The sequence below is a fragment of the Acomys minous genome (genome assembly GCF_964271855.1).
Source record: "Acomys minous genome assembly, chromosome: 13".
Taxonomy (NCBI): domain Eukaryota; kingdom Metazoa; phylum Chordata; class Mammalia; order Rodentia; family Muridae; genus Acomys; species Acomys minous.
In genome coordinates this window covers 20,505,596-20,576,904 of record NC_140495.1, presented here as the reverse complement: position 1 = coordinate 20,576,904, position 71,309 = coordinate 20,505,596, and the positions used below count along the sequence as shown (strand labels likewise).

Below are 71,309 nucleotides of genomic sequence, written 5' to 3'. Positions count from 1 at the left end.
ATTTTCATCATCTCTCTAAAAATTTGTGCATATTAACAGGCACACCCTCATTTTTCTAACCCCAACCACTAATCCAGCATTCTCTCTTTGATTTTTCACATATTGAATATTTTGTACAAATGAAAAAAATAATGCAATGTGTTTTGTGACTGGATTCTTTTCACTCAGGACTGTGTTTTTAATGTTCATGCATGTTGTGGCACCAGAACTCTGTTCCATTTTCTATCAGAATCCTAATCCGTTGTTTGGATGTGCTGAATCTGTTGGCAGCTAAATTAATGGGTATTTGGGATCATTCTTAATCAAGTCAACCATGAACAACACTGCTACTCATACATGCATTTTCATGCAAAGATATATTTTCCAGTCGTTTGGGATTGTGGGATCCCAAACATATGGTGTGCTTAACTCTTTAAAGGACAAAAAAAATTTTCGAAGAAATTATTTTCCCAAGTGTCTCTGCCCTTTTGCAGTCCCACCTACCATGGGGGCGTAGGGTTCCCATGTCTTCACATCCTTGAAAGAACTTGTTATCCTGTGCCTTTAATTAGAGCCAAGTGTTATAGTGACCAATATTGCTGGGAGACTTTTCATGGGTTTCTTGGTCATTGGTGCCACTTTGGGAGGTGTGTGCATCCAAATCCTTGGCCTATTGTTAATCAGGCTGTTGTTCCCTTATCTTTGACTTGTGTGAGTTCTTCACATTGTCTACCCAGCCACTCCTTATAAAAATAGATGATGTGAGGTTTTCTTTTGTTCAGTGGGCTGTCCTTTCACTTTCTTCATGGTGTTGTCAACAGCACGGATATTTTTGCTGTGAAAAGGCCCAGCTTTACACATTTTCCTCTGGTTGTCCCCAGGTCCTGGAGACTTAAACATGTGTTTTCTTCTAGACATTCAGTAGATTTCTCACATTGACTTCTACCATCCATTTTTAATTAACTTTTTGTTTGCAGTGTAATATAAGAATTCAATTTTTTTCCATGTGATTACCCCAGTGAGCCCAGTATCATTTTTAGAAAATAACCTCTTTCCCTACCTTGCTGCCTTGATGCTTGTTAGATGCCAAGTGATCGTAGGTGTATGAGATTATTTCTAAACACACAGCTTTACTCCATTGGCCTCTATGTCTATCTATATCCCAGACTACGCAGTAATTGATAAATGCAGCAATGCATTAAGTTTTTAATTTGCAAAGGATGAGTTCTCCAACTTGCATGCTTTTTCAACAGTATTTAGGCTTCCTGGAATTTTATATTACCGTGTTAATTTTAGGTGTGGGTTTTCATTTTTCACCCAAAAAGACAACCTGAATTTTCATATGAATTGTGTTCAACATGTGAAACAATTTGAGGATCTAAATGTTAAACCCCCTATTCTGTGGACGCTGAGTGTCTCTCCATTTTAAGGCCTTTGATTTTTGCAGTGTTTGTGGCTTGCCTTGTCAAGCTTTTTCTTAAGTATCTTATTCATTTTGATGTTATTATAAATAGGATCATTTTCTTTATTTCGTTCTTGGAACATTCACTACAGGGATATAGAAAATATGAATGACTTTTATGTTTTGATCATTGATTTTTCTCATAGATTCCCTAAGACTTTGCATACCTAAGGTCCTGTCACCTTCAAATAGTTCTACATTTTTTTCTGATCTGGATGCCTTTTGTTTCTTTTTCTTGGCCAACTTTCCTGAAGACAACTTCCAGTACGGTGGTGATAGTGGGGAGGAGTAGATATTCTGTTGTTGTTGTTGTTGTTGTTGTTGTTGTTGTTGTTGTTGTTGTTGTTGTTCTAGTCCAGTGGTTCTCAACCTATTGGCCATGACCCCTTTGGGGGATCAAATGACCCTTTACAGGGGTTGCATATCAGATATCCTTCATATCAGATATCAACATTATGATTTCACAACCATAGCAAAATCACAGTTATGGTGTAGCAACAAAATTATTTTATGGTTGGCGGTCATCACAACAAGAGGAATTGTATTAAAGGGTCACAGCGTTAGGAAGGTTGAGAAGCACTGTTCTAGACTCTGTTAGGGTTAATCTTGTCTTTAACCATTAACTTCATATCAACTGTTGTGTTTTCATGGCTATGCTTTATTAGGCTGGAAAAGCTCCCTTGTGTTTCTTATCTGTTGAGTATTTGTTGTTATTTAGTGTTGAATTCTTACCTATTTTTTTAATCTAGTAAGACAAGACGTCTTGGGGTTTTGTCCTTCCTCAGTAGGTCTTTGTCCTACTGATATGATGTGGGATGCTTGGTGCTTTTCTTGTATTGAACTAACATTCCTAGAAGAAACCCCACTTGGTCATGATGTATGGTCCTTCCTCTACAGTGTCAGATTTCCTTTGTCTGCTATTGTCATTATTTGTTTGGTTTGGGTTTTTTTTTGTTTTTTTGGTTTTTTTTTTTTTTTGCTTCTTTGTTTTTGTTTTAAGACAAACTTTCTACTTGCTAGCACAAGCTGTCTATAAACAAAGAAGATTTTTTTTCCAGTGAGGCAGAAAGAACACCTCACCTTAAAATTATAGCAAAAGTCAGAACCTGTCTCACATTGACCCTAAATAACTTCTGCATCTCACCGTAAACCAATTACTGAAGCCAATGGGATGAGGTGTGCTGACTAGTTTGGACCTGGATCTGAGCAAAGATCAAATACCCATAAAATCTTGATCAGGGTGAGACATGGAAGACCCGCCACCCAGAAAAAATGACAGAGCTTTAGTTTGCTAAAAGGATGAGCAATAGATGGTTGGTGGCAGAAAGTCATCAGTGTCCACCAAAGAATGAAACTAGTCAGTTGAAGGGACATCTTCTAGGAGAAACAGAGTGCTGGGTCCACACAAAAAGTCTGTGAGCAGTAGACGGAAGAAATGGGATACGAGGTTACCAGCTGGAGAGAGAATGGGGAAAAGTTAAATGCAAAACATAGAAGTAAAGAAAAATATAAATATAAGGATGCAAAGTGTGGAGAGGTGATCTCAAAAGGTCCTGGACCTAAAGATACGTAGATACCGAACTGTGCCTTGCTATATCCCCCAGGCTGGCTGCTGCACGGAGTCTCCCGTGGGTGGTGAAAGAGGAGTGTTAGTGAGTCCTGGGAGCTAGTGAAACCACCATTTAATCAGGCCATGAGACATTTTGCAGCCAGCAGGAAGCAGCAGCCACACAGGGCTGATTAACAGGACACGGGGAGGGATGTTGGGAAGTCGAAGCCCAAGAGCATTTGTATGAGGTCAGGAGACAAATGTGAATGTTGAACTACGCTGGAGATCTCAGGGGGAGGCTGTTCTAAGGAAGAAGAAGCGGAAACCACTGCAACTCACAGGGGCCAAGAATAATATATTACATAATATATAAATAACAATTATGTAATATTGCAGTCTTCAGGTAGGGACAAAGCAGTGATCTTACTCCCAAGGGGGGGAACAAAAACTTCTTGAAGAGTTAGGGAGGCATGTGATTGGCCTCAGTGAGTGGAGTTTATTTAATCCAAGCTGGGACACTGGGACAGGGCCTGGAAGGTCATGCCAAGGATTACAGCATCATCTCCAGAATAGAGGGAAACTATTAAACCAGGCCATGACAGTCTAGAGCCGTGTTGCTAAAATATCCCTCAGTCTTAGGAGAATACACTGGGAAGGAAGCTACTACCCAGTTCTGGCAATGATCATTGGAGACCTGGGCCGGAACAAAGTGTGAAACGACAGCCATAGAAAACAGGAGCCGGTAAGGAGCCAACACAGGAAAGGATACGGCAAGGGGAAGACGGAGAACCAGTGCAGGAGGAGGCGAGGGAAGAGTGATGTAATGGCTAACGTCGCTGTCAATATGATGAGATTTAGTATCACACAGAAAACAACCCCTAGGCATGGCGGTGATGGCGTTTACAGAGAGGCTTAACTGAAGACGGGTGATCTACCCTGAATATAGGCAGTGCCATCCCATAGGCAGGCAGCCTCTGACTGAACAAAAGAGAGAAAGCAAGTTAGGCCTCAGTATTCATCTCTCTCTGCTTCCAGACTGTGAATAGGACCTACCAGCTGCCTCGCGCGTTCCTACTGCCGTCGTGCCTTCCCCACCACAATGGCGTGCCCTCCAACTGTGAGCCACAGTCAACACTTCCTTCCTTGTATTTACTCTCATCGTGTATTTGGTCACAGCAATATGGAAAGTAACCAATCCAAGAAGAAAGAAACATACCTTAGGCAGTGACTAGGAGCCCCCAGGATAAGGATGATTCGAAGAAGAGGCGTCTGTGTGGCAGTGTGGACAGCCATATTTTATCAGACTTCTCATGGTCTGCCTTGGCTTCTCATTCAAAGGCACAATTCCAAAAGTTGGTACAGATTTAACTAGGAAGAAGTTGACACCATCACAACTTGGGATTTACCAGCCACATCCTCCTTAACTCAAGTCCGTACCTGTCATAGGAGCTAAGACACCAAAGGTCCCTGTCACTCAGAGGGAACAATCTTCACAGCCACAGTCAGGCAGGCAGCAAAGGCATTGTCATGCACCAGAGGTGTGCTAAGCTCTTCCCTAGGTGAAATCTCGAGAGCCTCTTAGAAGAGGGAAAAACACAGGCCAGGATGGCCCTCCTATTACTTAATTTTAGAGGCAGGAAGAACTCAGAGGAAACACCATAGATAGATGGTAGCTATTGAGTGAGACAGTGTGAACTTAACCTGACCCTAGTATGCAACAATTTAATCTCCCTGTGTATACAGTAGGTTTAGGGCCTTAAGGAGGAAAGGGAATCCTTTTCAGAAACCTTTCTCTAATAAACAGCAACAAAGGCAGGAGCTCGGAGATGCACAAGGTTCTGAGAAGTGGCAGTTGTGTGGTGAGCCACGGACAGGACATCTAAGCCATCTCCTCTAAGGCTCAGGAAATAGGACACAAGCTGGGAGGTGAGGAGATTGTAAGACCTGGAAAGTAGGGAGGAGGGCTGCAAGATGCCACCTTCTAGGCAGTCCCAGTTTTTGTGACGAACTCTCAACAGCTAGGGGTACCTGCTCTGACCTGCATGATGATGGGCCCATTAACAACCCAGCAAGGGTGGAGGGGAGACTCAAGGCCCTATCTGCTATTACCGAATCGTGTCCTATGGATATAGTCACAGAAACAGGCAGTCTTTGCCATCAGCTGTGCACCCACTGGTGACCCCATCAGTTTCCAAAAGATAATCCCAATCTAGCTGTCTCACAGGAGGCCTTGGGTAAACCAAATGGTTAAACAGCCAAACTGAAAGTCGTGAATCTGGGAAAAGGATAGGAAAAGAAGGAGGTTGGTAGAGGTAAATGAGAGAGTGGAGAGAGAAATGAACAGGAATAGTGTGTGTGTGTGTGAGAGAGAGAGAGTGTGTGTGTGTGTGTGTGAGAGAGAGAGAGAGAGAGAGAGAGAGAGAGAGAGAGAGAGAGAGAGAGAGAATTTGACAAAGAACTTACTTAATATAAAACAAAATCACTTCAATGGTCCACTCATTTGACAAGCTGTCTGCCCCTAGAGGTACCCAGAGACATGCCTGACCAACCAGTCCAGGCCATTACTCACCTGGATATGTCTGCATTCACACTCAACTTTTCTCAAAGGAACAAGACCCCATTCCACAGATTGCCACAGTTGGAAAAACAACAGCATCAGGGAGCAGGGCCCTCCCAAAACCACAAGAACCAAGGCAAAGGCTCTCAGCCGCGTGCAGGGAGCATCTGCAGGCTCACCACACACACACACAGGAGACCTTGCTCAGCTTCTGCCTCAGCGCTCCCTTTGGAGGCAGGATTCTAGATTTCCTTTTTCCTTTGCACACTTAACTGTTTTCATTATGAAGTGTTTCAAACACACCAAGGAGAAGTACTGTATAACAAACATCCATGTGTCCACCGCGGGGCGTGAGCAAAGGTTAACTTTATCTTCAGTGTTTGCTTCAGATCTTGTTTTATTTTTATTTTTTATTTTTTGAAGAAAGTAAAATATTACAGATGTATCAGTGATCTCTATGAATCTCTTTCCAATTCCTCCCCTGGCCCTCACCCTTGCCCTTGACCCAGAGGAATCACTACTCTGATGTAGCAGCATATTCTGCTTATTTGATTAAACAATTCTGCAAATATAAATTTCTGTAGTTACTATGTGGTATTTCTTTTACGTGTTTAAAAAATTTTTTTCTAGGTATATGACACATCCTTTTAACCCTAGTTTAATCCATTTAGTTTTATATGTTTATGTTATAAGTCTATGATATTGTTTTAAATGTTTTAAATGTTCTGTAGATCTGATCCGTCCCTGGTAACTTCGGTTAGTGAAAGGCCTCCATGATTTATATAATCATTCTGTCTAGGAGCAATCATCTTGTTGGCAATAATTGAAAACCTCCTCTTGTGTTCAGAAATCATTTGCAAGATCCCAAACCTCATCTTTTTCAACACACACTGGTTCTATTTTTAGCTTTGGTTTTCCATTCAACTCTGCAGGCAATTTAATCCCCCCAGAAAGCCGTGGAACATTGACTAAGGAGCCTCACCGTTACTGAAGCCATCAGCCTCATCAATAAGTAACACGACGCGAGTCACAGCTCACCTGGCATAGGTCTGGTGTTATGAGAAATATTTAATAGTCCACGTTACACAAGCTGATCAGTCGGAACAGCACCTGTCAACCACCTAGGACAGCTATACCATGACAACCGAATGAAATGCTACCTGCCCTGAGGGCCGGCCGCTTATTACCTCTCGCTCAGACACTGGGATCATGTGGCCTCAAAGTGTCAGGGCCGGAGTAGGCAGAATGTGAAGCTAGGATATCACCCCAATATGGAGTTTGACCAGAACCCCCAAAACAGACTGACAAAGAGAGAAGTGTTCGTCACCAAATCTTCGGCTTACACTCCCCTGCCTACATCACTCCTCACCCCTTTTGTTTCTTACTGCGTTGACATGTAGGACTTTTTTTGGGGGGGATGGGCAGGTGGTACGAGTGAACGAAGATGATAAATACGGTCCAGGCAGAGGCAATGAAGATGGCAGTGGTGATAGTGATGGAAGTAGAGGCGATGGTTGTCCTGGATGAAAGTCTTATGTCAACTTGACACAAAACTAGAGTTATCTGAAAAGGCGGGGAACCTCAGTTGAGAAAGTGCCTCCATAAAATCTGGCTGTAAGGCATTTTCTTCATTAGTGACTGATGGCCCAGCCCATTGGGGGTGGTCCTGGCTTCTATAAGAAAGCAAGCCAGTAAGCAGCACTCCTCCACGGCCTTGACATCAGCTCCTGCCTCCAGGTCCCTGCCCTGCTCACCTTCCTATCCTCACTTGTCTTAATGATGAGCTGAGATGAGGATGTTGTGTGCTGAATAAATCCTTCCCTCCACAGGTTGCTTTGCCCATGGCGTTTTATCACAGCAACGGAAGCACAAACTAAGACATATTGGTAGTGCGGTATTGCTGTGACAGACCTGACCGTGTATTTGGGAGGATCCTGGAAGGACTTTGAAATTTTGTCCAAGAAAAGCCATTGAGTGTTGAGAGCTCGGTGGGATGTTCTGTAGGAGCTTGGAAGATAAGACTGTCGAGAGCAGTGGAGAGGACGAGGGCCTGGCTTGTGGGGTTTCAGAGGGAAGTTTAAAGACTCTATCAGGGCCATTTGCTAATTTTGAAGTAAGATTTTGTCATTCTGGTCATCTGGGGCTGAAGGGTCAATCACCATTAACAAGAGGCCAGCTCCATTGAAGCCAAGCCTCTGCATTACTGGGACAATTGACACTGATTATCTGGAGCTAAGAAGTTAGCAGTGATTAAGGAGAGACCAGCCTCACTGAGGTGAGATCTTCTGGGAACTGTTTTCTCCAGGAGCTATGTTCCAGAAGCGGCCAAGGTTGTGCTGGCAGCCAAACTTGGTAGCGTAAGAGTCACCCACTGCTTCACCTCTAAGGTAGGATCAATAATGATCCCTGATCTATTTAAGAGAATGGGGCAAAATAATGTCTGGCAGAACGCAGCAAACATGTGATGTCACTGACCTACTCTGTTCACGTGCCCCTCAACTGCACATAGTCAAGACCTCTAAGGTGCTGCCCCACCTGCCTAAGGGCAGAGAAAACACCTTCTCCCATCCCATTCTGGCGATTGCAGACCAATGAAACAAATGATGTAGGTAGCTTCCTACATAGAGAAAGTGTGCTCAAAGCCCTCCTCGCCCTGGCTCCAGTCTGACCTTACCTACCCAGGAACCACACAGGTTGGTATGAGAGGAAGGAAGGAGGAAGGGAGGGAGGGAGGAAGGGAGGGAGGGAGGGAAGGAAGGAAGGAAGGAAGGAAGGAAGGAAGGAAGGAAGGGCAGGCCAATCCTGGTGAGACAGCGGGGTGTTTCTGTGACTGGTGCTATCCCTCCTGCAGAACCTTCTAGAAGCATGCTGTCCATGCAGGTTCCAGGCCTCAGCCTGACTAGAGTCAGAGTCTGGAAAACAGCTTGGCTGGAGATTCCGCTGCCCGCTAACACCTGACAGCCCCTGGCTGGATGCTGGAGCCACAGGCAGAGGCTCCCAAGTGACACCGTCCCTCAGAGTGCTGAGGGTTCAGGGCCCACCCCCCGCTGAGAGCAGAACCCACCCCAGAGTGCAGCCCACTCCTCAGCTGTCTCAGAGGATTCTTGGCCTCTCTGTCCTCATTGCCAGCTTAAGAACCTCTCCTATCTCCATCGCTCTGTCTCCATGCCTCGTTCTCTGATTCTGTCCCTTTAATCTCTCCTTACTCTTGTTTCAGGGGCTCTATCTTTTCCTTCTCCTCCTCACTGCTCATGCGTGCATGTGCTCTCTCTCTCTCTCTCTCTCTCTCTCTCTCTCTCTCTCTCTCTCTGTGTGTGTGTGTGTGTGTGTGTGTGTGTGTGTGTGTGTGTCTGTGTCTGTGTCTCTGTCTCTCTCTGTGTCTCTCTGTGTGTCTCTCTGTGTGTCTCTGTCTCTCTGTGTCTCTCTGTGTGTCTCTCTCTGTCTCTGTCTCTGTCTCTGTCTGTCTCTGTCTCTCTGTCTCTCTCTGTCTCTGTCTCTGTCTCCCTCCCTCTTTCTGTCTCTCTCTGTGTCTCTCTGTGTCTCTCTCTCTGTGTCTCTGTCTCTCTCTTGTCTCTCTGTGTGTCTGTCTCTCTCTGTCTCTGTCTCCCTCTCTCCCTCTCTCCCTCTCTCTCTCTCCCTCCCTTTCCTTCCCTCTCTCTCCCTCTCCCTCTCTCTCCCTCTCCCTCTCTCTCCCTCTCCCTCTCTCTCCCTCTCCCTCTCTCTCCCTCTCTCTCTCCCTCTCTCCCCAACCCTCTTCCTGACCCTATCCATTGATCTACCTCTCTGCTCTGTATGTCTCCCTGTATCTTTAAGTGTCCCTCTCTCTTCTTACCTCTGATTCCCCCTGTCCCTGCATCTGTCTCTCTGTCCCTCCCCTGTCCTCTCCTTCCTGAGGCTTCCAGGTTGGTAGCTGGGAACAGATGGCTATTAGCCTTTGGCCAGAGGCCCATGTCATCACCGAGGCTCCTCCCTCGGTGGCAGCTTGTCAGAGACCACCTGCGGAGTGCAAATGGTCCTGCCACAAACAAGGCACTGTCACCAGTGATTCAGAGCCTGGCCCTGTCTAATCTCAGCCTCCCTTGGGTAACCCTGTGAGCGGCCAGCTCTCTGCCTGGCTTGCGCAATGGCTGCTCCAGGGGCCAGAAGCCAGGAGTGGGCTAAAGAAGGGCAGTGGGGAGCCTTGCACTTGGTAGGCTTTGCCAGGCCCAGGGGAAGCACCTGGAGGCAGCAATCATCTGGGATCCATAGTCACAGTAGTTGAGATGTCCTGGGCTCGGGTCCTGTCACCACCCTCCCATATCAGATGATAGGAGATAAAAACCAGGCTGCTCTAAGTACCCCCAAACCCCTGCCTGATTTCTCCTGGACCTGCATGGTGGAGCTAGAGTGGCCTTTTTAGGTGCCCTGAGGGAAAGGCTCAAAGGACTCCAATGTCCCCTGAGAAGCTGGTGCTCCCATACCCCATGGCCCTAGCTGTGCTCCCACCATTCACCATCCATCTCCTTTTGAGGGCCAGACCCCAGGCAGCCTGAGGAAATCTCTGCAGTGGGTGAGGGAAAGGATGGGGTATCCAGGTACCCTTTATCTACTGTGGGCTGCAATCCACATCCAGCCAGAACGAATACACCTACTTTTTGTGAGGAAATGTGGTTCCAGAGAAGTAAAAATGACTCCTCCAACATCTCAAGTACCAGAAGAGCCTCAAAGTTCAGATAGCCTAGCTACACCTGTGTTGGTACACCGATACCAACACACACACACACACACACACACACACACACACACACACACACACACATGTACATATACACACACATACATACTCCACAAGTGAATTACCATAAATCAATACCTATCAGATGCCAGAAAGCCGTTCTCTAAAACATGGACAAACACACAGGATCACCTCTATAAAGTTCCCTGTGCAAATACCTGGCACCTTACCAGAGTGAGATGCTTGTGTGTGGTCTGCTTGCATCCCTGCTCTTCCCACATCCACAAGATAGATGCTCTGAGGGTGAAGTAAGCAGCTGTGGCTGCGTGGCTGCAGTCCTGACCCGGGTTCAGGGACCATCCGATGCTGCCTGTGCCCTGTGCAGTACTAGACACATGCTCCTCTTGCTAGGATTCTACCCTGGTCTCCCTACCTGTGATGCCATTGCCTACCTGCCACAGGGTGTGGCCCTGCCCAGTATGTGAAAGGACAGACCCACCTCACTCCTCTCTCTTCCCGCTTATTCTCTCTTCCTCTCTTACTATCTCTATCTCCCTCTCTCTCTCTCTCTCTCTCTCTCTCTCTCTCTCTCTCTCTTTAGGGTGCCCCTCCCCCTTTCCTCCTCTCCCCATGCTCATACAATAAACCTCTCAACATCCTATCTGTTGCGTGGCTCATAGTTCATATTATATCTCATATCTCATTTGTATTAAAAATTGGTGGCATTTGTGATTAAAATGTTTTCTTCATTCCCACTTCTGTCTAGGCAGTGGGTAAGATGTGCTATGTTACCTGAGAAGGCTGAGACTAGCCTGGAGGTGCAGCCACTTCAACCTCGACATTCCTAGATGGTCTTTTAGGATACAAAGCAAAAGCCCCTAACAGGAGCCCACCTAATACAGAGGAGCAGAGGGATTAGTAGAGAGAACTGCCAGGCTGACTCATCATAACAAACGTGAGCTGCGAGGGGCCACACAGGCCCGCATGTAGCCTCCCCAGAGAAGGCCTGAATTATACAGCCACACCCTACAGGCCCGCCTGCTCTGTAGCAGTCAGAGGCAGTTGGGCCTGGGAGCTCTTACCCCAACCCTGTCCTCCTCTGTCCCCACCCCAGCCACCACCCTCCCCCTCCTGGTTGGAGGAAGGACAGGATGGCAGGATGCAGTGGGTGCAAGCCCAGCTCATGTTTCCATCTTCTCTTCCTGGCAGGGATTACATGGTGAGCAAAGAAGACAGCTGAGCTGGCAGGTGGGTGGCCCGCCATGCCGAGAGCGGCAAGCTGGGGAGGAAGGACAGGACAGCTGAGGTAACTCAGGCCGGGAGCAGCCTCTCTCGCTGTTCCCATATCTCCCCTCCTTGATACCTGGGGGAGCAGAGGGGGCCATCATATCAGGGATGGGTCCACCAGGCCCACTGGTGTGCAGACACCTCTCTTGCTTTACCCTAATTCTGCTCCCTGGATGGAGAAAGGCAAACTCCATAGGTTTTTGTTTTTTGGTTTTTTTGGTTTTTTGGTTTTTTGGTTTTTTTTTTTTTTTTTTTTTTTTTTTTTTTTTCATCAAACAGAAAGACTGACCTCAGGGAATTGAAGATCCCTGGGTGGGGAGTAGCAGTCCTGGAGTGGGTGAGAAGTATGCAGTTCTAGACTCTCTAGTTAGCATTGACCCTCACCCCTGCCACCCCCAGCCTCTACCACAGCCCCAGTAGAACCATCTCTGAGGCTGTCTGTACAAACGCAGCTGCGCCTCATCCCCACAACAGCCTTCGCCCTGATATAGTCCCAAATCCCGTAGTTTCTTGGACCACCAACCTGACCATTTGGAAACTCAGCTTTAGGACAGAGGTTGTCAATCAGTGACCCTTAAATATGTATTAGAGTGATTGAGGACAGTTTGGGATCGAGGGATTAAAAATTAGGTGTGGACCTAGACAACACAGGAATAGTGTGTCAGCAGAAAACTGTGACCTGGGCTCAGGTCTGCGTGGAGCCCTGCGTGACGCTTTAGTGGGAGGAAGGTAGAAGGTGAGCCTGCCCTTTTCATTCCCACCCTACCCGCGGGAGGATATCCTACATAAGAAAAGCAAGGCTGGATATTGAAGCCGCTGTATAGATGCCCCCAAATCTGGCCCAACATCAGCTGATAAAATTTGAGCCCAGAGACAGTCTAGTGATCCTAGGGTCTGATGCAGCCGTGAAGGGGGACTGCAACTCCATGGCCAACCAGGTCAGTCTGGCGCCAGACTCCGACAGCCGCACAGGCTTTCTAACTTCCTTCTCACATGCTGCTGCTTGAGCCCAGACCTAGCGGTTCCCGTCCACTACTGGCGCTGGGGAGTGCAGTGCTGAAGTTCCTCCTGTCAGGTAGCATATTTTCCGTCTGCCCTGGATTCATTTCCTTCAAACCCTCACTCTGGTGTCCTGTGTTAGCAAGCCTGTCTTCAACCTAGTGCTGTCCTTCCCACTTTTGGGCACAGTTCCACAGTGACTTCTCCAAGCCCCTCTTCCAGGAGAGCAAGAAGGTAGCTACACGGAAAGTTTGTTGAAAAAAAAAAATATGGTCAAGACCAAATAAAAGAGCATGGCACAAGGTCCAGCATAGAGTGAGGCCCGGGGACATGCTTCTTGTCTTCCGTTAGTCCGTTATGGCAGCTATAACAAAATGCCATTAGCCAGGAAACCTATATATTAGAAAAACTCTCATATTCTAGAACTGAGACATCAAAGATCAAGACCCCAGAAGACTTGCCATCTGGAAGGCCTACTTCCTGGGTCAAAGATGGAGCCTTCTTCCTGTGTCCTTACGCAGTTATCTGGGATAGTTTTATAAGGATGCAAATACCATTAACAACTGAATTGTCTTCCAAAGACCCACCTGCTATTACTACCAGACTAGGATTTAAGTATATGCTTAGGGGTAGGAGGAGAAACACAAATGCTCAGGCCAAAACTTACCCTCTTCCCAAGCCTTCTTGCCTGCGTACCTTCTTCCATCCTTCCTTCCTTCCTCCCTCCCCCGTCTCAATCCTTCCAGAAAGTCCCAAGCATCCTAACTGATCCTCCCTCACCTCCCTCTCTTTCACTCCAGATTTTCGGCGAGCCTCTGAGGTCCCTCTAATCCCTGTCGCCTTCCTCAGTGGATCCGCACACTATTTTCCCGGTCAACGGCAGAGAAGGACTCATTAATCTTTCTGCTCCCACAGCATCCAACACAGGCCTAGAACATGGTGTCTGGTTCCAGATGGAATGAAGGGGTTGTGATTGGATGAGGATGGAGGACAGATGGAGATGATGATGATGAACGGGTGGGTGAATGGACTGTGTTAGGTAGAATGGATGGGAGGGTGGGACTGGCAGATGGGGTGAGGACCGACGGCTACGTAGAAATGTAGGCATGGGTGAATAAACAGCTAAGTGAAACGGATAGCTGTGAATATGTGGTACTCAAGTATTGATGAGGATGGATAGGAGGTTGTATAAACAGATGGCTGCGGTCACATGCCAAGTTGGCCTGGGGCCAAGACAAGAAGGTTTCAAGGAACTCCCTTCAGTATTTTCACCCCAATCATTGCTCACACTCTGTCTGCCACTGCTATCAAACCACAAACTTGGGGTAGCGGTGACCGATGGCAGTGGGTGTTGGATGCTGCCTTCATTCACAGTTTCGCCCAAGCCCTTACTTAGTGAGCTCAGCCCCAGGCTCCATGGGCCACAACGCTCAGAGAGCACAGGCATGGCTGGGGAGCGCACTTGTCTTTTCCCGGGGCCATCTGCTCAGCCTCACCCTCAGAAGCTGCCACAGAGAAGGAGGACTGAGCGTACCAGCAGGGATGCCGCTGTCCTCACGCTCGACACCAAAGCCTGGGCCCCAGCCAACCACTCCTCTCCCCAGGGCGAGCTTGTGCTCCAGCCACAGGGAGGTTCAGCCGGGCTGACACTTCTGTGGGGCCCTCAGTAAGCCTAGAGCTCCTTGACAGCAGGAATGGTATCGTTCGCACCGCCCAACCCAGTCTTACAGTCCTCGACACGAGGTTGGCAAAGGAAACATTTGTGGGCTAAAGAAAAGTGAACAAGGCGTCCTAGACACTGCCAGCTGTTGCTACAAGAAAGCACTGGTAGGGGCTCAGCCAAGCTGAGAAGGTTCACGTCAGCTCTGCCACTTCCCACATGGGTACCCTTTCCCAGTCCCTGGCCCCCCCTGACCCTCCATCTCCTCATCTATAAACTCATAACAACGGATAATACCACTCATTCTTGCCTGCGTTTGGTTGGCTCGTGCGGGAAACTTATGAGGTTGGTCTCTTGATGGATCCCTCACTTGAACCAGTGGTGCCTGATAGTTCCCACTGCATCTCTTCCCCAGCAGGGCAGAGCAGGCCCTGTATGGAGGGGCTGGTGGGGTTGCAGGCAGCAGGCACACCTCATTTCCAGGTTTCTGCAGCCGGGGCTATCTATAAGCACCTGACCTCAATCTTTCCATGTGGATTATGTAAAGGAGTTCTCTAAAAATGAGGCCTCTGAGAAGTTCCAGTATCCCCTCTCTGGGCGCCCCCCCCATGTCATCTTTCCCAGCTTAATAAGGACCAAGGCTTATTAGCTGTTCCTGCCCGGCTCATGCTGTCCTGCGCCTGCACACGTGAGACTAAAAATACCCATGGCTCCTATTAGACACTCTGCCCCAGGGACAGGCCAAGCCTGAGTCTGCACTGACACCAAGAGCTGGCTCCCTTGCAGCCCTGGGATCCAAGCCACTGGCTGTTCTCTGCTGCACCACCCTTCCTGACTGGCCCCTGGGGGGGGGGGTCTACAGAATTGATCAAAAGGTTGCTGCGGGTTTATCTGTAGCTCTGTGTCACTCTCCAAAGCTTCTTCCTATTCCCGACTCATCCACCTGTTAGACAACTTCACCCTGCCCAGAAAATGGTTCTTTTTCAAGGAACTCTTGTCACTTTGAGTGCTTCCCAGACCTTACAGATGTCCAGCCCAATCCTCAGCCTGCCCCTGGAAAAGTCACCCACGCCTCTTTCCCCGCAAAACATACACAATAGCAAGTGTGTTAGGTTTAATGGGAAAACCAGACAGGCCTCCCCAGAAGCCATGAGGTACATAGGGTAGACCCAAGCTTGTGTGTGTGTGTGTGTGTGTGTGTGTGTGTGTGTGTGTGTGTGTGTATGAGAGAGAGAGAGAGAGAGAGAGAGAGAGAGAGAGAGAGAGAGAGAGAGAATGTGTGTGTGAGCATGTGTGTGTGTGTCATTACATGATGGTGAATATGTTTAAATGTGCATGCAGGTGCACATGCATGTGGGTACACATGATTGTGGAGGCCAGAGGTCAACGTCAATTGTCTTCCTCAGTCCTCATGCCTGTACGGCAAAAATCTTTACTGACTGAGCCATCTCCTCAGCCTCTTGAACCAATCTCTCCGCCCTTCGTTTTTCTGTCAATAAAACGGACACAAATCCATCGGTCCAACTTCTGGTTGTTGTGAGACAGACAGGATGAATTTCTGGAAATCGGAGCACAGGGTCTGAGCTCTAACACAGAGCTAACAGGCACTGAAACGGGGACAAGGGGTGGGTGAAAGGCCTCTTATTCACAAGGGACATGCAAAGGGGCATGTCGAGAGAAGTTGGTGATGCATGCTTGGCAAGGCTGAAGAGGTAATCTCTCCTTGGGCTTTCATGTGCTACCGGAGAGCTCTCTTGGCATTGACCAAGATATTTTGGAAATGGTAGTGAGAGACAAATTGATTTTCATCATCTCCGTCCATGGGAAAAGGCCAAGACTGTCACAGAGCTAGACTGCAACACTCAAAGCACTTGAAAGTTGAACCAGAGTGCTCCCCACATTTGCCCATGAACGTGTGTGACAAGATGTGGCTTTAATGAGCTATGGACAGAAAAAAAAATACAGAAAGTCAATTAAGGGGCCGTGAAAAGTTAGGCCAAAATGAGAAGTGGCAGGCTGGAGAGACAAACACCAGCAAGGGTGAGAGTGGAAATTGTGAAAAAAAAAAAAAACCAAACAAACGAATCGTGCTTTGGCTCTTGGCTGCAGTAAGGGGGGATGGGAGCTCTCCAAATGGAGCTCTCCCCAAATCTGTGCTCCATAAGGTTCTGCCAGCAGCCAAGGAAGGTGCCTTTAGAGCCACTTGTCCTTATTTAACCTTCCTCTCCTCTGGGCCCCAAGGTCTGTGAGAACGACAACGCAGAGGAGCAGCTGCTCTGAGGGGCTCGGCGGCACCTCCAGGCTAAAGGGAGCCATGTCAACTTGTTGGAGGCCTTCATTCTGTCCAATTTGGCTCAAACACTCATTGTGCACCTCCTGTGCGCAGCACGCACGGGCACAGCGTGTGGGGAAAGCAGAAGGATGAGGGTGAGAGAGGCACTTGCCGTGCTCCTTGTCGAGTTTAAGGGGGTCAGAGGTTTGTCAAGGAGTTGATTGTAAAGTAAAAAAAAAAAAAAAAAAAGATGGCGCGCAGAAGGAAGTGTGTCCCTCCGTCCAATGTGTGTTTAAGTGCCTGTGCCATTACAGTAGGGAACAGAAAGGAAGGGTGTGAGCCTGGAAAGTCAGCTGCGCACACATGTAAAGCGGGGCTGGGCAGACGGCTCGGTTGATAAACTGCTAACTTTGCAACAAAGGGCATTGAGTTCAGTCCTCAGAACCCACATAAAAAAGCTAAGCAAGGGGCCTAATGTTTTCAATCCCTGCACTAAAGAGACAATTATGGGCTTGCTGGCCAGCCAGCCTAGCCTACTTGGAAAATTTTAGGGCAGTGAGACTATCTCAAAGAAAAGAAAAGAAAAAAGAAAAGAAAAGAAAAAGATTCTACTTTGGCCCCCACACATGCATGCCCACAGGCCAGGGTGCACACACATGTACCGGTACATAAACACACACACACACACACACACACACACACACACACACACACACACATACACACACACAGAGTTTATTCTCAGAGGTAATGAAAGTTCAATTAAAAATTTATACAATGCAATAGCTATCCTAGTGTTCAAGGCTTATGTAACGACAGCCTGCGATGGGTGTGACAGGTGATGCGAGGTTGACATACAGGGCTAGAGAGTTTGTAAGTAGACACAATCTTTTTGGAAAGTCATTTGACATTGTATATATCTCAAGCCTTAAAATAGTCATAACCTTTTGAGTCAGTGATCCCACTTCCAGGAATCTATTCTAAGGAAATAACCAGCTATGGGGCCAGAGGTGTAGGCACACAGACATGTACCATGCCATCACCCAGGGGAGAGGGTAATGTGAAACAAACTGGACTCCTAACACCAGGCAAAGAGGAAGCCGTTGTAGCCACTGATTAGCCTTTTAAATTAGTTTTGAGGAGGTTCATTGTGCGTGCTGACGGAGGAAAAATTATGATACCAACCTGTACACAGTACCAGGCTACTGTTATTCTTAAGGGGTTTATACTCAATTTATTATATGTAGCCACAATAGCATGCTAAATAATGGAACCCATAAAAGTGATCATGCCTAGTGACAGGATTTAGGTGATGCAGTTTCTCTCTTGCCTGATCTTCTGAATTTTCAGTCCTGGTCATGTTTGGCAGAACTCATGGTCTCTCTGTTGCTGGAAGATGTGCCAGGACCTCAGTCATCCAGAGGGGTTACATTGCTCTGAGGACTTGGCCTGGCCACCTTCCCTTTCAGTCCTGGTCATGTTTGGCAGAACTCATGGTCTCTCTGTTGCTGGAAGATGTGCCAGGACCTCAGTCATCCAGAGGGGTTACATTGCTCTGGGGACTTGGCCTGGCCACCTTCCCTGCATCCTTGTCCTTCCCTGCTACCTCAATGGAGAAAAGTCAGCTGTACCTGCAGGTTCCCTGCTAAAAGCTTATTCTGTATTGACTCATGCCCGGTGTCCCTGAGGCAAAGAGAGAACTTTGCCCCTTGGGAACTCAAGGGAAGTAAAAGGGTTCAAACTAGAAGTCCCAAATGGCTCCTCTTTCTAAGGACAAACAGCAGTGTGAGACAGGACACAAGGAAACACTCCTCTCAGGTGAGAATCTATAGCCAGGAGCAAGTTCCCCACCCCCACCCCACCCCACCCCACCCCCACCCCCACCACCGACTTCAGCTGCAAGACAGCAGCCCCAGCTTGGGGCCTGGAACTCACCAGACAACTGGCAAGTCCATCTTCAAGCAAAGGTGGTGGAAGTAGTGTAGGCGACAGCCTGTGTGGCAACATGGGAAGATACAGTTGACAACAAGGCAACAGTCACGCATTATCTATCAAGAGCGCTGTGGTCTGAGAAATACATTATTAAGTGATTTTATCATTGTATGAGCATGCAGTGTACTTAACAAACCTAGCTGGAAGACATAGCACACTTCGAAACACTTCTCTCTGGTGACCCCTTTTCAACCCCCCAGAAAAGTCTTATGCAATCACAGGTACATAAGTATATAAAATAATACAAATCAAGCATTTACCAATAATAAACTATAAAGAATTTTACTTTAGAGCAATTCATTGATATATATGTGTATATATATACACATATATATACATATATATATCACTGTTGACATTTATTGAAGATGAAGGAAAATTTGCATACTTATAACATGATTGTTATTTATTTTTAAATAAAGAATTAAATTGTGTCTGAATATTTGACACTGAAGGATATAGACCATCTTCAGTGTTTGTTTTGTTGTTGTTGTTGTTGATGATGATGATGATGATGATGATGATGACGATGATGATGATGAGTGTTTGGATTTTATCATCATTAATGCTGAGATCATAGCTGTACTTAAACAGGAAGGACCGAATTGTAGAAAAATATTTAGAGTTATTTTGGAAATTGTTGGAAAAACGTATCCTAATCCCAAACCAAAATTCAGCAAACCATTTTTTAAGTGAAATTCATGCCAGTAACTTGAGCATCAATTTTTAAAATCAAATATTCTGACACAATGCAGGGGGAAAGTAAACTAATTTGATACTTATATCCTGAGGGGCAATGGAAGAAAAATATTCTCAAAGTTTTTATTTTCTATAAATAAACCGTTACATTCCTATATGTGCTGAGATTTTTGTATGCCCGGTGAAACGCTGCAATTCATAATGTACACCAGTCTTGAATCTGAGCTGAGATATCTAGGACAGCGTTGACTGGGGTCTCGTGGTGCAACGGCATGCAGTGCTAAGTGTGCATGATGCGTGCGCAGAGCCAGGGCTACGTTGAAGTCCCACAATGCATCGAGGGTGGGCACTACCAGGAACACTAGGACTAATTACATATTTGATTTTGAATTAACTTTGGCTCATTGTTCATTTAAAACTTTTATTCTTGCCACTTTTTTTTCTACAACTCACACATTTGTGGGATCCCAACTCAGCTAAGAAGCTTTGACGTGGCCTATTTCGTCTATATGATATCAATAAATAGATATGCAAGTATGTGATAGAAACTTAGGAAGATTTAGAGACATGGGTACATATATAAAGTCACCTATTGCCTCTAGCATCATGATGAACAAATAAACATGAGATTGACTCAAACACAAGAGAAAATAGTACAGTCAAAAAATACAGTAATGGAGCAAGAATTATTTTTTATTTTTATAAAAGTATTTACATTAGCATGCAAGATATAAGATAGCATTGTGGCATTTTCCAACAAAGTGAGATTTGTTTTATAGCAACCTTTTTATAAATGAGTACGCTCTAACAAGAAAAATATAGTGTAAATACATGAATGAGTAATAGAGTTGCTTGCTAGTATCAAGTATGTACTTTGCATAAATATATTACTATGGTTACTGGCAGATAATAGATTTGACTACAGCAGCATCAACAGAAACATGTGCGTTTGGTTTTGTGTCATGGTTGTTATAATAGAGACTATGTCCCTAGGACAGGTAGGAGTTTTTCAGCTCCATCATAACCCTGGGAAACCTCCCTCACACACATGGTCGATCATGCTACCGAAACATTGCTTATACAGTGTGTACTGAGTTCCGACTATTGTGTGCCATTTAAACTCCGCAGTTTCCCATTCACTATAATTTAAATAATTAAGACTTTATCCAAAAGTGAAAGTAGCCTCTATCTTGCCAGACCTAAGACAAGAAGAGTACAGTACAGAGCCATTAGTTAGGTCAGAATTAAAAGCTCTGAAGCCCTTTATTTGACACGGTATCAGGATGGAGGGGCTATCTTATGGAGGGAAGCCTAAAAGCAGAATGGCCAGGGGTGTTTCAACCCAAGAGATGGTTTTGCTTGCAGCATAGGTGTGTATGAGGATGGTCCAAAGTGTGAGTCACAAGCTGGTTTTGGTTTGTTTGTTTGTTTGTTTGTTTGTTTTGTCTTAAAGGTTCAACTGGTAGGCTTTGAATAGATAAAGTATCTATCTCGGTATCTTCAATCTTTTCTTCATCTCACTTCCTTGATTGACACATCCTAATGTCCTCAGCCACCTCAACTTCTCTATGAGGCCTCTCTCTGTGTCCAGGAAAACAGGTCATCAGAAAAAGGAAGACAACTCAGTCAACCCAGGCCAAGGATGGTATTCAAACCAGGAGAGAGAAAAGACCAACTCGGTCTTTCCTCCAAGCTCTAGGCAGGGAGCAGCTTTGCAGGCTACAGGAGCTGGGTCTTGGCACTAAGAGCCAGGGGGAGGGTAAGTCCAAGTGCCTGGCAGCATCGAGATCCAGTCAAGGTGACCCTATTTCAGGAGTTTGCTCCGAAGCAAGACTCTCACTGCAGTCTGGAGACATGAGTTGATGTCTAGATTGATGTCTGTGTTATCAGGACTGGGCAGAAGGTGCTACTAGCATCTAATAGGATGCTGCTACGTAGCCTACAATCCATAGGATGGCTTGCCACAGCGAAGACATATCCATCGCAAATATTCAGTCTGAGGATGACAGGCAAGGCCTGCTCCAAAGACGTGGGTCTCTCACACGCAGACAGCAGGACCACACACAGACACAGACAGACAGACAGACAGACAGACAGACAGACACACACACACACACACACACACACACACACACACACTCAACCTGCCTCTATCTACCTCTAACTGGTGGGCCTCGGCTAAGCATCCTCCCCAGGGATGATTCTGGGAGGGGGCATTTAGCTGAGTCCTTAAGAGTGACACTTGCAGCATAACAGTGAGACTGTGGGGTGGGAACGTCACTCTAAGTAAAGGGGCTGCAGTGTCGTCTCCGTCTCCGTCTCCGTATGCCATCCCACTGACCCCCTCCTAGCAACAAGGGGAGCTGCTGGGAGGTTCTGCTCTCAGACGGCAGGGGCAGAGTTCACAGTGGTAGGCGTGGCCTCTGCCCGTGGTGAGGAGAGTGTTGCAGCAAGCTCACATCTCAGTGGCACGGGATGCAGAGCGCTCCCTCCAACCAGTGACCCACGGTCTCTTGAAGGACTTAGGCCAGGGGTTCTCAACCTTCCTAATGCTGCAACCCTTTAATACAGTTCCTCATGGTGTGGCGACCCACAGCCATAAAACTACTTTTGTTGCTACTTCATAACTGTAAATTGCTGCTGTTACTATGAATCATAATGCAACTATCTAATATAAAGGATGTCTGATATGTGATCCCTGTGAAAGGGTCCTTTGACAACCCCCAGAGGTCATGACCCATAGCTTGAGAACCTCTGATTTAGGCCACACTAGGAGAAAGGGATGAGTGCAGATCTTTAGGTCTTCGTGTTTGTCTAAATCACCTCCAAGACCCGGAAGTTTTGCATAATCCAGTCCTTTCTTCCCTAACCAAGGTGTGAGTGTGTGTGTGTGTGTGTGTGTGTGTGTGTGTGTGTGTGTGTGTGTATGTTTTGAAATCAGAGAATGGCAGGACTCACTTTAGAAGAATGAAACCTGCCTTGTGCTTCATCTTTCTCCCCTGTCCATCAAGAGACTCCGCTGTCTGGCAGCACCAGCTCAACGTTGTCGGAAGCCAATGACAGACACCCAGTTGGAGTGGAGGTCATGGTGAGCCAGTGAGGCACCAGCCGTCACACACACCAAACTACAAGCCGTGGGTATTGGGGGAAAGGACCCTTAAAATCTAAGGGTGTGCCTATGTGCTCCATCACTGACATGACATTCCACCTGTGTTTTCCCTCCCAAAGAATGAGGGAAGGATGAGCGCTCTCACTTGGGGACCACTCGCTATATAGTGATGTCATCCTCACAAGAAGCCCTGTACGAATTTTTATTACCCCAAGGGTACCCCCCTGATGGCGGAGAAAATGGAAGGAAGTGGCTGATCCAAGGTCATGTGGCCAGCAAGTGGTGGCACTGGAGCAGGAGGACAGCTCTTATGAGAGTGGCTGTGGCAAGGACAAGGTGGAGGGCTCTCTGGGGCCCTGTACCAAGGTGGAGTCACAGAGCAAGGCCTCTGGGCAGAGGTGGTATCTGTCACCTACGCTAACACAAATTAGGGAATTGTCTCCCACCTGGTTGAACCATAGTGGCAAAGGCTCCCAGGCAGAAGCGCATGTAAACACTTCTTAGACCTACAGCCCAATGCCCTGTCGCTCTTGGCTGGGCAGAACAGGCCTGGCTAAAAATAGAAGGGGTTCTCAGGTCCAGCTCCCTACCAGCAGCCAGCAGCACCCAGCTCCCTGCCCCCCCCCCCGTGTGTGTGTGTGTGTGTGTGTGTGTGTGTGTGTGTGTGTCTCTCTCTCTCTCTCTCTCTCTCTCTCTCTCTCTCTCTCTCTCTCTCTCTCTCTCTCTCTCTCTCTCCAATCTTCCGAAGGAGTGGAGATTTTTAAGACTTCCATCTCAGACAAAATAAGATTGTTAGCTTGATGCCCAGCGCACATGATCCATGGTCTAAAACATCCATCAATGAGAGTTGAGTTGGGGGCCTCACCATTATGCCTCAATCTATGAAAAGAACTATCAACTTCCATAACCCAACCCAAGGGAACAAAGAGATCAGGCTTTTTTTTTTTTAAACGTGACCACCATCTGTACACCCTGCGATTCAAACATCAGCTCCTTGGCTTTTCCAAAACTAAACCAGTTCTGAGTTGAGGTTTCAGAACTGGCCAGTGGCTCCTCTTAGGAGATAGTGGCCGTAAGGCAGCACCCAGGCCAGCCTAACAGAGAACTTCGCCGGAGTCCTGGAGCTGTACTTCCTTTGCACGGGGAGGGAGAGTCAGAAACAACACAGAGTGAAGTCTGGGTGCAGTTCAGGGCCCGGCCTGGGGATTTCCTTTCAAAGGTGACTTAGAGGCACTTCAGGAGGGTAGCGCCCTCCCGGGCGGGTCCTAATGGTAAATTTGGCAGAGTCAGCGAAACTCGGCGCCCGGCGGACCTGGCGGCGGGGCAGCGCCCTCTCCCGCGCCCTCGCTCTCTCCCGCGCCAGGCAGCAGCGAGCACGGGGCCATTTGCAGCGCAGGCAGCGTCGCGAGCAGCCGCGGCGCGCTGGCCGGGAGAGAGGTGGCACCATGGAGCTGAAGAAGGACAGCAATGCCGTGGCCATCGACATGCTACTAATCGTGCACTCTGAGAAGCGGCGCGCCGCGCAAGCCACGCACTTGGATCCGCAGGCAGACCCGAGCGCGCTACTGCAAAACCGCGGAGGTAACACGCGCCTGGCCCGGGTCCTCAGGATCCCGGGACACCTCAGCCACCAAGCTCCCCCCGGGGGGTGTCTAAGCAGCCCCCTTTCACCCACCCACTCCCACGAGGTCAGCTCAAACCCTCTCCCACACAGTTGCTTGTGCCCGGGCGCCACAGCACTCGCGTCCCTTGGCAACGTGCAGTGCTGTGGTTGTCCCAGGTTGACTTCCCCAGCAGGCCTGTGGGTGCTCTGTCGTCTCAGAAACCAGTTTCCTCTTGCTCTTCCCTGAAGAGGGCAAAACATTTTGTAAAATGCTCCTCAGGAAGAGGACAGGTCCTTAGGCTGATCATGTGTAGCAGAGGCCTAGTCCGCACGCAGCAGCATGCAGAACGCCATAGGGCACCAGGGACCCCAGAGGCTCCTTGTATTGAGTTAGACTTTGAGGTAACTTAAAGCCTCTGTTTTTCCATTGCTTGAGCCTCTCTTCCAGCCTCCAAATGATATAAGTCATGAATGGGTAAAAGGAAACTGAGCTAGGGTGTGGTAGAATAGGGTTTGAAGTCTCCTGACCTCACTTGAATTCAGCCTCAATTTTACTTGTTCTGCAGACTTGGGAAAATGAAAACTGACAAGTGATTACTTACAGGGTAATTGCAGAAAGCAAGGATCCGCCTCTATTCTCTACACGGGTAACTTGACTAGAGTATACAATGGTGCTGAATGGAGGTTCAGGAAATCGCTAAGAAGCTAGTCTTAGAGGAAGCCTCTGAGTCTGGCTCAGGGTCTCCGAGGCTAACACCGCACCACTTCTGTAGCAGAGATGCCTGCCCGCCTAGGCATCGAAAGACAACTGCTGTCCCCCACTCTCAGACCAGCTCCCTACTTCCTTGCCACCCCTCCGATTGCTCCATCTTGACTCTTTTGTCCCCCGGAGCCTCTGTGCACAGGGGACACCCACCGTATGACCACCTGCCCTGCTAGGACAATAGTTCTATTGACAACCTTGACCCACCAGCCACAGGGGCTGGAGCCGAGAGGAGGCTCCTGGTAAGCTGGGCCGCGAGAGGGAAAGAAAGCCTGGAGGGCGGGGAGGGTTCACAGCAGTTGGAATTTAGGAGGGACTGTGGGAATGGTGGCATTGAGGTTCTTCGCCCTGCTCCTGGGAGAAAGGGGTTAGACCCACTCACGGGAGGGTGGGAGGGGGTCTTTGGAGGAAAAAGAAAATGTCCTGGGCTCCTCAATGTAAGTGATATGGCTCCTGTCGGATGCAACACAATCCAAAAGACTGTTTGCTGGTATATGGTGAGCGAGGCCCAGTTCTAAGGCAGCCCAGCAGCCCCCAGCACCCACTCTGAATCCCTCTTGCTTCATATCTTCCCTAAAGTCTCTGACTCCAGAGAGGATAAAGAGAGAAGCCCTGAAGTGTTAGGTATCAGAACTGCCCTCGAGGTACCCAAAACCTACCCAAAAATGCCCATGACTTCAGACCAACAATACAGACTTTGGCCCTGACTCGGGAGTAAACCACCCTTGCTTAAGGCACCGGTATTTTCTACAAACATTATCCAACTGAGGGTTCCTTGAAGCTGTTGGGCAGTGGAGAGAACTATTCTACACCAAAGTGGAAAAAGGGGACAGTGTACGGTCTCCAAGGCCTGCCGTCCACAGACACCCTAAGCTGTACCCACCTGTGTATCCACACTTTGGGACACAGCCTGAGGCTAATTGTTCGGAGGTCTCACACAGATGCACACACGAACCCAGATGAGCCCTGCTGACTTTCAAGTGGCTCTTGCTTGTCCCCGGCGAGCTAGTCCCATGCGAGGGAGCTAGAGCAATGCCTAAGCCCTCTGTCAGAAGAGAATAAAGTTCAATTATTGTCGCAAGACCGACACTGTGGCCTTGCAGCAGAGAGGAATCAGAGGGACCAAGGCAAGAGGAGCCACGAGGACTTAGGCTGTGGGGCTGGCAGAGTCTCTTACTTTCCCTGCAATTCCAGGATTTTCCCCCCAGCTAGTTCCTTAGAACAGCCCTTCGCACAAAACAGACCATGGAGTGTAACAGACTTTGCAGGAACGATCATGGGCAGGGAAGGCTGAGGAAGACTTGGGGGGCTTCTGAGTGGGTGAAAGGTTAGAGAGTCAGACCTGAGGCTGAGATTCTGGGAACACTGCCATCAAGTGTGCCACAGAACTGGTCTCGTGATGACACCTTTGCAGCCACCAAAGTACACTAGACACTCCTCACACACCAGAAATTTTGGTTCCTTGCCGTGGCTCCCACCACCTGGACATGCATTAGTTCTGTGCTGTGGGATGGACCTCTCAACATCACTCCCAGCCACTGCCAGGGAGAGGGCGTCCCCTTCCCTTCTGCATCGCAGCAGCATCAGAACACATGCCTAGACCACACCAGGCCATACTCTAGCTAGCTGCAAGGGACTCAGGAAAAGTAGGCACTGCCATCTTCTACTCCCGTCGAGTCAACTTCCTCCATGCTCCCACACCCCATTTTTAAGGCTCCTCACATACAGAAATGGGAAGACAAAGCAGAGAAACCCTCAGAAAACGATGCTTTCATATTTATATGCTGGCAGTATGGGAAGGAGTATTGGGCAATTGTATAGGCAAAAAACAAAAACAAAAACAAAGCCTCCTGGAAAATTCTGATAGCCAGTCTCATCGTCACTAAAAACTACCATTCCAACATTTAAAAAATATTTCACTTAAGGGTTGCATTTGTTTCCTCAAATGCGTCTCATCCAAAGACAGCCTATCTCAGATTCTGAGAGAACTGGTTCCCACCGGCCTTGTTTAGCACAGATGGGTCTGTAAGTGGCTCCCTCAACAAAGAGTCTCACACCAGTCCTTTTCTCACAGGATTCCAAGGTGTCAGAAACGGAATCCGGAAGTGGCAAGAACTGGAAGGAAATGGCTTTCAGGGTAAATCTCTTTTTCTTTCTATTTTCTATTCAGTCTCTGTAATTCAGTACCCTGGGGCGGGGGGGGGGGTGCAGGGGCGGGAAATAAAAGTTGGGTTGTGTTCTTTGGGAAACTGGCCGTACCATCTAGTCAGTCGGTGAGCAAACATGGCTGCTTGCAGCTCAGCCAGGCCTCTAGGCCACCGTGAGCCTGGAAAGCTTTCCCTGGCATCAGGGCTTCTGCTTTTCTGGAAGCTGCTGCTGAGGAACAATGCCATGAACTTCGGCACTCATTTGTTAGCTGGAGAGGCTATAGGAGAGGATTTAGCTTCCACTTGAGGTAACGAGGGTTATGTGTGTTTCCACCGGAGGCAGAGCTGCTCACGTCGCAAAGGCTTTCCATCTTCGAATTGGTTTTTTGTTTCTTTATTTGTTTTTTTTTTTTAATGAACAGACTAAGATAGTGGCCTGCCTTGAAACAGTATTACTTGAGGTCTGCGCAGAGCCAAGTAAGAGCTCTACCACCCTCAGTTCCAGGATACAGTTAGACCTTTGTTTCCAAACCCTCTTCTCTCAGGTTCCAGACAGTACTCTCTCCTGATGGCTCAGAAGCTCTCTGGAACACAGAGGATGGGCCTCGTTTTTTTGTGTTCCTCAGAGACTGATGACCCCAGCTTCCAGGGAAAGCCATCAGTGCCCATACGCATGATGGGAGCACAGAACTCAAATAGGAACCAGACCTCCGCTCCCAGAGCGTTGTTAGGAAATCGCCATCAGACTGCAGTCATGAGAACCCCGGAATCAAATGTCTAACCCTCCACAGATGGGGAAACAAGAGTGAATAACTGTCTTGCCAGCCTTCGGGCAGTAGCAAAAAGGAAAAGCAAAATATGAGAACTACACTCATCCATTTGTTTATTCCTTCAGCACTTACTTTGTGCCAGGCACGAGTTTAAGCGCTGGAGAGTAAACAGTTAACAAGCGGGTCAAGAACCCTGTCCTTGTGGGGCCATGTCCAAAGGATTGACATTTCCCTGTGTCCCTTACCTCGCTCATGCGAAGGAGACATCTTCACAATGCGTGCGTACCCACTGAGGAATGCATGCTTCTGTGTCCTGGTTAATGGAGTCACACAAAGGCCTCCTTACCTGGAGCTGGGCTATAAGGAGAGACTGGCTCACTTGGGGGGTGGCAAAGGCTGACATCATAGTTAGCCACGTTACCTCGTGGGCCAATGAGAAGCCTAAGAATGAGACACCAGGAACTTTCAGGGCAGAGGATTGGCCACTCAGAGCATGTGCATGCTAAGTCTGTATGTGAGTACATGAGTGAGCGAAATAAGCCACTGGTGGATGCAAAGAGAGTATCCTTGCATGTTGCTGTTCTCTCTTGCCTTGCATCAGCCATCCAACAGCCATCGTAGGGCCTTTTGGGAAACACTGAAGTCATTCTACTTTGAGCATCTTCAAGGTTAGGTGAAAAATGAAAAGACCTAACAAAGCAGAAAGCAACGCAGCAACTCTCAAGATGGTTATTAAAAAACAAAATCAAAAACAAACAAACAAAAAACCTCCAATGCTCTGATTTAAATAGTCCTTGCAAAAAAGGGGGGGAAATCTAAGGATTGAAAATTTGGTACAAATCTGGCTGTGAAGAGTATCTGTGGAAGTCCTAACTCCAGACAACATGATGGTTCCACCATCCTACCAATATGTGCAGTTTTAATGTACAACTTCGTCTGCTTTTTAAATGGCATGCACCTGGCGCGCGTGGTGGTGGGAATGGGGGTTGATACAACGACTTCTTTTCACGTTTTTTGATGCCAAGATTCAGAGCACCTGGCGCTGAAACTGATCTTGCTGCATACGTGCCTTGTTGGTACCCAAGTCACCCAGTCCTGGTGACCAGCAGGCTGTCCAGCCGCAGCAGCTGGAGGAATTTCATCTCAGAAGGAAGTGGCCCGGTGGCATGTGCTGACAGAGTGTGCACAAATGTGACTTAGCATGGTGTTGATCCAAAAGGGCACATTTGTCCTCTTGTTGCTACTCTGTACACTCCTTGGGCTTGGGTGTTGGCGAGAGGAAGGGTGGGGGAGCCTGAAACACTCCAAACTTTTGGAAGCAGCAGGTGTTTGGGCTCAGCCACCCATCTCCATAGCTTGCCCAGCAACTGGGCTTCCCCTGCTGTGATTGGCTGCTCTCCTTGGTCCTGGCTGAAGTCTGCCTAGCAGCAGTGCCTGGTGCCCTACAGCTACAGAGAAACCACTTGTGCAGCCCTGACTATAAATACCCGACGGGAGCTGTGCCAGCCAATCACCCTCTTTGAGGATTCCCTTCCCGGATCCTGTTTCCTCATGGAGGTACAGCCAGCCCATGCCCACAGGAACAGCCTCCCTGTCCTCGCCTGAGTGGCCTGGAGCTCCAGCCCAGCATGCCACATCACCGCATGTTGGCACACGGTGACAGTAGATCTGGCCTCTGCTAGCCAGCCATGTTCTAAAAGCCTTGGGGGCCGGGCTCAACCCGTTCATAGGAGAAGGCTGGAGCATGCAGGTTCACCAAGGCAAACCACAGTTGGGTGGGTCAAAGTCTAGCATAGCTCAGTGCCTCACCTACCCACCTTGACCAGCTTCTGCTAGGGGCAAGCATCAGAAGCAATGAGTAGCCTATGGGGTTGGCTGCACTGTTGAGGACAGCGACCCTAGAGGCATGCTACATTCATGAGGAGGAGGTCCAGGGGCCGCCTCAGGGAGCACAGTCCACAACCGCAGAGCAACCATAAAGCAAAAGCGAATTCACGCCTAGGAGGGCCAGAGATTCTCCTGCGGGTTCCCTTGACGGCCTGTAATAAAAACTAGTCATAGTGCTTCAGTATTCTGACTCCACTGGCCTCTAAGGACATGTTAAAAAAAAAAAAAACCATCCCCAGTGGGTACAGAGGACTCGAACACATTGAGTATCCTGTAACATTGGTGAAACTACGCCAAACTGAGTATCCTCCCGTCCTCAGGGCTAGAATCAGGCAGGTTGCTGCCCTGTGGTCCTCGGTAGGACAAAAGAAGCTGAGCTAAGGAGTTGGGAAACTTAGAGTTCAAGTACCATGGCGGAACCTCCCGGACCACTTCACACAGGGAGTGTGGTGATCAATCAGGCATCTGTGTGTGAGAAAGTGTTTCGGAAATTGTGGCCAAAAGTCCAGAGTGGTGGTTCTGTACACCACTGGAGTTAAGCCCAGCCTGGGCAAGCTTCTGCTGAGAGGCAGAAGGGGTGGGCTATGCTGGTCCACAGATGTGCCCGCCATGGCAGCAGATGTGCTCATGCCCCCCACCAGCATACAGTTATCTCAGGGGCACGCGGCTCCCTCCATCCCCTGCCCAGGGACCATGTTACCACGCTCCCAGTGGTCACTTGTCACCTTCTTTGTCTTTCACAAATAGGAAACTTGCCAGAGAAGCAGTGCCCTCAGCAGCCTCAGATCATCAGTTCCTATGACAGCCAAGGTAAGACAATAACCGCTAGCTGCCATCTCTCCTGTGTCTGTGGGCCTGGCTCTGCTGGCCCAACCAGAGAGCCCAGGATATGGAGATCGGGCTACAGGGAGAAGCTCCTCTCTGATCCAGGGAGGTTGGAGCATCCTTCTGTCTCCCAGCATCCCAGAGGAAGAACTGAGAAGCTCTGTGGTCCAAGCTTGCCCTTCCCCTCTAGTCAAGGAATGAAGTCCTTGGATTTCAGGGCCCCACCATTATGGGTATCATTGTCGGTGCTACACATAACACTCACTGAGTACAAGATGTGTGCCTGGGACTCTGCTGCCCCACCCCACCCCACCCCGTACACACTGAAGTCTCAAACCAACCCTAACTGGGTGATAGTCTCACTGCTTTATGGATGAGGAGACCAAGACTTGGGATGGCCAGCTCTCTGGTACCTCACCCTCCAATCCCCAGCAAGGTCTCAGCTGTTAACCTTCACAGCGCTGGGCTTCCGCAGCAGCCTGGAAACTGATCTCCTACTGGCTCATGGGATCCAAATCCTCCCACATCCTGAGTCACAAAGGTTCCTTGACCTCTCCTGAAACTGAGCTTGCTGAAACATGCCGCTTAGTGCTGCAAGGGGGAGCAACCTAGCCCTTCCTGGAGGGTCCTCACTTTCCCAGAAGTCCTCGGGGATGGTGCCTGGAGACCAGGCAAAGACACTGCAGGCCAGGCTGACTCTGCGGTTGTCTAGATCAGGGAATACCACGAGGTGGAAGTGAGGATTCCAAAACTAAGACTGGAGCAGAGCCTCGTCTTATTCTGAGGGCGCCAGTACCCACCATGGCTCTTCATCAGATGCCTGGGGGTCTCGGGCTCAGCCCGGTGAGCTGGATGCCGTAGCTGATGCCATAGCATGCAAGGACTCTATGCAATGGCATCCAGGGGACATCAGCACGCCCCTTCCCGAAGCACAAGGACCAAAACAGGCCACGATTCATCTCTGACACTCGCCTGTCTGCACAAGTCATACGACAGAGATATCTTGCTAGAAAAGCCGTTATCTCACGTGGGGAACAAAACAAAGGCTCCTGCCCGCGCCGTGGAGCTAAGTTCTAGCGAGAGGAAAAGACTGAAGAGAAACAACACAGGAGGAATTGTGGGGGTCTGGGGCGGGGGCGGTGGGGAGGGCAACGCGGGGGAAGGGGGAGGGGCCAGGGGGGCTGTAGATCAGTTTCCTGTCGCTCATTGGCTAAGAAGGGCAGGAAGATTTCACCTTAAGCTTCTGGGACTGAGAAGTCTGAAGTCAGCATCCCTGGGTAAAAAGGCAGGTGTCAGCAGGGCTGGGGCCTTTGAAGCTCTGGGAAAGAATCCGTTCCTCGCCTCCTGCTCCTACAAGCTGCCAGCATTCCTTGGCTTTCTGGCTGTGTCATTCCAGTCTCTGCTTCCATGATCACATGGCCTCCTCTCCTTATAAAGTAGGCAGGTCTCCCTCTAATAAAGTTATATGTGGTCACATTTAAGGCCCAACCAGATAGCCCAGAATAATCACTCTGAGCTCCATAAGTAAGGCGCATCTGCAGGAAATCTCCCTTGCAGTCAGAGATCCTGCACAGACAGCCTGACTAGTCATTGTTCAGCTCACAATAAGCTAATAGAATAGCTATTCCATTGTAAACAGAACAGATGGGGCAGGGGGTGGAGCTTAGTTAGTGATTTGACTAGCATGAGGCTTTTTGGTCTGATTTCTAGCATCTCTCCCCGACCCCTCGCCAGGAGGGGGGGGGGAGAATAGGGGAGCAGTAACTGAGACATAAACCTGAGTGAGAAAAAGAGATGGTGGGACAAATGCAAGGGTATCTGGGGACAGCGTTTAGCTGGGAGCAATGGCCGAAAGGCACCAGGCAGCCATGTGCCTGGTGGGTGCAGCGGGTGAGTGGCCATGACCAAGGGGAAAGGGGGGGGCATGAACAGTGTAAGAAGTAGGGGTGATTCAGAGAGGGCTTGGGGCAGGCAGGAATTACAGGCCTGTGGGCTGCCTCGGGTGTGTTGGCTTCTGGTCGGGATGTGGCTAGAAGACATTAGACAGTTTATAGACAGGCTGCCTCTAATGTTGGGACAGTGAGCAGAAGGGGGATGCTTGCTTGGAAGCAAAGAGGACCCCTCTGGAGGTGGAATCATGGCATCCGATGGCAAGAGGATGCTGATGTGGGTCTAGAAGGAGAAAGGGAGGAGTTGAGGCTGAAGCAGAAGTGGGTGGGAGGGAGGGGGGAGTTATCGATGCAGACTGGAGAAGAAAGGTGAAGAATTGGGGCGTGGCTCTGTAAAGACCTGGCGTTCCTGGAAACAGTGAGGAGGGGGTCCCCATCCTGTGTGCTGTGTTCCTACCCATCTGGAAATCCTAGGGCTCCTCAGGCTCTGTTCTAGGGATGCTGTTAGCCCCAGCGCAGCTTCCTTGGCATGTACAGTCATAGCATGGACCAGAGGCAGAGCTAAGGACGTTTCATGGCACCTCATTTCTTCCCCTCGGCCACAGTTCATCTCACAAAAAAAAAAAAAAAAAAAAAAAAAAAAAAAAAAAAAAAAAAAAGAGAGATCCACTGTATGGGTGGGAAAAATTGGAGAAACTGAGGCACAGAGGCAGCTAAACAGCTTGCCTGAAGTTATTCAACTCGATAGAACAAGTCAGACCCGGGATTTGAACATGTCTGTGTACCCGTCAAAATGGGCTTAATTTCTGTGCCACATTGGCCCCCATACAGGACAGGGACCCAGCTAGCAGAGCTGATTTGGATACAGCCTCCCTGCCTCGCTCCAGGAAGACAATCAAGGCTCCATATAGAGCTTGTTGTTCAGAAGGGCTTCACCTCAGGACCTTGTTCAGTGGTAGATTTTATGTAGCATGTGATTTTTTTTTAAAAAAGCACCTTGGAAATACGGATCTTAGTGCAAAGGGTCCTTGGGAGATGGATCTGGGAGTGGGCGTATGAGTTGGGTGACAGGACAGTGGTCACTGGGGGACGCTGTGACGTCATATCCTCAGGGTTGTGGCTGAGGGGTCAGTTTTGAAGTCACAGCCATCATCATATTTGTTCCCAGCTTTCAGGGCTGATTGCTTCCCAACTGCTACATTCTGGATGCATAGAGCATGCGTCTTTTAAGATCTAGCCAGGCACGGTTCATTTGAGAACACTCTGACTAAGGGTTTCCTCTCTGTAAGTGTTACAGAAAAGTACGTCCAAGACAGTGTGTCCAGGCTGTGAGTGTAACAGCATACGCAGAGAGACTCTTAAAGTCAGTGGTGGCATACATGCTGGTTCTCCTCCTCACACCTGTCTACGCCCGTGTGCATGCATACACACCCATGCATACATGCTTGCCTGGACGTGTTTGTTAATTGACCAATGCTCCTGGCAGCCACTCCCAATTAGTCAGAGTTAGTGAACAACAGGAGACCCACTCCTGTTGTCCACATTAGGTATCCTGAGTAAATTAAGCCTTCAGACTAAGGCTGATGGAAGCCTGGAGCCATTAGGAGAGGTGTCATGTGGGCAATGTCACCTGACATCCTGGCAGGCCTAAGACAGTACCCACATAGGCTTGGTACCCTGTGTGCATCTCTGCTTTTGAGAGGAAAAGGAAGAAGAGGCAGCAGGGTTTAGGAAAAGGCCAGCCTGGAAAGCCACTTCCTAGGGAGTAGGAAGAAATAATTCCTAAATGGCCAAGGCTGCAGTTTCTTGGGTCTTATTTGGATGGCAAATGAATTACTGGGGAAGAGTATTGTGAAAGAAGCCAACGTCCTAGAAAGGGCCGCTTATGCTTGGCGGGCAAGGTCGGTATGATTGCACCTGCTCGGATTTTTCCCAAGACTCTTCATGATGAGAGCTGGGCCTGGTTAATGTCTTTTTTTACTATAATCCGAGTTTTATTTTATCTAAAAATGAACTCAGTGCACTGTCTCCCTCTCCAGTAAATGCTGTCCATCTTGACACAGGGTGATGGCCCAAGGCCATTCCTAGGGGCAGGGAAGTCTCTCAGATGGTCTCCCCGTTCTCTAGAGGGAGCACAAGTCTGTAGAATGGGGACAAGTGTCTGCACAGCCTAGGGAGAGCCCAGCCCTGGGCAGGAGATAGAGCAAAGAGTTGCAGGGAGGAGAGAGGGGATCCAAATGATGACAGAGGAAGCTGCTGGACTACAGCCCCCCCCCAAAACATGAGGCCACCTGCCTGTCAGCCCCAGAAGGGCCAGCAGTGGTTTGTTTCTCAGCAGGGTCAGTCTTCACTTCCCCACAGCTGGATAGGGAGTGGCTGGATGTACCTGAGTTAGGAGAAATGTGAGGAGGAGGAAGCTCTTCGCTGCGCCCCAGGTCAACAAGCCGGTCACCTTCACAGCTCCTTTAAGGTTCCGATCCTTTCAGCCCAAGCAATCTCCAAATCTTGTTTGACAAAAACGAAAGAAAAAACAAACAGACAAAAAACACTGGGTCAGACAGACCCCTTTGCTACAGGGCTGAAAGCATTGCGGGTTGCAACCCACATAGAGAGTGTGTGCTGGGAAGCGGTGCACAATTCACCTTTAACAAGGCATCGTGTGGCTGCACGCCACTTTGGAAAATACCTCAGAAAGAGATGCACGAGAAAGTGAAGAGGCCAAATTGACCAGACCCCCAGGGTAATATGCTATGGGTGATGGTGGCACCTGCTCCTCTGAGCAGATTGGTCATCCATGCCCTGAAGCCTGAAATACTATGTATCTTTACCATAGGATCACAAAGCTGGTTTCACCGGCAGTGAGTGTGCAATATACTATACTTTAGAGAGGAATGTTGGGCTAGAGAGATGAGTCAGAGGTTAAGGGTGTTTGTATTTGCTGCACAATGACACGAGGACTAGAGTTCGGATCCCAGCACCCACGTGGCAGGCCAGGCATCTTCTCAAATGCCTGTGACCCAGCTCTGATCAGGGCTGGCAGAGACCAGAGGCTCTCTGAGACTTGCTGGCTTCCAGCCTAATTGAAACACAAGCCTCAGGTTCAGTAAGAGCCCCTGCCTCAAAGAAATAGGTGGAGAGTTAGAGAGAGAGAGAGAGAGAGAGAGAGAGAGAGAGACAGACAGACAGACAGACAGAGACAGAGAGAAACAGAGACAGAGACACAGACAGAGAGACAGAGATGAGACAGAGACAGACACAGAGAGAAAAAGAGACACATTCATGCCCCCCAATACACATATACCCACACAGACATGCACATTAGCTAATTTATTAGTTAATTAATAACTAAATATTTTAAATGAATGTTCACTCTTTTGATCTGGAGTGAACATATTCTATCTGTGGTCTCTTTGGCATGCAAAACAAGTTTTAAAAGCATGTATGAAAATCAATGACGTTTTTCCAAAAGAAAATAATTGCAATATATTTAACAAAGGATTAATAAGAGGAACTCTTTCTAACAAAAACTATCAAGGGAAATATAATAAATCAGTGGGGGGAAAGTCAACACAAATTTAAATAGCAAATAAAATATTTTTTAAAATTCACTATACTAAAAGTAAAAGTGCACAAAACAATAAGATGCCCTTCATTAATAAAACGTAAAGGCTTTATGAAAACAGGCACCAGTGAGCTCAGCAGGCATGTTTGTGTTATCTACCACCGTCGGACTCAGCCGCTAGTGGCAGTTCGAGCTTCCAAGCCCGCAGGTCTGCTGGACAGTCACTGTCCATGCCATAGCCGGCTGATCTGGGCTCTTGGCTGGGCCAGAGCATGTGCTGGCTGTCAGCTGGTGGGCTGGCTGGAGACCAGACGGCTTCAGATAGCCTCACCTGAACAGCGCTGCCCCGTTCCTCTCACCCATAGACCGCATCACACACAGCACCGTGCCAGGAATGCCAAGAGTGCAAGCGGGCATTGCAAAGTCTCTCCAGCACTAAACTCAGACCTTGGATAATAGCAGGGCTTCTACCACATGCTAGTTGGTCATACTAACTCTCGAGGTCAGCCCACATTCAAGGGATGAAACAAAACACCTCTCGTGGGAAGAAGACAAAGTGTGGGCAATTTTGACATCAACCACAGCAAGAAGAAGAAGAAGAAAAAAAAAAGCATTGCCCCAACCCTGCCTCCGGCCCTCACCCTGTAGATGGAATCATAAACCAATGGGGCCACTCGTGGGAAAGTTGGCCAATGTTACGAAAGCCTTACAAAATCCCCATTCCCTTCTATAAGTGTTTAAGGATTCACTTGCAGGGACTGATTTGAAAAGTGCTGAAGATGTCTTTATCCTAATGTTCACACCTCATTGTTTATCCCAGCAAAGCACTTGGGAGGCTCCGAATGTCTGACACACACAGCACGTCTTACTGAAACGTGAATGCACGTCCCACTACCTTCCACTCCCGTTGGGTGGCATTCTCTAGAGCGCTGTGGAACCCACACCAGCTGATGGGTGCTATTTAATACTTCTCTACTGTTGCCGGCCCTCTTTTTATTAATCCCTTCAATCGCCGAGCAAAGAGTGTTGAAATCTCCAACTATAATGTATTCCTGCTCATTCCTCTTTATAATTCTGTGAGTTTTATTTCAGATATTTTAAAGCTTTATATTCGGGTGACTGTATATTTGGTATTATCACATCTTTTTGATCAGCTGACTTTTTCACTGCTATGTAATATCTCTCTCTCTCTCTCTCTCTCTCTCTCTCTCTCTCTCTCTCTCTGATATTTTCCTTGCTCTGAGTGGGTCTGTTACTGAGCAAATTGTCTTGGTTTCTCTGTATCTGAAAATGACTTTATTTCCTTCTCACGTGATATTTTTATTGAACAGAGACAATTAATTCCTTCCAGAATTTCTTAAAGATTCCACAGTGTCTGATGAGAAATCACTTACCTCAGCATTTTCAGGGAGTTTTTTCTTCCAGTGGTGTGATTACGTCATGTCGGGACTTGGATCTTCTCTTATTTATCTAGTTTGAGACACACTAAACTCTGAGTCCGTACATGGATTTCTTTGGTCAAATTTGAGTAGTCTGTTATTTCTTCAGATACGTTTCTGTCCACAAGATTTCTCTTCTTTTACTGACACAAATAATAGACTTCTAAACATGGTCCTGTGACCCCTGCAGCATTGCAGGCTTTCCCCTTGTTCAGACTGGACCTGTCTGCTGTTCTCTGGCACTTTCCTTTGTCATGGAGAATATTGTAACCTGTCTTTTATTTCAGTGTTAAAATCTCAACTCTTCACTTGGTTCTTTACATCTTCTGTTTCTTTGCTAAGTTTTGTTTCTTCCATTTATTTCAAAATGGTTGGTCCTTACTTTTAAGAGCATGGCTACTGAGCTATCTTACCGGTCTTTGGATTAAATATGAGATTTAATTGGTTGGTATTTTTTCCTTCTCAAATTGAGATCTTCCCAGGTGTTCTGCTGAGCAGTTTTGAGTGGAGGCCTCTGCAGGTCCTCTGTCTGCATGTGCCATGCAATGACCTTTGCAGGGCCTGTCTGCCTATATGCACCATACAGTGACTTTTGCAGGGCCTGTCTGTCTATGTGTACCATGCAGTGATCTTTGCAGGGCCTGTCTGCCTATGTGCACCATGCAGTGACCTTTGCAGGGCCTGTCTGCCTATGTGTACCATGCAGTGACCTTTGCAGGGCCTGTCTGCCCATGTGCACCATGCAGTGACCTTTGCAGGGCCTGTCTGCCTACGGGCACCATGCAGTGACCTTTGCAGGGCCTGTCTGCCCATGTGCACCATGCAGTGGCCAGTTTAGAGTGAGAACATCATTCTTCCCCCAGAGTTCAGCATTCAGACTGTGGTACAGTGCATAGGGTGAGGCCTGCCAGGTACAGCTCAGAGGTGGAATTCATCTGCAACTTTAAGGAATTATACCCTTGAGGTCCACCTTCATCACCCACTTCCTGTTCCTCTGGCGGAAAAGCTGGAGCTTTAGTCTTTTCATTCTGTCATAAGCTTTTCTTTTATAGCTCTGTCTGGGAACAATCATCAAGAGAGAAGGAGAAAGGGAGGGAGGGAAGGAGGGAGAAAGGGAGGGAGGGAGGGAGGAAGGGAGGGAACCTGGATGCCATGGATGCCTGGCCACTAACCTCACAGCTGTCTGCATATTTGGCCATGGACTGAATCAGGACAATATAGGATTAAGGGAAAACACAGCAGAGGATGTCCCAACTCTCTGTGACAATTAGAGGTCCCCGTCCTCACTTTCTGAGTAGAAACTGAAGTTTTCTTTCTTGAGTACTCTTTTACATCCACTGTGCACTTCGGGATAGGGGATGCCTTGGACCAAGTACAGGTGATGCCGCCAGAAAGGGAAGAAGCAGGTAAACTTGCTGCTGCTGTGGTCACGTTCACCCCCTGGTCATTGTCACACACACCCCCCATTGTTTTCTATCACTGACTTCCCAGCATCTGCAGGTGGATGCTCCAATGCCTTCTATTTAAAGAGTCAGCTGCTGCTTGAAATGAGGTAGCGTGCTCGTGCGTGCTGTTTGGGTTATTCTGGAAAAAAAAAACACGGACTATCTGCATATCCGACAGAACGATCTAAAAGGAAGTATGTTCTGTTGCCTGAACATCTGTCATGAGGTTGGTGTGCCCTTCGTGGCAGCATTTGGCTGAGGATGTCCCCTCCCCCTTCTGCAGGTACCCAGCTGACCGTGGAAATCCACCCACAAGATGCTATGCCCCAGCTGCTCAAGAAATTCTCTTTGGCTAAACGTACGTACAGGTACAGGGCTGCTCAGCTAGAGGGCGGGCAGGGAGGGAGGGAAGGAGGGTGGGTGAGTCAGATGCCAGCCTGCACACCTTCTGAGAAAATCAAAGAGGGTCTTGAGCCTACAACCTGAGGAAAGGCGGTAGCTTGAGTATTCTATCGACACACACTGTTTTGGTTCCAATTATTGCCGAAATCACCTGACAAGAATCAGCCTGAGGGAGGAAGGTTTTACCTCGGCTCACGGTTTGAGGAGTTTACAGTCCATCGTCATAGAGAAAGCTTTGCAGCAGGAGGCTCCATCATGGCAGGAGCGTGCAGACGGAATCCTCGCTGCCTCGCGTGGTGGGCAAACAGGAAGCAGAAAGCAGACAGGAAGTAGAACTAGGCTACAGCCCCTCAAGACCTGCCCACCAGTTAGCCACTTCCTCCAGAGAGGTTTCACCTCCTAATGGTTCTACATCCTTCCAAAGCAGCACTAATATCCAGGTGCCAAGTGCCCAAACACGTAAGTCTGAGGGGGCATTTCATAGGCAAAGCACAACACCCAGATTCCGAGGTTCTTGTGTCTCTTTAATGAGGCCCAGGTGATGAAGCACGTAACTAATGGTGCATTCCCTCACCAGACTGTTGCTACCAGTGTTTTATGATGCCCATCTGTGGGATGCCAAAAACCGTGGCATGCACAGTGCTGAGCATTTCCGTGCCCCCGCTTTGTGACCTTTATATAGATGCTAGTGTTCGCCCCACGTTTTTTTTTTCAAGCCAGCAAAGTGAAGCTGAGAAAGGAGGAATGGCTGTCCAAGAAAGGTACCCCAGCCAGGAGATTAAAAAACCCAGGTCCAACTCCAAGCCTCTGGTTTTAGTTATAGTACGTGGCAGTTGTCAGTGTATGTAGGCAAGCAGGAGTGCAAATGCCATGGCCCTCCATCAATACTCCACCTTTATCCTAGCCTCCCTCTCGGCTGATGGAGACCTCGTGAGGAAAGCAGGCATAGGAGCCTCACATTCCCTCCCCCACCCCCTGCCACATCCACTCAATGAGGCAAAAACTCTCCAAGGCCATCTTTGCAGTCATCAGCAGTCAGGAGCCCAGGAAGGCAGTCAGGTGTGGCTCTTCGGTCCACTGAGTGGTTTCACTAAGCCTTCTTTTGGATTCTTTTCTTTCTTTCATTCTTTCTTTTTTCCTTCCTCTCTTTCTTCCTTCCTCTCTTTCTTTCCTTTTTTTCATATATTAAAAGAAGAAAATAAGTATATGTCCCTTGCAGGATTGTTCTGAGTTCCAAGTAAGTAAGCTCTGTCATTCTTTCTGAAGATGTAGGTAAAGGGTCTATTTCTGGGGATGGCAGGCACTTTCTCAACTTTCAGCTCTTATTTTACAGCCTTAAGTGGCTTCTAGGGGCACAAGCCACCTGCCTTGCTGAGCCCGCCCACAACTCCATATGGTTTCCTTAGACACTGCATCCTCCTGACCTGGCTTGGGACCAGCAGCCAAAGCTTCTTTGCTTCTTTCCCAAGGTCTCCCCTGCTGACTGCTGGTCTACCGTAATCCTCCAGAATTCATAGCATCAAGCCACCTCCTCCCATGACCTTCTGGGACTCGAGGTCCATACACATTATCTTTTTGTGCCTCTAGTACCATGTTTATCCGTAGTCAGTCCTCGTCTTGGGAGGGCATAGAACTACCTACGTACACTGACAGCTGCACGTACTATAGCTAAAATCAGAGGCTTTGGAGTTGAACCTGGGTTTTTCTCTCTTGGCTGGGTAACTTTCTCGAACAGTCATTTCTCCTTTCTGAGTCTCAACTAGCATACGCATAAAGGTCACAAAGCAGAAGTATGGAAAATACCAGAAGAAACTGATTTGTACCCTTAGCCTCTGCAGCTATGTTATAAGATTGCAGGGTGTAGAAATGATGTGAACCACAGCTGCATGTGGGCCTGCTGCAAGGTATATAGCCTTGAGGTCAGAGCACGTCCTGACTCAGCTCAAAGGCCATAGATCCCTTTGCTGTCATGCGTTCCCTGATTCCAAGCTCTGGCCTCCCCGCAAGCCTCATGGACCATCTAGCCACAGTGCCACGGTGCATGCGAATGGGAGCAAGGAGTCTGTGAGGAGAAGCGTGGACAGGCTGAGCCATCAGCACTACCACCTAGAGAATTGTCAGTGCGTGCTTTTCTGTTTCTTCTGAAGTATCTCTGACCTTTGGGTATTTTACAGGTTTGCAAGGTGACAAAAATGGAAACATGAGACCCCGGCAGCCTGGAGGAAAAGATGCTCATGGTGAGTCCCACCCAGGCTTTCTCTGGGGCCTCTTGAGAAAGCAGTGAGTTGGCCTCACGGTCCAGTCTCCAGCTAATTGGTGCTGGCTTACTGAGACATCAAGAGTCTGAGACCATCTGTGGATTTAGAAAGGGAAAAAAAAAAATCTCACAATTGATTAGTGATGGATGTCTGCTATGGGCACAGGTATAGAAGGGAAGGCTTTTATGTTAAATATTATCCCAAAGCTGAAGATTAACCCCTTGTGACTACAAAGCAGCCCACTACAGGAGACACCAGAATGCAGGATGATGTTGATTTGGAGCTGGAAATGCATCTCAGTTGGTATAGTGCCTACCTAGCACGCATGAAGCTCTGGGTTCAGTCCTTAGAACCAGATCAGCTGGGCATGCTGACATACTCCTGCAATCCTAGCACTGGGGAGGGGGAGGCAGGAGCATCACAAGTTCAAGGTCACCCTCTGCTACATAGAGAACACCAGGCAGAATTAGAGACCCTGTCTAAACAAAACAAATAGAAAAAAATAAGAGATTGGGCGGGGGGGAGTTAAGAACATATAAGCCTTATATGGAAGACTTGAACTATAGCTCAATGATAGAAAGCTTATCCACGGGGGAGGGGGGGAATGGGGGGGTGGCAAGGGGGGCAGGGTCTGCTCAAACTACTATACCAACCAACGGCAATGCATGCAGTAAACCTAGAACCCCTATCCAGACCTAGCCAATGCACGGCATATTCTCCACAGTTGTGTGGAGAGCAGGGACTGACTCTGACACGAACTCTGGTGCCCTCTATTTGACCACTTCCCCTGGGTAGGGAGGCCTGGTGGCACTCAGAGGAAGAGTAAGCCGGCTACCACCTTCTGTCACAGGCCTAGGGGAGGGGAATAGGGTGAAGGGGGGAGGGAATGGGAAGATACAAGTGAGGGGATAACAATTGAGATGTGTAATCTGTATAAATTACTTAAATTTAAAAAAAAAAAGCTTACCCACCATGTGCAAGGTTCTGGGTTCAATCTCCACTGTGACAAAAAATATGCAAATAAATAAATAAAACAGAGTGTCAAGTGTTTGTAAGATGGGGCACATGTGAGTAGCATGCTGAAGCAGGGAAAAAAACACTAAATGGGGTGTTATGAGGTGGTTGTCTGGATTGGAACCCTGTTTTCTGCAATTTGCTTTTTAATTTGTCTTCTCTAGGCCTCAGTTTCCCCCTTGGTAGGCCAGATGCTATCTGTGGCTCCATGCACATCTGCTTGTGTTGCCTTAAAATCAGAATAAGTTAATTAATGCTACTGCTGTTTTAAATGTCTTCATAGCAAATCATGTTTTCCTATTTGAATCTTACATAATCTGCTCAGAAGGTAGATTTAATGAGGCATGAATCATCATGGGTATTTTGAATATAAAATATCAAATATTGTAAAAATGGAACCAGGAAAGGATGAACTAATAAAATAGAATTTTAGACCCCATCTTAGAAATGCCATCCTTCTGGAGGGGGGGGGGGGGAGAAGGAAGAGCTAAGCTGAGTAGCAGTCTGTGAACTGTGGAAGTCCACGTGATACCCACATGTCACTCTGGTACTCTTGTCAAGCGGTGGTGGGAGCCAGTCTGAGGAGAACTCTGAGAAGTGGGGCACTGGTCAGGAATCGGCTGAAGTATGGCCACCTTTGGGCCACAAAACCTGGGTTGATGTTTGTCTGTGTTAAGATATCTCAGTTCCAATTCCATGGGTAAACATGAGCCAGGATGATGTTGCTTCCTGAATCCCAGATCTGCCTCCCAGCACTGACTGGGGCTCTCCTGTGTCCAGTGAGAAAGCCTGGGTAGACATTGGCCATAATCTTACACCAGTGTCCAGTTTTCTACCTCTGTGGCCTGACTCAAAGTCTGGTCTCCCTCAGGGAGCCTCCTATGGGAGCCAGGTGGCTGTCTCTGCCAGGCTTTCTTGTCATACCCAGCATGCTTTGAGGTACATTAACCAAGCACAAGGCATGAGACCCTCCCTGACTGAGAAGGGCAGGGGCCAGCAACACTACTTGGATACTTTTTGCAGAAATTAAATTTTTAAAAAATTAAATATTAGAGAGGAGGTAGGAATTCCGTCACTGATGGTTTGGGCACAAATGTGTTAGCCAAGGTCTTTAGTGCTGCCTCCTTAGGATCTTCAAAATATTCTCAAGTCCCACATAGATCTTCAAAATGACTATAGCAGTAGTCACAATTCCCAAACCAGTTTGTCCACAGGAACCTTTCTAGGGGGTACAGCTCTTAGAATGAGTATTTCAGTGTAAGGAAGGTTAAACAGCCACACATCCTCCAAGTGAGTATAAGGCTTGGGTTCACAGCCCCCCCAACCTCAATGGGTCCCCCAACTGACTTAGTTTCCCTGTGTTTCCAGCCTACCCCTGGGACAGGTCCAGTTTGAAATCCATGCCCCTGGACCTGCGGCAGTTTGAGAAACTGGATGCGTCCGCCTCACAGGTAGGAGAACTGACCCCTGGCTGAGGACCCCCCAAATGTGACTTGGAGTCCCCCAAGTCAGGACAAGAAAGCCTACTTCCAGGTCTCTCCTGAACATAGGCTGAGCAAACCAGAGGAGTGGCCTATGCCTGTGTCCTTTCACAGGGTACGCTTGTCACTTTCCCGTGGCTGTGATCAGAGAGCTGACAGGAGGCGGGTTAAGGGAGGAAGAGTTTGTTTGGGCTCACAGTTTGAGGAGGCCCAGTCCATCGTGACAGGGAAAGCATTGGCAGTGGGAGCATGAGGGGGCTAGACACATTGCAACCCTGGGCAGGAAGAGATCAGACAGGAAATGGAGCTGGCTACAAAACCTCAAGGTGTGCCCTGCAGTGACCCACTTCCTCCAGCAAGGCTCTGCCTCCGAAAGGTGCTCCACAGCCTTCTGAAATAATACCACCAACTGGGGAACAGAAGACCCACAGGTTGTGTTAAATCCGTAGGTGGTCTCTTAGTTCCTTTTCCATTGCTGTGATTAAAAACCCAGTACGAGCAAAAGCACCTTGAAGAGGAAAGGGTTAATTTCATCTGACTCCTTGTGGTCCATCATCCAGGGACATAGGGGCAGGAACTCAAAGGAAGAAGCCTAAAGGCAGAAGCGGATACCGAGACCATAAAGGACACTGCTTACTGGCTTGCTCCTCGTGGCTTGCTCAGTTTGCTTTCCTGTAGCACCCAGGTCTACCAGCCCAGATGTGGTACTGCGCCACAGAAAGCTGGGTCTGCCCACATCAATCATCAGTTAAGATGGCACACTACAAGCTTGTCCATAGACCAGTCTGGTTTGGGGGGAGGGAGAAGCGGGGGGCGGGGGGGAGCCTGGGGTAATTCTTTCAATCAAGGTTTCTTCTTGCCAAGTGACTCTGGCTTGTGTCAAGTGGGCATAAAACTAGCCTGCATAGATGGGTTTTAATAAGTACTAATCATGGTCACAGGCTGCTGTAGCCTCCCAGATGCCCCAGGTGGAAAGAGAAAAGCAGAAGTAGCTCTGGGGCCTGGGATTCAACTGGCCAGCACGTATGCACTATACAACTCGCCCACCTCCACACCATTAACCCCCAGACAGCCTCTCGTGGGCCCAGCTCAGCTCCTTGCCTGGAAGAAGAGTAGGTGGCCAGAGGTGGCAGGTGTTAGACTCCCATGCTCGCCCGGGGCCTCAATACAGTCTGCTCTTTCTGTTCCCAGGTGACAGTCAAGAGTGGCCTGGATGAGCTAGTGAGTGACTTGCTCCAGGAAGCCCACAGCGATCTGGAAAGAGTCAGGGCCATCTGGATCTGGATCTGCCACCACATAGGTACGCCACCAGGGGGCAGCATTGGGAGCCCTGAATGCCTCCCGCATCACACCTGTGTCGTGGGTCGCTGGCTTCCACCTACTCCCAGGGTTCTTAGAGCCATCTTGGGGGGCCTAGGCCTGAGCAGCTGCCCACCGCTCTCTATGGGGCAGTCTTAGGAATCTCACCAGGTCCTGACAAGCCACAGAGAGGGCTGCCAAGGGCCTGCTACCCCTTGATGAGGAGGCCTGAGACCCCTTGATGAGGAGAGATGGTGACTCACCAAGTAGTAGGGTGGACCCTTGGTCCTTTGTCATGAAGAACAGCCAATGTCCCACCTGGATTCCTCGAGCTTAGAAAATGCACTCACCCAAGCTCTGAACCTCTGCCCACCTCTGCCTTCTGAGTGCTGGGATTAAAGGTGTGCACCACAAGGGCCAGGTGGTCCTGTCAGCTTTGGTCTCAGCCTCCCTTCTGCCACCTCCACAAAAGCTGACCATATCTGGCTAGGCTGGGCTCCTGTTTCCATCCATGTCAGTGAATCCTCCCAAGCACCACTGGGGGGTGGAGGCCATAGGATAGACTCTGTGGCTTTCCCTTCCTCCTTTGAGCCATCCTCAGCCACCTGGGAGCCCTGCAATGCTCCCTGCCCCCTAATCTGTCCTCCAGAATATGATGTGGAGGCTGCCCAGGAGAAAGACCGCCAGGCCTTCAAACCCACTGACATCCTGAGGACCCAGAAGACCAACTGTGATGGCTACGCTGGCCTCTTTGAAAGGATGTGCAGGTATGAAAGGGCAGCTAGAGTCCCCGGGGCTGTCACCGGGACTGTGTCCTTCTTTCTTCTGCTTCTTTCCCTCTGTGCCTCTGCCCTCCATGCCAGGCCTGGGGCTTGAGTTTGCACACTCTGCTTGGGAGTCCAAGTGAGTCCTGAAAAGGTCAATTCCTCCCTTTTTAACACCAGCGTAATTGACTTTGGACCATCTGCCGGGCTTCGCCATGCATTAACATAATGGCAGATGAACGCGCAAAAGATAATTTGGTTATAAAAGGCCCCGTTTCTGCCTTCTCCCTTCACTGTGCAGCTGAAGGTTAAAAGAATGGCAGGCCTGGAAGTGAGAGGACAGCGGCTGCTGATGTCAAGGGGACTATAAAAGGCTGGTTTTTTGAGGGGGTTGGGAGGAGCCATAGGTCTGTCTACCGTGGAAGGATCCATTGGTAGGAAAGCTCAGTAAGCAGGTGGTGGTTCTCTGTGTCTTTGGGCTTCATTCTCAAGAGACTTGGGGTGAGTATACGGCCCCCTGCAGGCCTAAGTGGGAGAACGGGCCACATTACTTCCCAGTAACTTCTAGGCAGTCTCAAGACTGGAGGAGACGCAGTGATCCCTATAGCTTTGTATGTTTCACTTTCTGAAGCCTCCTGGGTTCTCGTAGGGAACAACCAGAAAGCCCTGTCCTCAGAAACTGAGTGAATAGCTCTGCCTCTAAAAAGCCCTGTGTAGGTCTCAGATTCCCAATGTCTGCCTATCAGGACTGCAGGTGGCAGTCGCCAAGCCAAATCTAGGAACAGATGTTCAGCAGGCAAGCAGCTGGGAGGCCTCAGTGCTGTGCTGGTGGCCCCTGGTGGCCTTGTGCACACTTGTGCACACCCTCTCTTAAGGTATACACAACTCATCCTTGGCCTGAGCTCCAGCGCCTCCCAACCCCATATCACCACTTCCCGTTATGGGCAGGTACCGGGTCCCCAGGTCTCTCTAGCCCTCCTGCCTGGCTCGAGGCTCCAAGTTTCTACTTCCGTGGCCCATCGCTGGGACCCTGCTGGCTGTCCCTCTGCCCTCTCACCAGCAGTATCTTTCCACTCCTTCATATTCCCCAGCCTCAAGCCAGGTGTCTCTTTCTGCCTTTGGGTCTCCCTGTCCCCTCGGTTCCCAATGTCCTTCCAGAGCCCTCCGAAACCCGACCTCATGCTCCTGTTTAGCTCTGCACGGTGCAGCAGCAACAGCCACACTTCTGCTTCCCACCCCTCCCACGGCCCCTCCCACCACTTCCCTAGGCCCCACCCCCTCCCAGCCTCCTTCCCGTCCTGCGATGTCCTCCTGGCGCCCTGTCTACTAACGTGTGTGTGTTATATTAGGCTTTCATTTCATAGCTTTTTATCTCAGGTGAATGCTAAGGAGCCAAACCCAGAGGTCTTTCCCCAGGAAGAGTAAAGAGTCTACCACAAAGCTTGACGCCTCCTATGGGGTTTGAGACAGAGTCTAGCTATGTAGCTCAGACTGGCTTTGAACTCACTGTGTGGCCCAGGCTGGTCTAAGTTCTGGAAGGATAGGTGTACAGCAACTCTTCTAAGTTAGCAACTTTTCTAAGTTTTTAACTCTATTAGATTTGTTTGTTTTTGTTTGCTTATGTCTCTCTCTCTGAAGGGGCAGGCATATACATGCCATAGCATTCATGTGAAGGTCAGAGGGCAAAAGTCAACTTTCAAAAGTCAACTCTCTCATTGTAACAGGGGGGATTGGAGTCAGGTCATCAGGCTTGGGGGCAAGTGCCTTGTCAACCCATTAATACATTTTCCAAATTTAACAAAAAGAAAGAAAGAAAGGAAGGAAGGAAGGAAGAAAGACTTGTTCCCTGTACATAATGTGCAAAATTTATAAAACAAGGAAAAGAAAGCTAAGGGGTTCTGAATGGCCTGGGTGGTGATCACAGTTGTGATGGCCACGCCCTTCCCAGGCTTGCTCTCGGCACAGTTACTCTCTGGGCTCCTTGCTTCCTTGTGTCTTCCTCCCTCCCTTTCTGCATCTCTGTGACCATTGGCTCAGAGGCATCCGCACAGTGGGCCCTCAACAGCCATTAACAGGGTGGCGAGAGGCGGCAGGCTATACCTGGCATACTTGTGTGCTTTCTTCTAAGTAACAGAACACCACCAGTATGTTTTCAGCGCCTGGCATCTTTCAGAATATGGCTGTTTTCATAGGAATCTGTAAATTCGCAAACACTTGGGTTTTCCTTCTTACTTTTCTCACAATTTCACACATATATGATGTACTTTGATAGCATCCTTCATGATCCTCTCTTATTCCCCCCCCCACCCCTCACTGAGCCCGTTCTCCCCGACAGTTCCCCCTCCTACTTTTGTGTTTTTGCGGGCCACTGTGTTTAATTAGCGCGGTCTACACGAGTAGGGCTTACTTAGTTAAACAAGGGTGACTTTACCACTGAGAGATACGACTCTCCCTCCGCCAGCAACCTTCAGCTGCCTATATCTTCTCAGAAAGGGGTGGGGACTCATGAACCCCTCACCAGTCCTTGATGGAATGCCATGGGCTCATTAGATGGCCAGGGCAGCCACAGCTCCTGTGAGCAAGCGCTTCTGTGTCTCCCTTGTGCCTCCTGGCTCGCTGTAGAAGCGTCACGTATAGAGCCAGAAAGGCCAGGGCTCCCATCGTAACTGACCAGTTATGACTTTTGTTCCTGTTGGTAAGGTATCAACCATTCCAAGGTTCAGTTCACTTATCTACGTATTCGGGACCATACTCCTGTCATGGCAGAACGTTAAGCCGTTGGAAAGAGGGAACATGCCATTGGGAGGTGTCCCTCAGCTGATTTTGTAATTGTTATTTTTTTTAACTTGCCCCATCTTCCATAAGTACAGGAGCATTTTTCCCCCAGAACTTTCCTACAGACTCTGCCAGCCCACCCACATAGGTCCGGAAAACTGGCACTTGCCTTGATTGAAACTGTCAGCTCTCTGACCTGGTCCAGGTGCTTAACAATAGCCACATCCTGCCCTGCAGCGGATCATTAAAATACACCCCAACATTTTACATCATTTAAAGTTAGTCTCCACCTAGCAATGACCATGCACAAAATCCCTTGCTTTTCCGGGGACGCTTAACAAGAGCTCACTGGTTCTGTGAACCCCCTTAACTGTTGTTTTAAAGATCAGTAACCCATTCACGCATGGCTTCCCTAAGTCTCTTCACCCCTGAAATAACCGCCAAACGTTTGGTAAGTTCATTAGCTGATCCCTTAATAACTGCACACATGCAAGCCACACTTGCTGATTTAGCCTGCTGGGCTGTCAGGGTGGCCTCTTAGAAAGCCCAGCACTGCTTACCATCCTATACTCTGCTTCCTTGCAATGGCCCCATTAAATACTAGTAAAGTAGTTTGGTGAGGACTTAGGTATTTTCAGGCAGTTTTCCTTTCCTCTTGTCTTTCCTAAGTTTCCGACGTGGTGTGTTTTGTTAGTGCTGTTCCTCGGCCTGTGTAATTGCTGGTCCAGCTTCTTTCGGACTTTTTATCTTTGAGCATTAAGCCCGTCTTTCGCCTCCATTGCACACAGCCTTAATTGATTCTGCCTAATCTCCTTGCAAGGGCCAAGGTTAACTCCCCAGGCTCCTGCCACTGAGTCAGCCTGCAGGAAATTCTCTCCCGCTGTGATCTCGGCCCCAGCACCACCAGCCAGCAGATTTTTCTAGAGATTTGAGATACCAGGAGGTTATTACCATCCTGAGGCTTTGACACTGAGCAGGCTGGTTGTCACCAATCATATGTCAGCTGCGTTTCCAACCATCCGTCCTCTAGTGTCACAAAGAGCAAAGACAGAGGCATGCCTGCTTAGATGGCTGCTGATGGTCAATACAACCATAGTGGCCATCCAAGCCTCTTGGGAGATGCAGATTCTCCAGGAGCTAATCTTTCTCCTTCTTCTTCTTCTTCTTCTTCTTCTTCTTCTTCTTCTTCTTCTTCTTCTTCTTCTTCTCCTTCTTCTTCTTTCTCCTCCTCCTCTTCTTCTTCTTCTTCTTCTTCTTCTTCTTCTCCTTCTTCTTCTTTCTCCTCCTCCTCTTCTTCTTTTTCTTCTTCTTTCTCTTCTTCCTCTTCCTCTTCCTCTTCCTCCTCCTCCTCCTCTTCTTCCTTCTTCTTCTTCCTTCTTCTTCTTCTTCTTCTTCTTCTTCTTCTTCTTTTTCTAGCAGTATTAGAGACTGAACCCAGTGTCCCATGCATGCTAGGCTGCTAAAAATTTTGCCACTGAGGCACATCTCCAGCCCTCTATTAAATTTTTACTTTGAGACAGCGTCTCTGAATTACCCAGGCTGATCTTCAACTCACTCTGTAACTCAGGCAGGCCTTGAACTTGTAGCTTTCCTACCTCACCTCCCAAGTAGCTAGAACTAAAGGCCTGCACCACCCAGAGCTGGCTGGAAGAATTTTATTATTGTCAGCTCTGGCTTTGTCACATAAGGCCTCTGAAAGGGACACTTAAGCTGCTCTTCCCTTATAGATACACCAAAGGAGGATGGGAGTTTAAATTTTACCACTATACCAAATCATCTCTTAATTTCACTGTGTACCACCAGCAGGCTTAGAAATTAAAACAAAATCTTGGTCTGTGAAAGCCCTAGTGTAATTTGAAAGCTCTCAGGATTGCTGTGCCCCAGTTTCACTTTAGCCATTAGCTGGCTACACATCCCTGAGCCTTTTTCTCTGAACCACTGTTAAACGGGAAACCTCAGAGATGTCTCATGAAGCCAGAGGTGGACAGATGTGTCGCAGGGACAGAGAGATACCTGAGTTTGTAAGAAATCAAGTACACACACTGGGCGAGATGCCACCGCTCGTGCCCTACTGCAGTATAAAAGTTGCAGCTTTTCCACAGGACAGTAAAAGAGAAGGGTCGTTCATTCAGCACAGTCAAAAGCTGCCATGTGCAGTGTCCCTGCCTGCCCAGCCCTTCACCCACACTGCCAGTGGGGTCTGGCTGCTCCCAGGCTATAGCTGTATCACACTGTTCCTATGCCAGGACCTGGACCACGTCTGTATCAACCAACCATCAGGGTCTTAACCCATCACCTTGCCAGTTAGTACCCAGGGAACACACCACAGCAAACCATGGGGGACATACCACATCAAGTTGGCTTACTCACATCTTTGGTAAGTGACAAGGGCATGCATTTAGGGATGCTAAGGCAGAGTCAGAAGCCAGCCAGAGTCACCAGGCAACGCTGCCTTCTGTTCAGTGCATATTCATCATGTCCCAGTGGAAGGCCAAGTGTTCTCCTGAAACCTTAAAGCACCGGCTGGGTCCCTACATCCTGGCCCTCACGCTGGTCCTGGCCTGGGGATGGGCTACAGCTTTCTCCTGCTATTCTGAGCATCCCAGGAGGCTTGCTTGCGAGTCCTTCATGAAAACTGGCTTTGCAGGTTCAGATGCACATCCACCCTGTGCTGTTGCACTGACATTGGTACTGTCAGGCCTGCCTAAAGGAAGAGCAGGATTCTGCAGCCTGAGGTTGTTAAATAGAGGCCTTAGGCCCGTGTTTGGGGCTGGCTAATCAAGCTGCTCACCAGGTGGGAACACTTCTCGGCCTGGATGTCTCCTTCTTCAACAGTTCTCCCGGCTCCTGCCCCAGAGTTCCCAGCGCTTTGCTTTAGTCTGGTGTGTTCCATTGACCGTTCACAGACCCTCCTGCTTTGCAAACATGTGCTGAGTTCCCACTTGGAACAATCTCTTATTGTGTTCTTTGGTGCACGCCACATTGTGCTGCACCCCAGTACCTGCTCCTCTGCTTGGTAACCCATGTATACTGTCAGTGATCTTGCAGTGACACGGAGAGGGTCCCAGATCATGATCTGGCCAGCAACCAGAGAGGCCCGATACAGAGTTCTACAGTCAGCGTTTCACACCTATGAATTGTTTTCTTTCATATAAAATCAAGGGATTATTGACAACACTTTACATCGTGACTTCTGTCCAATTCGTCTTACACATGGCTGCCAGGTAATAAAATCTCCCCATGCCATACTCCAGCAGTGCATAAACTTACAGCTGAGTCCATTTTTCATCTTATTCTGCCACAGGCATTCCCTTTAGACCTTCCTCCTTCTCCTCCACCTGTCAGAGGAGAATTGCCCCCTGGAGATCACTTAATGCCCAACCATCCTTTTTTTTTTTTTTTTTTTTTTTTTTTTTTTGTCCCTAATGAGTCTGAGTCTGGCAAGGTCACTGCAGGTGACTGTTAGAGGTAGGAATAGAGTTCTGATTTCCTGGCTGTGCCTGGGACCACACATGCCAGCTTGGGGCAATACAGGTTGTCCTTTCTTTCTCCTCTGGTCCTTTCCTGGGCTGGGCAAGGCCCTTCCTGCTATATCCCACTTGCATTTTCAGCGTTTCCCTCCATTTCTTCTCTGGAGTGGGAGGATATTCTCAGAACACTGTTTAAAACAGGCTGCACCCCCCCCTCCCGGGGGGAGGAGGTCCAGACTGCCTACTTGAGTACCCAGTTTACTCCCGCGCCCAGAGGGGATGTGGACACTATGTATTCCTCCTTCTTTCCTTGGTTCTGGTGCTCTGAGCAGAGAGCAAGCCCCAGAGAAGAGTCCAGACCCCAGCAGTTTCACTCACCATTTGCCCTGACTGTGAAGTGAGCCGCTGGCAAGCACGGTAGTTCCCAGGATTTCCCTTTGCCCTTCACACCAGACTAAAATTTATAGATGCAACGTCCTGAGCTACAATGGGAAATAAGTCACTGAAGACTATAACTTAAGTTGTCTGCATAGATTTCCCCAATTCTAAAAGTAACACATAATCATTATTTTTAAATGATGTTTTGCTTCCCTCTCCCCTGCACCACCACCACCACCACCACCCACCTTCTTTTACAGTATTGGGGATCAAATCTTGGCCTGGTGCGTGCAAGGCAAACACTCTGCTCCTGAGCTATAGCCCCTCCCCCCCAAAAAAAAATTAAGATGCAGAGAAATTTAAAGAAGCAAAACGACCCATAATCTCATTACTGGGAGATCAAGAATCTCTCCCCAGCCCTCTCTGCCCTAATTCTCCACACATATATACAGATATTTACACCCAGAGAGGCTGTCTACAATGGCTTCCTGTCCCAGAAAGGCCTTCTGTTCTGGAACTCATTTTGGACCATCACCAACAGAAAGTCCTGCCACCAAGGTCTAGCTGTTCTTGGTGTCCGTCTCCCATCCAAGTACTAACCAGGCTCGACCCTGCCTAGCTTCGAGGTCAGATGAACTCAGGTGCGCTCAGGGTGGTACGGCCATAGACTCTCTTGGAGCCTGTCAACAGAGTGTCCCCAAGTGCTCCTGGAGTATTTTTTATGAGGTCCAGCTGCTATAATCTTGAGATTCCCCGGGAAGCCCTAGGAGTCTAAAGTATCTTTAACACTGTGGGCAGAAGGGCAGGAGCCACCAACTGCCACCCTCTGTATGGAGTGTCAACGTGAGCAGCCTCAGCCCGGCTCTGCAGGGAGAGGGCTAAGGCGAATGTGGTAACACGCCATCTTATCTGTGTGGGAAACAACGTGAGAAATGAGAATCTCCTCATTGTCAAGCTACCACATTTGCCGCAGTGACCCAACAAACGATGTGTGAGTAGAGATCATGTGATCAGTGGACATCAGTAATATTCAACGTGGCGCTCTACTAACTACTAGCTAAACGCTTGTCTTCATGAAGAAACCACTGCCTGTCCTCACAGGAAGTGCATGATCATCTTACTCTAAGACCCTGCTGTTTAACATGACTGGGGGGAGGCAGACCGGATGGGGATGGATGCCTAGGAGGGTAATCAGGCCCTGCTACCTGCAGCGAGCATCAGAGAGACAATCGGCTCAGCTCCGTTGGGGGGGGGGTAGTGGCAGTTGCTCGTGTGCAAAGGGGTCCATTGAAGAGTCACTGTTGTTCACTTACCAGTATGGCCTAATAATGTTTACTATCAGGCCTGTACTTATTATTACGTCAGTATTTTCTAACCCATTAGCATTCAGTCAAGACAGAGACACCTGTTATATTTTAAAATAGCCTTAGTTAACCTGGAGCAGAGCAGACATTAATCCTGGCAACTCCTTCCCATAGTGGGGCAGGTATCCCATACCATGTGCTTCTAATAATTTCTATCAAGCTACCTCCCATCCACAGTCCCAAATACTTGCTAATGTTCTTCATCTGGGCCAAATCTCCATCCACGCCGGCCATGTGCTTCTCCTAACCCACGACGGCCTTCCTCCTCCTCCTCCTCCCCTCTCTTCCGGCCTCTCTTCTTCCCAAGATTCTCTCTGTCTCCCCAAGCCCGGGAACCTTAGCCACGCCTCTCCCATTTGCCCTGCCCAGGTGTGAAGGCCTTTTATTAATTAGCATCAAAATGCATCAGACCAACAAGTCACTTTGGGGCATCGAGCACTCTGTACATTTCTGGTTTTTTGTTTGTTTTGTTTTGTTTTGTTTTGTTTTGTTTTAATGCCTGATTTTCACAAATGCAAGAAAAGTGTTGGGTCAGGGTAACTTTTCCTAATTCACAGAGGCAGCACCAGGCCTGGCAGCCCCGGGGCCAGCAGCTTCTGCTGGGTCAGATGGCACAGTCTGTGCCATGTTGGGGGAGGAGCTGCCAAAGAAGAGGGTCAGTCGGTGTGGCGGAGGCAGGACCTTCCGAGGACATCCTGACTCAGCCTTGGGCATTGGCCGCAGCCCAGAGCTGGCTTTATGAGCTATCCAAAAGTGACTGGCTCCCAATCCCCCACAGTCCAACTCCCGCCCAAAGTGATGCCTGCTTTGATGTATGCCACAAGGGAATACCCTGTCAAAAACACCCCCAAAGCCAGGGCTAGCCAGTCGGTGTTTCCATTCCTTATAAAGCAGATAGGAAATTCAAAATGGTGGCTTAGTCAGGGTCACTGTTGCTGTGATGAACCACCATGGCCAAAGCAACCTGGGGGGAAAGGGCTTATTCGGTTCGGTTTATGACTCACACTACAGTTCATCACTGTGAAGGAAGTCAGGACAGGAAGGAGCTCAAACAAGACAGAAACCTGGAGGCAGAAGCTGATGCAGAGGCAGCCACAGAGGAGTGCTGCATACTGGCTTGCTCCCTGTGGCTTGCTCAGCCTGCTTTCTTATAGAATCCAGGACCACCAGTCGAGGGGTGTCCCCACCCACAATGGCTTTGGCCTTTCCCCCATTGATGACTAATTAAGAAAATGCCCTACATGCTTGCCTATAAATAGCCGGATCTTCTGGAGGCATTTTCTCAATTGAGGCCCCCTCCTCTGATGACTCTTGCTTGTGTCAAATTGACATAAAACTAGCCAATACGGAGGCCCGGGCAGTCAGTCAGTGAAAAATATTAATGCTCCATGATATCTTCCATTCCCTGTTCATGAAGGCCAAAACTGATGGCCAGGTATCCTGGCAACCAGCCCATTCTCCCTAGGCCAGTGCTGAGGACACCTGTTCGCCTGCCCTTCCTGTGCCCATGCAGATATGCTTGGTGGGGAATGGCCAGGAATCGGATCTCAGCTAGATCCTGCCCTCAGCATCAGTACCCTTCTGAGGTGTCCTGGCTCCCCCAGCTTCTACGCACAGCTCTTTCATGTTGGTTTTCTTCCAAGGACATCTTGGTTTTCCTACTCCCTGCATTCTTGAGGCCTCCCTCCTGTCTTCATTTTCCCCTGTGTATAGGATCATGTCAAGCAGGCCCTGGGGAGACACTTCAGAAGTGAGCTGAAGTGTCTCAGGGGAGTAGCAAACAACAGAGCTGCAGCCAGTCTGCCCAGGCAGGGCCTGCCAGCACTATGGATGGCTTCTTGTCCCCAACCCGAGCACTCAAGCCCCTTTCTCAGACCAATGTCCCATCCCCAGAATCGCTGGTGTACACTGTGTTACCGTGCCCGGCTACTCCAAGGGCTTTGGCTACCAGACTGGGCAAAGCTTCTCCGGGGAGTTTGACCATGCCTGGAATGCTGTGTATCTAGAAGGCCATTGGCACCTGCTGGACAGCACCTGGGGCAGCGGCCTGGTGGACACCACCACCTCCAAATTCACCTTTCTGTAAGTACGAGGCTCAGCTTTGCCAAGTGTCTGGTCTGTATGTGTGTGTCAGGTGGGGGCAGGGGCATTTGGTTGAAGGAGAAAGGCATCTATCTGGTGAGAGGGGAAGGCATCCAGCCTTCCCCCACAGCCGGCTCACTTGCAAGGAGCTGAATTTTCTTGTCACCTCAACCTTTCCATGACCCCAGGAGCCCCTCAGGTTTGCCCAAGGCCACCTGTGAGGGCGCTCCATCTTACCCTCCCACTTCCTGTCTCTGAAGGAAGAAAAAGGATGTGATTGGCAGAGAGGAGAGCTGTAGGCAGGGCTAAGCCACCCTGGGCCCCCATGGTTACAGACTGATCCATGACCCTCAGATGAGGCTTGGCCAGCCCAAGTGTGACATTCTCATGGGTCATGATGTCCCTTGGCAACCTTGATCCCTCTTTTATTTGGGACACTAACTGGTGTGTGCAAGTGAAACCGCGGCACTCACACGCTCACCCTGCATACATCTGTTACCCTCAACATTGTCCCCCTTAGGCAGAGCAAAGCCTCCCAAAGCCCAGGCTGTGTCCTTTTTCTTCTCTTTCTCTCCATCTCTGACTGGCCCTAAGGAGCCACAGAAGTTCCCTCCCTGCACAGCGCCTCAGGCCCAGGGACAAGAAGGGCTCCAATACAATTAGAACACTGGCACCTTGCCTCCCCACCTCTGCAAGCCCTTGATGTCCACGCCTGTTCCACAGACCAGGCTTTTCATCCTTTTAAATTACTTGGGGCCACTAAACCCAGAGGGAGCCGTTCTTTCTACCCCCCCCCCCACCTGACTCCTACCATCCTAAAGGATCTGAGAGCAGGCCACAAGTTCATGCTTGGCCTTGTCTCAGGAGGGGCCTCGGATCCTGTGGGGCCCTGAGGTCTGGACACAGCCACTGAAGAGTCTCCAGCGCCCACGTTAGGACCCCAGATCATATCGCTTCCCTTCAGTTATCAGCAATACCCCCCAGTGGTTGGGCCAGCTACGCCAAGGTACCAAAGCTCCCTCATGAGAGACACCTGAGTGTGGGTGATGGTAGTCAGGCCTGCTCCTACACAAGGCTCCTAACCAGGTCTTCCTCCACTGCAGTTACAACGAATTCTACTTCCTCACCCACCCTGCCCTGTTCATTGAGGACCACTTTCCAGATAACAAAAACTGGCAACTGCTGAAGCCGCCTCAGTCTCTGAGGCAGTTTGAGAACAACATGTACCACAAGAGTGAATTCTACAATAAGGGCATGCTGAGTGCCCACCCAGAGATGTCCATGATCAGAACAGGTAAGGAGAGGTGGGTACACAAGGCAGGCCACCAGGGGTACCTACCTGAAGCTCCCTGCCCACTAGAGTGAGCCAAGAAAGGCTTAGCCGTCTCCCGTGGCTGGCCTGAACTGACACTTCTCGTTCCCTCACACACCGTGGAAAACATAGCAGCTGGATGTTTGCACACTTCGTGGGAGCAAGGCCTGATCCCAGAATCACAGTCATGGACCCCAAAAAGCTCTCCCTAAAGCACTGTTTCTCATGCCCTTCTGGGAATCCAGAGCCTGGTCCTCCTCTTGGCACACAGCAGGGCCAGCTCCTTGACAAAGCCCTACCTGTCAGCGCCAACTCTGTTACCAGAGGCCTCCTTGGATCATCGCAGACAGAAGGCCTGAGCTCTCAGAGGTTGTCAACCAGCTAGGGTTGCCTAAGGGATAATGGCCTTGGCCCCCACTCTACCCTGCAGGGTGATGGATGGAGTAAGGAGATAGGGAAGGGGTCGGGGAGCAGGTGCTTCTTGCCTCCTGCACTTCCCCATGGAGTTCCTGACCTGGATGCAGAGCGCCCATGGCCTCTGGTGAGCAACAGGCATGTGACCACTCTATCTGTTGAAGCAAGAGCCCACGGCTGCTCTCTCTGAAGCTCATTTCCTGGGCCTGGGTCTGATAGACGGCTGCCGTCTCTATTGGGAGACATCAGACCACAAGAAAGACTTGAGCAGACTACAGCAACATCATAGCCGTGTCGCTGAGTTGAGTTTGCCCTTTTTTGGGGAGACATAAAAACGCAAACACCAGATTTCTTAATTTATGCGAGTCTAACATGCAATTCCATATTCATGCTACATATCGAAAGGATATTTCTTGGCAGTCGCCTTAAGAATAGGCATGGAGGGGAGGGGAGAGCCAGAGAGGGAAGCTGGCGGGGGTGAGAAGGGAGGGAAAGAAGAGGACCTCGAGACAGAGCTCAAATCAGTGGGCACAGGAAGGGAAGAAGAGGCAGAAAGGATAGACAGGTGCCAGTCATGGCTCTTCCAGAAGCATCTCTTCTGAGATGCTTAGCTCACTTCTTCCAAGGCTTCTCTAGGACAGACACCAAGCTCTTTCCAAAGAGCCACAGCCCAGGCAAAAGGCAGAGTGGAGAAATGTGCTCACATGATTCATTCTAAAAATGATGGGTTCTTTGAAAGTGCCTTCCAGCATCCCTCCAGCACCCCTCCAGCATCCCTCCAGCATCCTTTCAGCACCCCTACAGCATCCCTACAGCACCCCTCCAGCACCCCTCCAGCACCCCTCCAGCACCCCTCCAGCACCCCTCCAGCATCCCTCCAGCATCCCTCCAGCACCCCTCCAGCACCCCTCCAGCATCCCTCCAGCACCCCTCCAGCACCCCTCCAGCACCCCTCCAGCATCCCTCCAGCATCCCTCCAGCACCCCTCCAGCACCCCTCCAGCATCCCTCCAGCACCCCTCCAGCACCCCTCCAGCACCCCTCCAGCACCCCTCCAGCATCCCTCCAGCACCCCTCCAGCATCCCTCCAGCACCCCTCCAGCACCCCTCCAGCACCCCTCCAGCATCCCTCCAGCACCCCTCCAGCACCCCTCCAGCATCCTTCCAGCATCCCTCCAGCACCCCTCCAGCATCCTTCCAGCATCCTTCCAGCATGTCCAGCTCATCTGAAGGGCTGGGACAGGATCTTTGTAGCCAGGTTTTTAGGGTGAATCCTCACTACATGCGGAATGGAGGATCAATAGTGAACTTGAACCAGACAGCCTTCTTTTTTGCCTGCCTCCATCCATGAGCAGGGCTGGAGAAGTTTCTGGGGCAAGGGATGTGGTGGCTAGCTTCCAACAGAAGGCAAGGCCAGGCTTTCAGAGTTGACACTGTCCTGGGGAGCCGGGGGAGCCCAGATAGAAAAAGCCTTCATGAGCTGCAAAAGCCAGGTGAAAAAATAATGAGCAAATAAAGGAATATGAAAGTGCAGATCAAGGGGGAGTCACGGCCCGTTCTAGAAGCACAGCTATGGCGCCCCTATGTGAGAAGCAAGTATTGGAGAGGGAAGAACAGAAACATACCCTATTAATACACCTGGGCATACATTCCTGCAATGAAGCCCCTCCAACCGGCCGAGGTACTGTGCTCCTGTGACAGCTGCTGGCACCAGAGTCAGAGGAGTGATATGTGGGAGCTGGAGAGATAGCTCAGTGCTTAAGGGATAGCTCCTCTTTCAGAGGACCTGAATTCTGCTCCCTGCACCCACATCCTTTAGTCAGCTCACAATTGCCTGTGACTCCAGCCCCAGGGGACCCAGTACCCTCTTTCCAGACTCCACAGGCACACACATACAGGCGTTAATCCCACAGAGACATACAAACAAGCACATACAAATAAATCTCTTTTTTCTAAGACTACAGTTGAAGGAGATGGCACTCTTTCCACCCTTTGGGTCCCTTCCTGGATCTGGAATCAAGTAAAAATATCCAGGCAGGCTTCATCTAGTGTAAACCAAGTGGAATGGTGAAGGAAAGGAACACGTTACAGCTGAGGCAGGGTATTAGCTCTTTCACAAATATTCACCTAAATGAAGCAGAAGAAAACTATGCTCACTGACATGGCATTGGTAAAATCAGGCTTGGTGGAAATGTTTACACCACAGACAGGGGCACACACTGTAAGTCACCCCTTCCCCAGTGGGTAAGCATTCACCGGTATACACTGGACCCATCTCACGGCACCCTTCCTTCCTCTCCACAGTGAACGGGAAAGCCACAGTCACCATCGAGAGCCGGGCCCCGACACTGTTCATGTTCATGCTCAACGGCAAGCAGGAACACGGGCTACTGAGCCTCAGGAAGAACGGGATGAAGTTGGAGGTGTACCCTCCAACCATGGGCACCCACAAGCTGCAGATCTTCGCCAAAGGCAACTCCGAGATCTACAGCTCAGTGCTGGAGTACACACTCAAGTGCAACTATGTAGACTTCTCTGTCCGGCTGCCCACGGAGCTACACCAGCCCGTGGGCCCTAGCTGGTTCTCAGAGCAGATGGGTATCACGAAGCCCTCACACCCTGACCCCATCATCCACACGACTGATGGCCGCTGCTCCATCAGCTTCGGCGTGGAGGAGGGCATCAGCGTCCTGGCGTCCCTCCACGGAGACGACGGGCCCATCACCGAGGAGACGCAGCGGCGATACATCTTCCAGCTGAACCGACAGAAGAGGACGGAGCTGAAAGTCCAGCTGCCCCACGCTGGCAAGTTCGCCCTTAAGATATTTGTGAAGAAGAAGCAAGGGCAAGGTAACTTCATCTTTGTCTTCAACTACCTCTTGTGCTGTGCCAACACCAAGGTGAACTGGCCCATGTTCCCCGAGAGCTTCGGCAACTGGGGGCAGGACCATGAGCTCCTGGAGCCCCTCTCGGGTGTGCTTCCCGCCAACCGCAACATAGCCTTCAAATTGAAGCTGCACGGTATCGCCAAAGCCCTGGTGAAAGGGCAGGACGCATGGCCCCTGACCCTTAACCCGGAAGGCTACTGGGAGGGCAGCTGCAACACGGCTGGCTGTCAAGACGTCTACGTCATGGTGCTAGAGAACGCAAACCACAACTTCTACTCATACATCCTGAAATACAAAGTGAGTGACCAGTGAGCGGCTGCCTACCCACAGCCTCCCGGGGCTACTACGGCCAGCCCTCTGCCCAACGAAGGAAGGCCCAAGCTAAGTGCAGAGAGAGCCCGGGATACCACTAACCTGCATGAAATCACTTCTGGGCCCCTGCCTCAGTTTCCCTGCTCTGCCACAGGCATTGAGTAATTTGTGCTGCTGAAGGCTTCACTCTGTGGCTGTGGATAAAGGGGGCGGAGGCAAAGGTCCTTTAGAAGAAGAAGGTGCTATGTAAATCCAAGATATTGTGAAGTGTATACCTACGCCTGTGCCTGCCCTTGTGTTAGCACTCTGTTGTTGTAGAGCTGGGTTGGGAAAGCAGAGATGTTGCCCCGTGCCCAAAGCTTTCCACACAATGCCTAGAGAATTATCCTTCCTGCCCCAGTGATGTCTGAGGCGGAGTCTATCAGAGAGGCCAGTCCCTCAAGTAACACGGTGTTTCTCCACTACTTCTGGACCCCAAGGAATGTCGGTCGGGCCTGCCCGTCATCCACATTCCTCGTGCTTCTGGCAGCAACTTCATGTGCTTCAAGAGCTTGCAAAAAAAAAAAAAAGGGAGGTGTGGAAAAGAAGCTAGCAACCCTCTACCAGAGGGAGGTTGCCCTCTCTCAATCCCTCGAGTCTCTGAGATGTGACAAGGGGGGGGGGGGGGAAACCTGCCATGTGCACACATGGGTGTCCTACTTGGGACCTAGCATGGAGTGGTGTTTTTGGTTAGGCCAGAAACCCACACTTAGGGTGAAGATCCGCAAGTCTGTGTGCCTACCGAGTTCAGCCCAGGGCCAGAGGATGTCCTCCTAGCCCAAGCCTGGGCCCACCATCAGCCTTTCACCGGAGCCTCAGATGCCTCCATGGCCTGTCAAGAGCCTAGCTGATGACCATGCATGGAGATCTGAGCCCTGGGCAGGCAGAGAAACTGCAGCAGGACCAGGGACAATTATAGGATAAGATTCTCCTGAGTCCAGGGTCCCTTACGAGCAAAACCGGACTAAAGGGACCTGCCTCTTGAGAGAGTGTTTGTGCCTGTCTCTGAGAAAAGCCCTGTCATTGCCATTTTCCCTCCTGTCTCTCTTTCTCTGAGATGACACCTCCTGCCCTGAGATCCACCTTCTATTGGGAACAGTGGAAGGCCTCTTACTTGCTTGGGCCTGTCCTAAACAGCCTCAGCTGCCTAGTTGGCCCTCAGCAGCACCTGAGGCTGGTGTTTCCATGGCAATGGCTGAGGGAAAGGCAGGCTACAGCAGGCAGCAGGCAGCAGGCAGGGAGGGCCTTGAGGAAGGCCCCCCAAGAGGCCACTGCAATAGCATCCCAATGCACAGTTGCACCCCAGGATGTTCCCACCAAACTTACGGGTTCTAGAACATTGCTCAGTGTGCCTATCTCAGGATCCCCCTCCCCCCCCCATCCCTCACTCCTCTCTGAGGGATGACCTCAGGCTCAGCTGCAGCCAGAGCCAGCCTGGGCTACTCACAGCCTCTGAATTCAACTCTTCCCTCGGTAAGAGCTCATCAGACTCTCTCTTGGTAAGTGCCGGATGCTGGGACGGTATCCATGAACACAGAGGACTCAGTCATAGCCACCCGCGTCTCTGCCAAATGGAGCATATCTGAAGATCTAGAATCCCAGAACTTCAATGTTTCATCCTCTTCAGACCCTTTTCCACAGGTTCCCCACCGCCACCCTCCGCTAGGCTGGGTAGCCTCACTTGTGGTTTGGCTTGGCTGCTAAGGGCTAAGCCTCCTTGGCCTATGTCCAAGGTCCTCTGGCAGTCTTAGTCCGTCAGCATCTTGTCTCTCACTCCTGGAAAACGCACAAAAGCCAGGGGTGGGGGAGCGTCACCACTACCAGGAAATGGTGGGGTTTGCACAGCATGGAAACAGCCTTTCATCACCCCCTTTATTTTATGAGCAGAAAGAAGTGGGCTATGTTTTAACGGAATAATAATAATTACCGCGATTCCTGCCACTCGCTAGAAACAGCTCCGACTGCTACTGTTAGCCCTGCAGAGGACAATCTCCACGTTTTCTCAAAACAGCATAATAAACCAACTCTGGAGCTTGTAGAGGATGCCACCCAACAAAACAGGAGCTGTCCTCAGCACCAGAGGCCCTGACCCGCCCTCCCCATTTATCCAGGCAGCCCCTTTGTCAAGGCAGCTGTAGGTGCACTCGGAAAAACGCCTGCATTTCTTTCCACGGAAGTAAAGATACATGAAACTAAATCCAATCTTCATGAATTTTTACACGCATGCTGCTCAGGCTGGAAATTTGGAGGTTGCGTTTTGAAGGCTTTTTATTCAAATCCCCCTTTGTCTGCCGGTGCACGAGTCCCAGTGGCCGATTGAATGGCACCAGCGCCCCCTGGTGGTCAATTGCGAAGTTGCCGCTTCTGCAAACCCCTAAGCTGGATCTCTCTCTGATGTTTATTTAAAAATCACTAGGTGCTTTCTCGTCCCTAGTGGACGAGTTATACCGTCCTCGTGGATACACCGAGGTCGGCGTTGCCATGAAGACTGTGAGGAAAGCCTGGGTGAGACTTCCTGGCCTGGCGTGGTGAGAAGACACAGAATGTGATAGGAATTAAGTGATTTGCCCAGAAATCCCTTCCTGAGACAGAAACCCTGGACACAGGCCTGCCTAGCTGGGGTCGCTTTGATCACACTCATTGCTATGCCAATGACAGGCTGAAACTGATCAAACTCAGCATTTTGCCAGGCAGGCCCCAGGAAGGGTGCCAGGGTGCAGAAGGATGGGGCATGGTAGGGCAAAAGGGTGCAATTAAGCTCTTTTCAGCTTGCTTCAAAAGTGCCACCAGCTCAGCTGGACTGATTGTGAATATTTTGAGTTCTCCTTATGTTACATTGTCCCACCGGGGTAGACTCCTCACGAAGGATTTGAGCTAGATACAAAGAATCATTCATTTCCTGTTGCAAAGCGGGAGGGACACTTTGCCAATAAAGTCTGCGAAATTCTCAAAGGGCTTGAAAAGGAGAAAAGTTACCCCAGTGCTCCGGCGTTTTCTTTGCCATACTTACTGCAGAGATTGGATTCTAGCTCCGCTAATTGAAGTATACTGGTTGGCCCACGGTAAACACAGGGTCAAATGGTGTGACCGCATAGCACACTATTGTCAGGTTTCAAAGGTAGTTTATCTGAGGTCTGTCCTTTTTATCATTTGGAGTAAGTAAAACTGCAGAGGTGACTATTTCTCCTAACATGTGTGCCAAATTGTGTGGGGCTGCCGGCTGTTGAAGATGCTGTCCTCACATTGTTGCTGGGGTTGTTTTTTTTTTTCAATAAAATTTATATTCATTTTTATCCAACAATGTAATTATCGATCCATCCTTATCGCTGCTCTCACAAGGAGGGGGAAAAAACACTTTCATGTTCAAAGAATGCTTTTAAAAAAGAAATCAATGTCCTTGCCATTTGAATGTGATGGTGAGATGCAAATAGGATGTTGGGCAAATAGCTATTCCACATTAAAGAAAACATAATTAGGTCAGCCCCAGCCCTCTGTGGCTCACGTGCCTTTGAAGAATCTGAAGACCGTGTTTCTTTCATTGAATCTTGTTTAACTTGAACATTTTAAAGTCAGCCCAAATCCTTTTTAAAGTAGGAGAAGAAAAAAATGTGCCAAAAATGTTGCCTGTCAACCTACTTTTTGGGGTTTGAATATATATAATATACATTTCTTGATACCCAGATACACACGAGAAACTTTCCAGGTTGCCTAAACTGATTACTCATAAATTAGACATTTAGAGGACTAGTGGAATAAAAATGAAAACCCAGACACCCCTGAGAAGCTGCTGTAACCATGGAGACCATTCTCATAGCTGTAGTGTGAAGGGCAAAAAGATTTGTGTTCCTAAATCTGGCCTTACCCCATCCCTCATTGCTAGACACAAAAATGAGATGAGCTATACACTTCGTCCTTTGGGTGGGGGTGGGGGGGTTCACAGAGGCCTGACATCCACAGGGTAGGGAAGTTCTTAACGACGCCCTGTGGAGAGGCTGGAGCAAATTGTCTCCAGGTCTTTTCCTCCACGCAGGAGGACAGACTCTTACATTATTGGGACGGACTGCAAGTTCCCACCCAAGGGCTGGAGGAGACTGACAACCCCCAACGCGCCTTCCAGTCCAGAGACTTTATGAAGCTGTGTCCCTGTGAACAGATGATGGCAACAGCCTGGGGTTTGTCAGGCCACATCTGCAGGGTCCTGCTGTGTTAAGAGCCTGCTCCTTAAGCCCCTGGTATGCTGCACTGCAGGCCTCTTTCTTTCCTGGGGGGGGGGGGGTAGGGGTAAGGGGATGCACAGAGCCCAGCCCATGGGCCACAGGGAAAGAGCAGACCAGACAGAGGTCCGTTTCTCTATGATCTGCAAACAAAACCCTAACCTTGGACAGTCCTCTCTTGGACACGTCTCTGGATGTTTCCACAGAGTCTCTTTTTTCCCGCCTTGTCCTCAGGCCTCAATTCAGAAAAAGTATCCCTAAACCACGCAGATCCCCAAGGAAGGTGCATAGGGGCATCAGGCCCCCCCACATTCTGTGTGCCAAGGCAAGCCCTGCCTACGCCGTGACTGTCCGAGCTGACCTCAAATCTGCACACGACTCCACTGAGTTGTATTAAGACGAAACGCTTTTCATGAGACCCTTCCCAAGGAAGCTCACTGTCTCTGGAGAAGGCACTGGTGGAGGCAAAGTAAGCCTTCAAACACAAAAATTGATTTTTAGGTCTACAATCCTACCTCTTTGAACACATGTGATCCAGCTTGATCTCCTGGAAGCTAAGCAAGGGCAGAACCTGGCTACTACTTGGATGGGAAGCAAAGGCTTATTTTAATAGAGAATCAAGAGAGTGCCCGGTCACCTCTTTCTAGTCTAAAGACTGCGTACCAAGCACTTCACTTCAATGTAAAAACAGCTCTTCTCACCATAGCAGAAGAGGGACTCCAGGGAGGGCAGGGAGAGAGAGGTCTCCCTGCAGCTGAGTAAGCAGTAAGTAGCACCCATAGATCAGGCTGCACAGCGGCAGTTCACAGGCTGCCTCCCTGTGCTCCTCCGGGACCAGCAACAGCACTGATCGTGCATGTGTTTAGAAGCACCAGTCAGGGCCAGCCAGCAGTGAGCTTTAGGAGTATAGTGTCCTGGAGGCCATGCTACAAAAAAGGGCGGTGATCAGGATCAGGTAGACAGTACCTCGGCTAGAGGTGGACCACAGCGGGAAGCTCCAGAGCAAAGGTCACCTAGAGAATCTCCAGATGGCAGGGGGTGTGACAATATAGTCCTTAGAATAATCCGCAGGAGACATCACAGTTCGCAGACACCCCCCCTCCCCCGCCCCCGTGATACCCTGCTTTTGGACATGCTGTTCCCTGTTGTGCTAACAGTCTCCCCTCCCTCTCTCCTGGACAAGCCTTGCCTGGTCCTCGGCCGTCTTCTGTGTTCACACCACATTTGTGACTCAGGATAGCTCGGTGATGAGAGGCTATCTCGGAGGCTCCATCACTAGGTGTGGCGCCCGCACCACCCTGGTACTGAGTGGAGGGCGAGGGACTTCGGTTTAACTCATGCGCGCGCGCACACACACACACACACGCGCGCGCACACACACACACACACACACACACACACACACACACACACACTAACACAGCGGGTCCTTCGTGCTAAGAGAGCAGTAGCCTCAGCAGTGGTTTATTATTCTCCTTCCCAGAGTTCCAAAGAGCCTTCTTATAGCAAAACAGGAATCCTCCTCCCAGGTGAAATCCCTCAAGAGGTGATTGCACACAGGAGGAAAAGTCTCGAGGAAGGGAGGGGCTCGTTCTCAGAGCAGTAAACATGACTAGCTAACCAAGATAAACACAGACATGGAAGCTGCCAGAAACAGGACATGAAACAGCAAGACAGGCAGGCAGCACAGTCGGGCCTGGTTCCTACAACTAGGCAGCAAACTATTTTTCCCATACATTTTAATTGAAAAATATTTTTTTCATGCAATATACTCTGATTATGGTTTCCCCTCCTCTCAGATCCTTCCAATATCCCCCATCCACCCACTTCCATGCCCTTTCTTTCTCTCTTTGTAGAAAGCAAATGAACCTGGTGGTGGTGGTGGTGGTGTGCAACTTTAATTGCAGCACCCGGGAGGCAGAGACAAGTGGATCTGAGTTCCAGGATTTCTATGAAATTGAGGCCAGTCTGACCTACAGTGAGGGTTCCAGGACAGGCAGGGCCACACAGGGAAAACCTTGTCTCAAAAAATAAAAAACAAAAATGATACAAACAAAACGACAAAAAAAAAAAAAGATTTACCATATTTTTCAGACCATAAGATGCACTTCCCCCCACCAAAGTGGGAGGGAATTAGGGTGTGCCTTATGGTCCGATTGCTGTTTATCTTGTTTTGCTGCTCTAAAAACTGGGTGCGTCTTATGGCCAGGTGCATCTTATAGCCTAAAAAAATACAGTAAAAAAGACACACCCAAACCCAAAAAAGGAAACACAAAATTGGAAACCATGATACACAAGCAGACCAGTAAGAAAAAAGAAATTACCCAAAGCAAGATGAGACAGAAAGTCTACAAAAGATACCTTGGAGTTGGGTTTGCGCTAGCCATCTACTGCTGGGCATGGCGCCCGCCCGTGTGTGGTTAATATGCCCAATGAGGTTCCACTGGAGAAAACTAGTTTTGTTTTTCCTTTGCAAGTGGGTATCAATTGCAGAGAGCCCCTTGGTTAGGGATGGGAGCCCAAGTCCACTTCCCCTTTTTGGTACTGTGAATTCTTGGAACACACACACACACTTTGGTTCTGCTTCTTGGCACAGATTGGGTGTTTGATAAATGCTCAGTAAGTGTTTCCTTGGGAAAACTGAGACGGGAGGTGAATGGAGCTTGGCAGCTGCCCGAGCTGCCAGTAGCCATTTCCCACAACATTTGTAGAAGAGAGTTCTCATTTTCCCAGGACTGGCCCTCATGGTCTCAGCTCTGTCCGCCACAGCCTGGATGTCGAGAAAGGAAGGATCTAAGATTTTCAAGGGGGGGGGGGGGGGGGGGAAGGAGGCTAAGCCAGGGACAACTGCCCCGGGGAAGACTGAGAGCTGATTGGTGGTGACCTTCACAGATAGGAGTGACCTTTTAACCAAGGCCAAGTACCTCAACATATTCTTGAGGCTCTCTATAAGAGGGCGTGCGCTTAGTCTGTGTGATGTGACTTGAATGCACGATTTTTATGTGCCAAGAGAAGGGTGACCACCATCCCCGTGATGGTGGGGGGCGGGGCAGGGACGATTCCTGGAGTTGCTGTTCCCATATCTAATTGTGGCTTGGGGTGTTTAAAGGAGGGCTGAAACATGAGCTTGAGGCTTCTGTTTGACCCAAAGTAGCACAAACACACTAAGGCTCCCGTTAATTGCAGACCAGAGCTCGACCAGCAAACCTAGCTGCAGGAGAGTCTCTGAGGTCCCAGGAGAACCTATTATCTTATGGAAAAGCTGCAAAATGGCAAGTTTTGCTAATTGGGACTAAAAGGCACAATATTTTCTACTGGCAAATCAGGAATATGATGGACTGTCACAGTAAACTTCTTACCCTTGTCCCTGTTCCTTTCCCCATCCCCACCTCTCTCTCTCTCTCTCTCTCTCTCTCTCTCTCTCTCTCTCTCTCTCTCCCTCTCTCTCTCTCTCCCTCCCTCTCTCTCTCTCTCTCTCTCTCTCTCTCTCTCTCTCTCTCTCTCTGTATATGTATGTGGTATACATTTGTATATGAATGTTCGTGTGCCTGGGAACACACACACGTGGGGAGGGGTGCACCTGCTGTGTGCAAGTATGTGGAGGCCTCAAGTGGACCCCAAGTGTCCTTTTCAATCACTCTCCACTTTATTGAGGCAGAATCTCTCGGTTGAACCCAGCACTCCCTGATCAGCTAGAATAGCCAGCTTGTCCTGGGGTGCCCCATCCCTGTCTCCCCACTTCTGGGATTACAAGGACCTGCTCAGCTTTTACAAGGGTGCTTTATCCACTGGGCCATCTCCCCAGCCCTGTTTATGACTTAAAAAAAGAAAACAACGTTGCTCTTGGTGTTGAATGGAAAATAAAGAGAAAGCTTGGTTGCTTTAGTGGCAAAGAGCAGCCATAAGAGCCTGGGTATGAAAAGGGTAACCTGGCCAGGTCCACAAGGACATTCTACCTCTCTGGGGGGCCAGGCAGATGACTCAATAAAGAGCTTGCTAGGCAAACATGAGGAGCAGAGCTTGACTCCTAACATCCATGGAAAAGGCCAGGTGAAGGGGTCTTGTTTTTCATAACCCTGGCACCAAGGAGTTAGAGATGGGCAGATTCCTGGCACTTACCAGCTAGCCAGCCTAGCCCTCCGATCCCAGTGAGAGACCTTGTCTTGTCTTAAGAAAAAAGTAGATGGTACCTGAGGTTGACTTCCTGATATTATCATGTACACACACACACACAAACACACACACACACACATGCACGCATTTCCTCTTATGAGCCAACTGTATAGACATTTGACCATCACCAGCTGAAGCCCTAGGTTTATAAAGAGACTGAGGTCCCTTCTGAGCTCAGTAGGAAAGAGCCACACGGTGACCAGTGATCCCAGACCCTGGCTAGGAAGAGAGATTTGCACAGATTCACCAACCCTGACTAATAGCCAAACAGGAGCTGAAACCAAAGGAGTGAAGGAAATTATTCAGCAGGCTCCCACCAAGTCAGCCTGCTCCTGAGAGCCATCCAGAAATCAAACAACTGGTCCCTGGATGCTCTGGAGAGCTTTACACACACACACACACACACACACACACACACACACACACACACACACACACGCGCGCGCACGCACGCGGGGTCTGGACAGGGTCCACATAGCATTCCTACTTAGGGTACGTCACTCCAGAGAGAAACTGGAAAGCTCACACCAAACACACTGGCTACTGCACCTCTGATTAAGCACTGCCCTGCGTTCAGAGTGAGCAGTGATCTGAAGTGAGTATTGATTGGTCATTTCAAACTGAAATAGTAGCTTACTGTGTTGTTTAGATGGCTGTTGAGCTTCCTAAATAGTCATTTCCTTCTTGCTCCCAAGTAAGTCAAGGAGAAGATGCACAGCCTCGAGCTCTGCCCTCCCTGCCCCCCAATTCCCCCCCCCCATGGGATGGCATCTCTACAGGAAGAGAGAACGTGCCACCTGGCTCCTGGTGCTTACCTCCAATAAACAAATCGGGTCTTGAGCAACCGATCGATGGCTCGCAGGGAGCCCTTCCACTCGGGGAAGTCACTGGCCCTAAGCTTTGCTGACTTTGCCAGATGACTGCCTCCATGACACAAGGAATCAGCCATCATGTGACCCTGGCTCTGTAGGGGACCCTGGGCAGTTATACCCCCTGCAGGGGAGCACAGTTGCAGAAAGGCTTAGGGGACAGAGACAGAGAGGCAGCCATAACCAAGAATGACCGAAACCCAGCTGTGCTGTGTGACGATGACAGCAGACACAGAGAGAGGTGCCTCCTTCCGTGTAGTCTCACTATGGCAGAGGGTGATGGTGAGAAAAAAAAAATATGTGGAGGGTGTTGGCCTTCCTGATTGGATGAGAAGGTGTCCTGGGACTCGGGAGTCCAGGGACCGCACAACTCTGAGATGGGGCAGTGTCCCAAGGGAAGGGCATCCTAAGAGCAGGGTGCCCAGGAACCACACAGCTCTGCGTTACAGCTCCCAGGGGAAGGTATCCCCAGCTGAGCTGAGCAGCTCAGGAGCTTCAGCCCCACTCTTCCTTCGCTTCTTCTCTTCATTACTTCTTGGCTTCTTCTAATGAAAGAGTCCGACCAGGCAGCAAATCTCATACAAGAGATTTAATGGAGGGTCCAGAAAGAGGACGGATGAATCCAGGACCAGCTGCCTCTGCTCCACCCGGGGAGAAGGCAACAGAGAACTGAGCAGACACAGCCTTTGTATAGGATTTCTTAGGGGCCGGAGCTTTCTAGGGCAGAGATTCCCAGAGTGAGAATTGGTGGGACTTCAAGTCCTGAGCTTGGGGGAGTTCAGGGATTGGTGGGCTTTTGTTCAGAGTTTTCACCTGAAGTTAACATAAATTGGGAAGGGTCCTACTAAGGGGCTAAAGATGGCCTTTGTGACAGTTACAGAGGCTGGAAAAGTTAAAGAGGCGTGGGGAGGGATCTATTGACTCATCCCTCAAAGGGTTTACACAGACTTGAACTCCGAGCTAAACGAAACAATTTTCAACTAAAACTGTGAACTTACACTAGGGGGTCAGATTTCTGGTCTTGGTCCCTGGCTGACAGGGCCAAACCACGAAAAGCTTTCTGCTAGTTTATACATTGTTGCCACAGAGCCGGCAACACAGACTGGTTACAGGTGGACGAGTCTCCCTCCCCAAGTTCCCTGTCAGCAGCAGCCATGACTGAGGCCTCGGGTGCTGCTGTTTTCTCTATGATT

At 49.3% G+C, this 71,309-nt stretch overlaps 1 protein-coding gene across 1 annotated transcript; it reads left to right on the top strand.

The window, feature by feature from the left end:
• The first annotated feature begins 23,454 nt into the window (after positions 1–23,454).
• On the top strand, positions 23,455–62,955 carry KY (kyphoscoliosis peptidase). The gene is made up of 11 exons (XM_084753415.1): positions 23,455–23,860; positions 26,720–26,782; positions 30,197–30,259; positions 38,893–38,967; positions 41,186–41,248; positions 43,652–43,734; positions 44,956–45,064; positions 45,713–45,830; positions 55,708–55,896; positions 57,000–57,190; positions 59,926–62,955. The coding sequence occupies exons 1-11, from the start codon at positions 23,548–23,550 to the stop codon at positions 60,819–60,821; spliced, it is 2,163 nt and encodes a 720-aa protein (XP_084609541.1). The 5' UTR covers positions 23,455–23,547; the 3' UTR covers positions 60,822–62,955.
• The last annotated feature ends 8,354 nt before the right edge of the window (positions 62,956–71,309 follow it).

Excerpts from the sequence above, each read along its gene's own strand:
- KY (XM_084753415.1), top strand. The coding sequence starts at position 23,548 with ATGGTAAATTTGGCAGAGTCAGCGAAACTCGGCGCCCGGCGGACCTGG. Across the intron at positions 41,249-43,651 it reads TGGAGGAAAAGATGCTCATG|CCTACCCCTGGGACAGGTCC; the intron begins GTGAGTCCCACC and ends CTGTGTTTCCAG. Across the intron at positions 55,897-56,999 it reads ACCTCCAAATTCACCTTTCT|TTACAACGAATTCTACTTCC; the intron begins GTAAGTACGAGG and ends CCTCCACTGCAG.